At 41.2% G+C, this 70,067-nt stretch overlaps 5 protein-coding genes across 15 annotated transcripts in view; 3 read left to right on the forward strand and 2 right to left on the reverse strand.

Moving 5' to 3' along the window:
• The first annotated feature begins 633 nt into the window (after window positions 1-633).
• Window positions 634-20,318, forward strand: PRMT1 (protein arginine methyltransferase 1). Of its 4 annotated transcripts, none has more exons than XM_026711822.2 (12): window positions 634-683; window positions 4,118-4,175; window positions 5,561-5,604; window positions 10,683-10,781; window positions 10,948-11,103; window positions 11,482-11,545; window positions 12,695-12,837; window positions 14,764-14,851; window positions 15,048-15,163; window positions 16,053-16,203; window positions 16,782-16,903; window positions 19,457-20,318. In XM_026711822.2, the coding sequence occupies exons 1-12, from the start codon at window positions 654-656 to the stop codon at window positions 19,538-19,540; spliced, it is 1,155 nt and encodes a 384-aa protein (XP_026567607.2). In that variant the 5' UTR covers window positions 634-653; the 3' UTR covers window positions 19,541-20,318. The 4 variants fall into 4 exon arrangements, with proteins under 4 accessions (XP_026567607.2, XP_087773763.1, XP_026567608.2 ...); XM_087917637.1 differs by having other exon boundaries at window positions 4,118-4,171; XM_026711823.2 differs by lacking the exon at window positions 5,561-5,604 and having other exon boundaries at window positions 4,118-4,171.
• Window positions 20,319-24,307: 3,989 nt separating this feature from the next.
• Window positions 24,308-29,591, reverse strand: LOC113443681 (DNA-directed RNA polymerases I, II, and III subunit RPABC5). Its single transcript, XM_026712060.2, has 3 exons — window positions 29,443-29,591; window positions 27,283-27,388; window positions 24,308-24,564 (listed from the first exon to the last, which is right to left on the reverse strand). The coding sequence occupies exons 2-3, from the start codon at window positions 27,375-27,377 to the stop codon at window positions 24,456-24,458; spliced, it is 204 nt and encodes a 67-aa protein (XP_026567845.1). The 5' UTR covers window positions 27,378-27,388; window positions 29,443-29,591; the 3' UTR covers window positions 24,308-24,455.
• A 3,917-nt stretch (window positions 29,592-33,508) lies between these two features.
• On the forward strand, window positions 33,509-49,672 carry LOC113443698 (tetraspanin-4-like). Its single transcript, XM_026712093.2, has 8 exons — window positions 33,509-33,799; window positions 39,585-39,670; window positions 40,706-40,897; window positions 42,087-42,161; window positions 43,751-43,852; window positions 43,978-44,106; window positions 46,252-46,335; window positions 49,235-49,672. The coding sequence occupies exons 1-8, from the start codon at window positions 33,616-33,618 to the stop codon at window positions 49,301-49,303; spliced, it is 921 nt and encodes a 306-aa protein (XP_026567878.2). The 5' UTR covers window positions 33,509-33,615; the 3' UTR covers window positions 49,304-49,672.
• Window positions 49,673-50,510: 838 nt separating this feature from the next.
• AKT1S1 (AKT1 substrate 1) lies at window positions 50,511-64,489 on the reverse strand. Of its 4 annotated transcripts, none has more exons than XM_026712086.2 (5): window positions 64,101-64,489; window positions 62,891-63,357; window positions 60,164-60,241; window positions 54,185-54,333; window positions 50,511-51,471 (listed from the first exon to the last, which is right to left on the reverse strand). In XM_026712086.2, exons 1-5 carry the CDS (start codon window positions 64,235-64,237, stop codon window positions 51,328-51,330), a joined length of 975 nt encoding a protein of 324 aa, XP_026567871.2. In that variant the 5' UTR covers window positions 64,238-64,489; the 3' UTR covers window positions 50,511-51,327. The 4 variants fall into 4 exon arrangements, with proteins under 4 accessions (XP_026567871.2, XP_026567872.1, XP_026567874.1 ...); XM_026712087.2 differs by having other exon boundaries at window positions 64,243-64,464; XM_026712089.2 differs by having other exon boundaries at window positions 64,253-64,446.
• A 1,936-nt stretch (window positions 64,490-66,425) lies between these two features.
• The window catches only part of TBC1D17 (TBC1 domain family member 17), a 19,822-nt gene continuing 16,180 nt past the window's right edge, over window positions 66,426-70,067 (forward strand). For 3 of the 5 annotated variants that reach the window (XM_026712083.2, XM_026712084.2, XM_087917639.1), the window contains exons 1-5: window positions 66,426-66,552; window positions 67,014-67,112; window positions 67,950-68,024; window positions 68,558-68,669; window positions 68,852-69,065. In XM_026712083.2, the coding sequence (XP_026567868.1) occupies window positions 66,532-66,552; window positions 67,014-67,112; window positions 67,950-68,024; window positions 68,558-68,669; window positions 68,852-69,065 (521 nt within the window). In that variant the 5' untranslated portion in view covers window positions 66,426-66,531. Of the gene's footprint in view, window positions 66,716-67,013; window positions 67,113-67,949; window positions 68,025-68,557; window positions 68,670-68,851; window positions 69,066-70,067 lie in introns of all 5 variants that reach the window. The other 2 variants (XM_087917641.1, XM_026712085.2) reach the window with 2 other exon arrangements.

Consider the following 70,067-nt stretch of genomic DNA (forward strand, 5'->3'; position numbering starts at 1 on the left):
CACTACTCTTTCCCTTTCAAAATAAATGGCGCCTCCTCCATCCCATCCTTTGTTATACTGCACTTCCCTCATAGTGACATCGGTTGGAATACGGGGTTTGAATGCGAACGCTATGACAGCCACTTCAGGTAATCAGTGCGTTGCTTCTTCCCGCCCCTTAGAAGTTAAAACCCCAAACGCTTGGAGAAATGCAGATACCTTTCAGTGACTGACAACTACGTCCCCTCCAATAAATTATCCGAGAAACTGCCTCTGATCCTTATTGGTGAAAGGTTTCCTTATTTCACCAATGGCAATTCACGATCATGATGAGGAGGCGTTCCCCGACATTTCCTACTTGTGTCTATGGTCCGCAAAAAAAAAAAAAAAAAAAAAAAAAAAAAAGGAGAGCCTGCGCCTGCGCACACCGAACCTTTTCTCTAAATGCGCCCAATACGGTTTGAAATAGTGAGGGAGGGTCCTTTCCCTTCCTGACTGACTGACGGAGATCCCGCCGACCAATGAAAACCTGGGAGGCGGGGCTGCCCTCTTTCCCCACCTCCCCTCTTGAGTGACGGAGAGGCCGCCCAATAGAATGCCCAGTCCCCTCCCCACGACTGAACGAGGCTGGGGGAGTCTGGCCAGCAGTTCTCTTTTTCTGTCTCATTCGCAAGATGGCGGAGGCTGCAAACTGCACCATGGAGGTGAGGGAATGAGGGAGGGAAGCAGAGGGAGAGAAAGAAGGGGGGAGCCGGAGACTGCCGCTGGCCCCTCCGAGGGGCCCTAATCCTACATCCACCGACTCTCTTCCCCGGAGCCTCGTAACGCACGGGAGAGATTGCTCAACCGAGACCCCTCCGAACCCCCCGCCCCGATGACAAGCCCACCCCCAGCTCAGGCTTGAACTGGCTCCTGGGAGCGTCTGCCTTCCGCCGCCTGTGTGACCGAACCCCCTTTACTTTCTACCCCTCGCTGCCTTTTCCCCTTCTGGCGGCCCCTTAAATACCATCCCCGCCTTTTCTTCTCCCTCCCCCATTAGCGGTTCCATTTTTTCACCGCCGTCGTCGCCTCTCCCCCCTTTCAGGACCGTCCCCACATAGAAAGGGGGCGGCGGACAAGGAAAAAGGTCCCCCTCCGGAGATGCGTGCTGGCTAGCTTAGGCAGGAAAGCGTCGGCTGTTTCAAAGACTCCCCTTCCGACCCCTTTCCGGGAAAAGCTTCGCAAGCTTCTTCCCCCCACCCCCCTGTCCCGATTAACGCGGTTCTTTCCTCATGGGAGCCGCATGGCAGGCCTGCCCCATTGGGCCCCGCCCCCGTGGCCCGGGGAGGCCCTGGAGCTCCGCCCCCCGCGCGCCGTGGGCCCTCCTTCATCAGGGCCGCGTGGGGTTCCTGCTCCCGGGGTGGATTAGCTTTTCCCGCCGCGGCCCGTCGACCCTTCGGTGCAGCCGCCCCCGCCTCTCCTCCCCTCCCATTAAGTTGCGCTTCGTTCTGCTGGAAAAAGACCCCTGTCGCTGCCGCAGATAGTGAACTCTTTGTTCGCCGACGCTCCGGCTTTTTCCCGCTGCCTCCTTGGCGCCTTTGCATTTCCTTCTCTGGGCAACCCTGGCTGGTTCTCGTAAGGTGGGCTATTCATGGGTCGCCGAATCCTTCCCACTCGTGGAAATATAGAATCAACCCCCACGGACCGGTCTCCTTCGCCCGGTGCCATCTCCTCCCCGTCCCATTTTTCAGCTCAGTAATTTGCCTTGTTAAAAAAAAAAAAAAGAAGGTGCCCGCTTCCACCATGATTTTGTGAAGTGGTCCCTTCCCTCTTATTTTTCTCGCCTTCTGTCTGAAAGGAAATGGTGGGCCTTGATGCCATTGCTTCCCTCAAGGTGGTTGCTCTTTAGTTTGACAGGCCCATTGTGCTCATTGTCCTTAGGAGGCTCTTTTCTGTTTAGAATAAGAGAGTGGGAAGGGATCTTGGAGGTCTTCTAGTCCAACCCCTTGCTCAGGCAGGAAACCCTGTTACCATTTCAGGCAAATGGTAATAATGTCCAATCTCTTCTTAAAATCTATGATGCCTTATGGTGAGTTATTGCCTTCTGGCTCATTGTTCCCTTATGTTAGGAAGGTTCTTGCACCTTATGGTAGCCTAACACTTTATGTAGGTGTATTATGGAGGGGAAAACGTTTCAGAGACTAAGCTTCACAAGTAAAATGGGCAAATTTTTAGGATGGATTGCTTTGATGTGGTATGATTTGCATAAGTGATCTTTTGGGGGCAGGTAAGATTACATGGTCTCCAGAGAAGGCTTGGATGAGGCTGGGGTAAGGCTTGGGTGAAAGGCGGAACTCATAGTGAATAGGAACTAAACTTAGAAGGGTAGGATATCAGAGATTTCAATGTCTAGACTTCGGGGAATTGCAAATTTTGGAAAAAGATTGAGGAGTTATGACAGATTGAAAAAGGTTGGAAGGAAAGAATTATGACATGTATACCTAAATGAGAAATTGAAGTATCTCCCATCTCCTATTCACATGGTCACAGAAACACCATTGTTGGAAATCCTTTTTTTTTATGGTTTTCTTCCTAGAATGGGAATAATGGCCCAATAGTTGAATGTGGGGAAGGTATCCTTGTTACCATCTTCCAGCTCATGCCATTTTAGATGTTCCCCGACCTCACCTGGCATTCAGTTTTTGGTTTAATAGAGCCCATAGAATTGAAATGACCCATTTAAACCAAACTTCTTAATCTGGGCATTCAGCATATATTACTTGTGAATACTTTGGAAGTTCATGAGTTGACAGCTGATTTAGGCCACTGAGTTCTTGCTTGATGTATGAATCCAAATCAACCCATAAGTGACTTACTAGCTTTTTTTTCAATTCCTTCAATGTAAAGAATGCAGGATCCAATCTGGTACAGTCACTGGGACCAGAGGTTTTTTCTTCCAAGCTTTCGGATTTGTGCTGGAGCCCCTGTTCAGGGAACTTCTCTCTGGGCCAGATTGGATCTTGCAACATTATCCTGGGACACATATATTCATCTTCATTTGTTAAATAAGACCACCTCAGTAGATAACTGGTTCCCTTAATTGTCCTTCAACCAAATGTAAGAGTAATTGCAACTAGGCAGCATGTAGTGATGATGCTTTGCTTTGGCACACAGGTAACTCACACTAGGCTTCCAAAATAAATCCTACATTTCACCCTCTGAGGAGTGGGCTAGTACTGACATCTTGTGGTATAACTGCTGTATATATGTCAGCTGACAATTTATAAGAGTATTATGGAAATAATTATAAAAGCTATTCCAAATGACAGAGTACTAAGGATGTAGGAAACAAGATGGTCCCAAACAGGAATGTAGCATGAGGAGCCCCTATCACCAATGAATGTCTCCCCTGCATCTCTTAAGTAACCCATGCAACTTCTGCATTCAGTTTCACCTTCTGAATGTTTAAGTAACTATTTGCAATACAGTTGTGTTTATCAATTCCTCTTGGAAGTGTTGTATCTCAACATACTGAAGGGAAATAGGTGGTGGAGAATGCTGCCATTCGGTAGGTGTATAACTCAGACCTTGATGGGGAGTATAGCAACTCTGCTGGCATTTCAGATGATTTTTTTTCTATTCCTGGCATGGGATTGTGATAATCCTATAAAAGCCTCTTTGTGACTGGAGGCAATCCTGCTCTGCATGCTATAGTTCTGTTTAGTGATATGGTTGAATAGAAGATGCATACATTATTGGGGAAAGGGGGTGCTAGCCTATTTTTACCATAGAGGACATACTACTAAAGACTTCCTCTCTGATCTTGCATTTGTCTGCCCTGTTATTTATTCAATTGATATAGCCGCCTATCTCACATGTGTGATTCCTGGTGGATTGTTGCAATCCTAAATGCTGCTTTCCAGTTCTGGAAATTGTTCTTTCTGGATACCACTGGCAAGCCTAGCAGGAAACTACCATTGGCTCCTCACACAGAGAGACCTCTCAGAACTGCTTCCTTGTTTGTGGTCACCTTTTATCAGTTTTTTTTAAAATTTGCATTACTCCCTCTCCAAATCTTAGTTGTTAAAATGATCCAGGCTCCGGATCAGTTCCCGTTGAGCTCCGAATTGACATTCTTTCCCTTGTTACTCTCTCCTAGAATTTTGTAACCACGCTGGCTAATGGGATGAGCCTGCAGACTCCGCTAGAAGATGTAAATATCCTTTGAGTACATGAACACTAGGCTAGTGCTCAGCCCTGGATGTGGCTGAGCTCAGGCCAGATCTTTCCTTGCTGTGTAGTTGGCTTGGTGATGCATCATCCATTAGTCCCCCTCGTACCTGCCTTTTGCTAAAATTGCATCTGTAGTTATCTCCTTGCTTTTGTAGCTCTTGCTTAGATGTTCTGCCCTTCTCTCAAACTGCTAGGACTAACTAAACACCACTTCCCATAGATTCTAGATGTAGAATATACCTACTTTCTGTTCCTTTGCCCCCTTCTTCACAGAATTAGTTTACATTCTTGTTTCTTCTTTCTTGCTTCTGTATGCATCTTTTAGTCCATATCCTTCAGTTAATCCTATGATGCGGTGCCTGTTCAGTCTGAGTGGCTAAACAGTGCAGGATGAAAAAAGGATGGGGTTCATGACCATACCTTTTTTGTGTGTGCAGTGATCATTAATCATCTTCATTTAACAACCCCATAATCCCCTGTGGGGTGGAGTCTGGACAACTGAACTCAGCCAGTAGAGTGTTTTAATAGCCAGATGCCCTTCCTGTTGCCAATGCAGAGTTTTGTTCAGCAGATATATTCTCAGTGTGCCCAGAGAGAGAAATATCTGTCTCTAGGACTGAACTCAGAGCTTCCTGATGGTGAGGCGAGAGCTCCACCTCTAGGCCACCACATCACTCCTTTGTGTGAATATTAACAGTGAATATTAAACAATACTGGTTGAAAATATGGATCACCAGGACATGGTAATTTATTTCAAATTGTTCACCCTGCTGCTCATATAAAGGACATTAGTGGAAACTGACTAGAGCCTATCCTCTTTTGATCCATTGATAAATAAAGCAATAGAGTATTTTGCTACAACACTTATTTTTATTTTTGGAAGTGGAAAACAGTTCCTACTGTTTTCTCAGGGTGTTGGTAGAAAATTTTTAGGCATTCCTTGATATTTTGGGAGGGGAGAGTTGTGGATGTTAGGTCAGAAAACAGACTCATTTGCATTTAGCTCAGCTGTTTGATTTGCACATAGCTGCTACTTTTGATGAGCGTCTATTCCTAAATAACCACTTTTCAAGTTTTAGCATTTATCTCAGACATACAAATTATTATAATTGGCATCAAATTACGTTTGTCTTGCATTGCATCTTTGTTTTAAAAAATCAAACTTATTTTCTTGTTGATGCATCGGCAAAGGGTTTGTACCTCAGCGTTTTTCCTCCCTCTTTCTCATGCTGGTTAGTTAAAACAAAATGTTAAGTGCCCGACATTGACATACTGGGGAGACTTTGTGGGGCAGATCTGGAGGGTTTTAAGCCAGGGTGTTGGTTGCATTGAGCACACTTAACCATTCTTTCCTTAACTTTTATTGCAGCTGCCCTCTCCTGGGGACATTCAGGGGGTAGAGCAGCTCAGGAGGTAGGCCATTAATGATAAAGCCTGCCAAATTTTCCTGTGCATTGTGGGAATATGAGACAGAATTGCCCGGGGGCGGGGGAGGACAAAGAGCTGATCCCCTAAATATGGTGGTACTAAGACTGAAATGGCAAATATTTATCCATTTCTGTCAGAGCCAAAAAATTCTTTTCCATCAAATGGAGCTGGTGCACTTTAGTTCGAACTTGGAATTGTTCAGCACCTGACTAGCCAAATGGACAGACACCTGATGTTTAACTCTGTTTTTCCCCTTCCTTGGTGGTAAAGAATCCATAGGAGCAGATTTGTTGTGACATAAGTATTAGTGAACCATATTGCTTGCCTGAGATGCATTTCAAGTTGTTACTTTTCTGTTACTATAACATATATCAACCCCCTTTTTGCCCAAGGCTGTATTAACTTTAAAAAGATCAATTAAGGACAGCATAAACCTAGTTTTAAAATATCCAAAGAGCAGGATAAAACTTCTCCATTAAAAACAATCTCAATGGCTTGCTTAGAGCTTTGCAAATATGGGAACAATTTGACTTCCTTAAGGATTTAACCTTGAAAACAAAATTCTCCAATCTGGTCCCCTGCAGATGGATTTGAGCAATCTGGGTGAAAGGAATATTGTGTTATTATGATTTGTTAGGATTTAATACAAGTAGTACTCTACTTACAACAATTTGTTTAGTGATTGTTCAAAGTCACAATGGCACTGAAACAACTGACTTACCACTGTTTTTCGTTTATGACCTTTCCAACATCCCCATAATTATGTGATCAAAATTCAGATGTTTGGCAACTGGTTCATATTTATGACAGTGGCTATGTCCCAAGGTTATGTGACAACCTTTTGCAACCTTTTGACAAAGCTAATGGGGAAGCCAGATTCACTTAACAACCTGCTTACCAACTTATCAACTACTGTGGTTCATTTAACAACTGAGACCACAAAGGTCCTAAAATGGGGTAAAACGCATTTAACAAATGTCTCATTTAACAAGAGATATTTTGGACCCAATTGTGATCGTAAGTCAAGGACCGTGATGGTGAACCTATGGCATGCGTGCTGGAAGTGGCATGCAGAGCTACTTCTGCTGGCATGCAAAAGGTTGCCCAGAAGAGCCCCACTGTGCATGCGCACTTGCCACCCCCCGACAACTGATTGTCAGGTATCTGGCGCGCATGTGTGTGGGGCGTGGGAGATGCATGGCGTGCGCGGGAGGGGTCTCGTGCACATGCACAGAGATGTGCGGGGTGCATAGTGGAATTGCGCATACATGCGCAGATGCATGGCACGCAGATGCATGGCACACATGGGCTCCTGCGTGTGCATTGCCTTCTGGGTGCTGGCATGGAAGCCCAAAAAGATTAGCCACCACTGGTCTAGGACTTACCTGTATAGAGCCAAGATCCTCTTTGAGTTGAACTCAACTCTTGGAGATTACACAGAAGTTTAAGTGTAGAAGGTTTGGTTACAATATGGACATGGTTTTCCATTGTCTTCCGCAAAAATACTTTTTAACTTCCCAGTTGAACCTACAGAATTTTTTTGATGTATCCCATCCATCTAATTCTGTTTAGCTTTCTGAGATCAGCCAAGGACTTGACTCAGTCCCCCATCAATTATAAGGCACTATATCTTGGTAGTCATGTGTGCTCCAGAACAGCGGCTGCCAACTGTTGGGCCGGGGACCACTGGTAGTCCGTGAAAAAATGTTGATGGTCCGCAGAGAAATGTCCCTCCCAAAGCACCCCCCAAAGCAATTAATCCAGGCTGTGCAGGAACACAAGCCTGTGCCACCCATATGGCCCCCACCCTTCAGCCGAGTGCAAACCTTACCTTGAGTAGAGCCATGCGAGCTGGAACTGGAAGGTAAGACTAACAACAGGGGAGTGAAATCCGCCCCGGGGTGGCTTGCTGACATTGGTGGGAAAGTCGGTTCCATATTCCAGAGCTACAGTAGTCACAGGACTGGCCCTTTGGTCATCCCAGAGCAGCTGTTCCTCCACCTGGGTTCACCGGCCTGCCATGGATTGGAGGAGCTGCTCCGGGATGACTAAAGGGACAGTCTTGTGACTACTGCAGCTCTGGAATATGGGACCGACTTCCCACCAATGTCAGCAAGCCACCGTCAGTCAAAATTCATATTAGTGATCCGCAGGATTTAAAATTATGAGTTTGGTGGTCCCTGAGGTCCAAAAGGTTGGTGAACCCTGCTCCAGAACACCATGCAGGTGATTGAGCCAAGCTAGTAATAGAAAGAGGAAATTACTTAGTATTATTTACCTTAGCTTAGAAATGCTGCTCTGGTTAATCTGTAGCCCCCAGCAGTCTAGTATCTTGTATAGGCAAGATTAGTTATAAGATGATTTAAAATCAGCTGGGTATCACTCTGCTAGGCAATGACTCTATAGTCTGAAATGTTTATACGCAACAGGGCAACTTCAGTGGGCATTATTATGGCTAGGACAGAACAGGGAACACAGAAAAGATGGTATGAATTGTTTGTAGGTAATCTGTTGGAGATTTGTAGATTTTGGACACCTTACTAGATGCAGAGAAAAAAAGTCGATTCACCTCCTTTTCAAATTTAGGGTTCTGATTATGAAAAAGGTAATACCCTATCAGGAATAAATCAAGAGCCACAGCTATTTGAAGTGGGGAGCAGATGACTGGATCTGGTTTAAGATGGGATCTTCTGACTCATTGATAATAGAATAGCCTTTCCCCAGTTATAACATCCTCAAAATTGCTTGGATTGCAACTTCCCTATTGGACATGTGGGGTAGAAACATTGGGAGTTGTAAATACAGGTAGTAGTACAATCAGTTGCTTAGCAACTGTTTGAAATCACCATGGACCCCTCCTCCCAAAAGGTACTTATGACATAGTTCTGAAGTTCCAATGACCCTCCCCTCCTTAGTATGAGTGCATTTCGGACACTCAGCAACTGGCCCACTTTTACAGCATCCCATATTCACATTTTGGCCAAGAACTTGTGTTTATTTCCAGTGTTTGGCAAAAATGCCGTATAGTGAACAATGGGTTTCCTTAATGACTGCCGTAAAGAAAGGCAGCCTGTGTTATAGCTGTAAATTGAGGACTAGATACAGATATATCTGGAAGGCACCAAGTTGGAAAACACTAGAGTAAGGACTGAGTTCTAATCCAGAAAATTCCAGTTAGAATTCGGTGTGACTTTTAGATGGCTTTTAGTGGTTTCCTTGAAAAAAGAGGCTCTGTATTGATAGAGGAATATTGGTGCACTGAGACACAGTAATCTAGCGGGTGGGATTGGGAGAGTGTTGGCAAAATGAAAATCATGGACATGACTGGGACAATTAAAGACCCTCCCTTTTTACCTGTGTATATGAGAGAGAGAGAAAAACGTGCTTGCAATGCGTATTGAAAGAGGCTGGACTTTGATCATCCAGTCACACTTCCCATGTTGAATACTGAAATACTTCGCTAGCATCTATTTGATGACCTATTTCCTTGAATTCAGCCATCTTCTCTGCACCAGCTACAGCTTTGAGTTACTCAACACTGGGAGGAGCTAAAGTTATGTTGCAATTGTCTAGCACTGAAATCTTAAGTAATAAGTGAAAGATATTACTCCAGGTCCATGATACTGTTTTCCCCATGATAAAATTTGTTTTTAAAGTGACGTAAATTCCACCTCCAAATTTACAACCTGTTTTAAAACTCACATGGTTGAAAATGCAACTTGTGAAACTCTTATTTAAGTGATATATGGCCTGTCTTACATAGCCTTGAGTTATATATTTTTCCTGCTTTCTCTGTTCTGACTAAGAATTCTTAGAGGAAGATAAAATAGTTAATTCCACTAAGCAGTTCCAATTTGGTTTACTAGAGGCTTTAAAAGGCATTAATTTCCCACCTTAAAATTTCCTTAAATTGGAAATCAGTTCGATTTGTTTAGAATTTTTAGAATTGGCCCCTCATTTTACTTGTCAAGTCCATCACCCGCTATCTGCAAAACTGCAGAAATAAATGTCCAAGAATTTCCATTGCATATTTGATTAAAATGTCTCAGTAATTGGTCTTGAGTTCAGGATTCTACCTAAAACGCTGCCACTAGTCAGAACAGACTTAAGTAGAACATCTGTAAACCAAATTAAACATGAGAATTAGACCCAGTGCATACACAAAGAACGTTCCCTAAAATTAGTAAGTATAGAATAGTGTCTTAGGACCACCCCAGGCATAGAAGAGATGCATGTGGCTTTTTCTTACCCTCCAAATTGTTTGTTAAAATTCTCATTATAATGGCAGGGTCACCCATCACCTTTCTGACACGAGTCCCACTTAACCCTTTGCATTGTCAACCTGTGAATCTCCGAAGAATCCACCCTGACCTGTATTTCCTCAAAGTGTTAATTTTATCTCCACCAAGCAAAATCCTTCTAGAGTGACTTTTTAAACCAGACATTTGGTTTCTTGGGAAGAAGGAATTGTTACAGTATCTGTAGTCTGTTCAACCTCATTAAAGTAGATGCACAGTGACATGTTCAGAAGACTAGTATCAACAGCAAATTTTCTAAAGGACATTGGAACTCTGGTTTTCCCTTGACGAAATAAAAAATCCAAACCATTGAATTGAATGAAGGGTTACTTCAGAAACTGCAAATACTTTGTGAGAATACTTTATGAGTTTGAATTTCTATAAGCTAAGGTACTAATACTCCTTTTTTCTTCATGGACGTCATCTAAGTAATAGTTGCATGAATTTGCTAAGAGTAAAAAACTTAATTCTAAAAGAAGCAGCATACTTCTTTGTATAAAGTATGTGTACATTGACACCCCTGAAAAGATGTTTGTTTTGTTTTGCCTCTTGCACACACAACATTATTAAGAAAGCACATGTTGTATCAGTGTTTTTTTAAATCCATTTAATCAGGCATCTACAGATCATATCGATTGATATGAAATTATTAGTTGAGCAGTACAAATTTAAATGTTTACTTGAAAAATATGAAATTAAGTGGGGAAATTGTAAGTTATATTAGGGGGTCCTGGGATGACTTGGGCCTTTCTGTATTTTCACCAGGTCTCATGCACCCAGCCGGAAAGCAGCAAACCAACAGCAGAAGAGATGACTTCCAAGGATTATTACTTTGATTCCTATGCTCACTTTGGGATCCATGAGGTGAGAAAATTGGTGGGGAAATGGTTATTTATTAATTTATTAAATTAGTTTGCAGCCCATCTCACCTCAGGGTATGAAAAACAAGATCCAGTCTTGTCCAATTTGAGGGGAGGGTGTAAATAGATTTTGAGGGACTTCTCTGATGTGTCTTTTTCCTGCATCTTAGGAAATGCTGAAAGATGAGGTCCGCACACTGACCTACAGAAATTCCATGTTTCACAATCGGCATCTCTTCAAGGACAAAGTGGTCCTGGATGTTGGCAGTGGCACAGGAATACTTTGCATGTTTGCAGCCAAGGCTGGGGCCAAGCGGGTTATTGGGGTAAGTGTGACGCTCATATGCTATTGGTCCCCATTTTGTGACCTATTGGATCTATTGGATGCAAAATGGATGAAAGGATTTGATGGTATGATTAAATGGTAATCTTGGATAGAGATTAAGAGTTCTCTGTTAAATTAAGTCCTATTAAAGTTGTACAAATCTATCTTAGTTATTTCTATGAAGGTTTGAGATGACAGGCAAGAGAGAGACACCATTTGATTTTATATTAACACTTGGCATTCATTAGTGTCATTTCATCACATGTATTTCCAGTGATGTGTTTTACTAATTTAGGAAGAAAAAATATAAAGCATTAGCTTACAAAACATCTCTCTTTATTCCCCCACCCTATTTCCCACTTCTGCCATCAACTAATAGATTGAATGCTCCAGTATCTCTGATTATGCTGTCAAAATCGTCAAAGCCAACAAACTTGACCATGGTAAGTAAAATCATTTTTAAAAATGCCCTCAATTTCTGAGTCACTTATCTGGGTATCTAAAAAGCCACTGCTGTGCAGAAGATGTTTAGAGATAGTCCCCAATTTAGGAGCATACTTAACAATGGTTCAAATTAACAATGGGCTCATGTAAAGCACTTCTGACTGTTGCAAAATATCAAAAAACACATGCCGTGGTCATATGGTCACAATCTGAATGCTTGGCAACCTGTTCGTGCTTATAACTGGTTGCCAAGCACCCAATATAACGATCTGTGCAATGGAATGTAATTAGGAGGTGGATTCCCAGGGGGGGAGGGCATTTCAGAGGAATAAAAGACAACTCAGTCCTGTTACTTTGTGTGCGAGAAAGAAAGTGAAACCATCCCTTCCCTAATAATTCCCAGAATGTATGGTACGGTAGATACGGATAGTAAAATGCTTAGTTTGGCAAAATTCTGTCTATAGATGTGCAGCTTGGAAAAATGACCGCATGTCATTCTTTGTTTTTGGGCCTGATTTGCAGTCTTCTCTGCTGGCTTTCCCAGAAAGTCAGTGGGGAAGCTGGTAGAGAAGGTTGCAAGATGCTGCCACTTACCGAGAGGATTCTTATGTTTCTGCGGGCTAGCTAAAAGAGCTCTTTGCAAAAGAATTTCAGCTCCTACCTGCTTAGATTTTGGCATGGAGCTGAAATCCTTAGGCAAGTACTTTTTCAGCCAACTCCCAGAAACAAGAAGGAGTTGAAATCCAAGCAGGATTTTCAGTCCCTGAGCAGAGAGGTAGCATGGTAAGGTACAGAATACAGGATGCCTCAGGAAGGTGGAGAAGGCACGGTGCAGGCTATGTGACACTTGGTTTGGAGCTTTAAGTCCTGCTTGGATTTCAGCAGGGAGGATTTTCAGCTCTTGAGTAGGGAGAGACTTGCCCCCAGCCTGTCCCAGGTATTCCAGGGTCTCCTCCACTCCATTGAAATAATTGTTTCTTACCTGGGACTCCATCCACTTAACCTGTGAGATTGCTTAACAATTACAACTAGGAGTGCTGGGTTTGACTGAGCTAATAATATTAAGAAGTTCTCTTTGCCAAACTGATTTCCATTTTTCTTTTGTGCTGAAGCATAATTTTAAAATGTGTGGTTTCCCTCCACTAAAGTCGTGTCCATCATCAAGGGCAAAGTGGAGGAAGTGGAGTTGCCTGTGGAAAAGGTTGACATCATCATCAGTGAGTGGATGGGCTACTGTCTCTTCTATGAGTCCATGCTCAATACTGTCATTTATGCCCGGGATAAGTGGCTGGTAAGTCTCAGTCCTTGATTTCTGCCAGTGGTACTTAGATTTAAGCTGGCCCTACCCTACCTTATTTTCAAATCTGGATTGTGAATAATTCCATTTGACAAAAAGGACAAGATGTAGTGGTAGAATGGTGATGAGATATGTTCAGAAGTTTTGATTTCAAACTTATTTTAATTTGAAACACCCCATTATGAATGCAAAAGAACTATTTTGTAGTCTAGGAAGAATTTCTAGTTTGAAGTAAAGAATTTTTAGCTCAAAAAACTTCCAGAATAATCGGAGAAGACCATTTTGCACATGGAATAGCTGTTTTGATCTCAGAGCAGCTATTTCAAGGTCACAACAAGACATTTCAGTTTCAGGAATTTGCACACCACTAATAATAGCTATTCCTCTCTTGGCCAAAAGAACACTTCAGAGTGACCTTGTCCCTGTAAAGTCTCAGAATTATGATCAGATTCATTAGACTCATCCCAGTATCTAAATCATCTAATCTTTCAGAACAGTACAGTACTAATTCCTTTAAAAATACAGTAAGACAGAAGGCACCATTTATAATAGCAGGAGAATTGATTCATTTTCAAAACCCCATTAGAAATAATTATTCGTACCTCTGGAAAAAGTTAACCTGCAGTTTCTTGGGTAGAATAATAAAAACACTTTTTGCTCCCAAGCTGACTTATGTTCCCGAGAGTCTGTAGTCTTTAACAGAAAAACGAATTCTGTCCATGCTGTAAACCTCACCCTTTCCTTGTATTTAGTTTTCAAGAGTGCTATGCCTTATGGATCTCCCAAGTACTTTTGTGCTTCATGAAAAATCCAGCCTTGGCTGTTATTCACAAAATGTAAAGCAGAATTAGAATTTCATTTAGTTTACTTTATTGTCATTGCACCTCGTACAACGAAATCAAACACCATCTTCAGTGCACATCATGACCATGACCATGAAAATAAACACAAACACACTTCCTTCACCCTTTGAATCGGAAACCCCTGACACCACACTAACACTGCACTATACAGCAGAATTCCAAAGAGCTACTGCCCTGGGATAGAAGCTGTTTTTCAGCCTATTTGTCCTTGTTTTTATTATTCTGTACCATCTGCCAGATGGTAATAGTTCAAAAAAAGGGTGCCCAGGATGAGATGGATTATTATTATTATTCTTAATGGAATAATAGGGAAGCATAAGTAAAAGTTGAAAACTTTTTTTCTACACCAGTTTGTTGCCAATAGCAAAGGAGTGCAAGTACGACTTAGTATTTTATCTGGTATTCTTTAATTTACTCCTTATATTCTACCTTGTAGATTTGATTTAATAAGTTTTATTTGGTCTGAACAGAATTTAATTTGATCTGAAGTAAAGACTATTCTCAAAGTAAGGCAAATGGAATCTTCCTCTTCATTGAGCGAAAGTATCTAATTGAGTATTCAAGCCACTTCTATTGTCACTCAGGCTATGATGGCAGCTCCTTTGGCATTCATTCTGAAACTAGATTGTTCAGAGGTATCTTTCAGTGCAAAATTGTTTTTCTATGGATGCTAATACCATTATTACAGTAGGACATGATGTAGCATTTGTAGCCCTCTGAATGTTGCTGAAGATATAAGTACAGTTTCAATAATTAACACTCATGTTAACTAAGTTACACCTCCTCCTTACAGGGTCCTTAATATCCATGGTACTATGCGAAGGAACCTAGAAGTGTCCTTATTTAGAATGATTTACACTGCTTGTAAGCCATTGGAGTATTTCAGCATTGTATTGTTATTCTGAAAGTTGGAGTATAAATAATTGTAAGAAACAGGAATTCTGGCATGTATATTGTGTGTCCCACCCCTTCCTCTAATCAAGAAATTAGATTCTCCACAAAGAGAAGGATTGTATTGTTATGTGGCTAATTTTTTTCCCATCCATTTTTGTGTCAGACCCCAGATGGACTTATTTTTCCAGACCGTGCCACGCTGTACATCACTGCTATTGAAGATCGGCAGTACAAAGATTACAAGATCCACTGTAAGTACCAAGTTCTTTCCCAAAAAGGATACCAGGCACATAAGGAATCATCCATATGGGGGAAAGTTATTTCTTAGTGACTCTTTTAAGGGAACACTGTCTCTGCTTCTTTTTAATTGTTCCCTTTGTTAGTGGGTGAGTGTGATGGCAAAGGCTTTCCAGAATCTGAACCCCTTCTGTGTGTTTCTTACTGCAGGGTGGGAAAACGTATATGGATTTGACATGTCGTGTATCAAAGATGTGGCCATCAAAGAGCCTTTGGTGGACGTTGTTGATCCAAAGCAGTTGGTCACTAACGCCTGTCTCATCAAGGTATGATGTACTGGGGTGCTTTATTTTTCTGCCCTTGATTTTTTTATTCGCCATTGCTATGAACACCCTGATTAAAATGGCATTAGGTTTTCACTGGTCATGCATTGCTTCTAGCACTGATCACCTTTCTCTGTTGTAGTAGATCTTGAGACCAGTGAATAAAAATCATCAAACAATATTGGGCACAGTGATCCCGATTAAGGGGAATACAAAGCTATCCCCAAAGAAGGCCACTCAGAACAGCATGCCAGGAACTTTTCAGAACTTAGAGAAAATATAGTACCAGCCCAGAGGATTTACTATCTAGCATTTGAAATCTTACTGGGTATTTACCGTAGGTGTCATGTGGATAAAGATTATAAGTGCCTGTTCTGTGACACTTGCTGGTCTGGATTATGCATGCAAATGACCCTTTCGGGAAGTTCATAGGCAAGAGAGAACAGCCCTAGCATATAACCAGGAGAAGATGATGGAAATAGGCAAATGGGAATTAAGAACAAATGATAGATTGTTGTACTGAAGAACAGCAAGGGAGCATTCTCTTCTATTCCCCAGAGAAAAAAAGGGGGAAAGCAATCAATTTGATATATGTCATCATGTGACCCCCAGAGCAGAGCAGACTATCTGTGAACATAGTGAGGTTACACAGACGCATAAACACTTAAAAACTCTACAGATTGTTCATTTTTTATGTACGCTAGTTCATCTCAGGATGCTTCCAAATATTTAGCTTTCATATGTTTCAGCTCTAAAGGATTGCAACTTTTGCAATCTGCAGAAACTTGCTATCAGAAAGAACAATAGATGCTGTTTTGTGAGGATAATGAAGGCATGTTGACTTTTTTCAACCTGTCTTGTTTTCTCTCTCCTTCCTACTCACCTGTGGCAGGAGGTAGACATCTACACAGTGAAGGTGGAGGATCTCACCTTCACATCTCCCTTCTGTCTCCAAGTGAAGCGCAATGACTACATCCATGCCTTGGTCGCCTATTTCAACATAGAGTTTACCCGATGCCACAAGCGAACTGGATTCTCAACCAGTAAGGACATTGGTTGCCTCAGTGTGAGAAATCGGCAAGGAGGGACTTTGATCCAGTGTGGGGAGTTTGTGTGTTAAAATGTTAATATTCTGGTAAAGAATAAAACTAAACCAATGGATTTTTCAGTTTTAAAGTATAACTAGTTAATGCTTTACAGTAAACCCCAAATCTAGGAAAGCTAGATTTGTGTTTCTCAACTTTAGCAACTTTAAGTTGAATGGACTTCAACTCCCAGAATTTCCCAACCAGCCATACCGACTGGGAATTGAAGTCCACATGTCTCAAAATGGCTAAGATTAAGTAGCACTGAGCTACGCTTGCTGACGGATAGGACTATTGCAGCAGGTTTATCTATCTGTTTTTTAGGAGCTTGGGTATTCTCCCACTGTAGCAATCTTAATAGATTTTACTGATTGAGAGATTGAAAAGTAGAATTATTAGAGGACTTCAGTTTATCTGGAGGAGAATATCTAAAGTCAACTAAGTCAAGCACATGGTTGGAGATACACATTTTGGGTACATATTTTTTTCCTCCTGGCTGCCCACTCTGTTCAGTTTCATTTCCTTATTACTTTTAGGTCCTGAATCTCCCTATACCCACTGGAAACAGACAGTCTTTTATATGGAGGACTATCTAACAGTGAAGACAGGAGAGGAGATATTTGGCACCATTGGCATGAAGCCCAACGCCAAGAACAATGTGAGTCAGGAGGGTGGTTCTTTTCCTGCAATGTTTTTCTGGAGAGTTGACATAATTTCCTCCAATGTTAAATTTGCCTGGGAAATAGAAATTGAGTCGGCAGAAGCTTCTTTGTTTCTTACATTTGCAAAAATATAAATGCTTCTTTTCCAAAAGCCATATTAGGCAAAAGGTAACTAACCAGAAACAAGCCAGCGAGGATCAGGCATAGTGATGGCCATGAGTGTTGGATGTGCAGTGATGGGAGAGGGATGAAGTGGTTTGCTTGAGAAGGTCATGGTTGGCTGGAATTCTGATTAAGATGCATTTACTCCTCTTAAGTAGGGAAGCGTGGAATGTTCTATTCTTCTGGTCTAGATAAATTTATCTGTGCATGTAGTGGACGAACTAGCAGAGAAACATTCTGTTCTGGAATGGAACATTTGTCTAAAATTGCGATTATGTGATTAACACTTGACATAGTACTCGTTTTGGATAAGTATTCATAACCTGAAAGATGTGTTTGCAACTCCACAGGCTCTTGTGTAAGGGGTTACCCAAACATAATTTTAATGTGATGGGGACGATGACTAGATTTTAATGAAATAAATTTGTGTTTAGTTTTTGTCCTCGTAATATTTGTTACTTTATTTTAGTTCAGGAAATTTTCCATGTCTGTATACATTATTTGGTGGCAGATATAAGCTTTGGTAACTTGCTGCAGAAAAGACAGATTCAGATACATACACACACATTCCTGTGGAAGTATTCCCCCACCCTTCCTTCAGTCTTGGAGACTGTCTGGACAAGTCCCTGCAATTTTCTTGGCTCTTGAGCAACTTATAGATATTCCTGAGTAGACATGCATGAATTAATGTAAGTTCCTGATGAATGAAATACACGTTTGGAGAAGATAGCAGGTCTTAAGCTGGGCTTTGACTCTAGCGGTGCCTATGGGAGATTCTCAGTCATCCAGGTCATGGTTGTCCCAAAGGTGCTTTTTCGAGAGGCAACTGGACTTTATGTTTTTTCTTTGATGACTTTGTTTCTCATCCAAGAAGCTGAAGAAGCTGATGAGAAGTAAAACAACTTCAAAGAATAACCAGAGAGTCCAGTTGCCTCTTGAAAAAGTACCTTTTGGACAAGTGGTCTAAGAAGTTCCAGCTTGAGGAAATTGGTTGCTTCTTACCATAATCCAGGCCAAAAGCTGATCTGAAATAAATTTTCTCTCATCAGGGTGTATTCATATGCGCTTTAAAATCCACCCCCCAAACCTAATCTAATTCTTCCTCAGTTTTATGCTTTTGATTGGTGGGAATTTAAATAAGATGTATCTTTTTAGAGGAGTGTGATTGACCTTTTATTTTTTAACCCTTTTCTATTCTGTCTCATCTCTGCACCATTGACTGCACTTAGCTTGTTGGAGAACACCAGATAATCTGTAGTTTTTATTATTTGAAGAAAAATTGGTTTAATGACTCAGGCAAAATTGATGAAATTTGCATAAGCTTGTGAATATATAAAAGATGGTCCTGAAAAAAAAAATCTTAGTTAAAAAACTCACCTGCAAGATCTTGCATAAAATTAATACTGTACAAAATTGGGACTTGTGGCTTTCTTGCTTAAAGTGTCATGCAAGCACCCTTAAAGTCTTTCCAGATTTGGCAAACTTGTGAAAGTTCCATGTTAGTGTACTTTGAGTTTAATATTTAAATTCCAAAATTAAACGTATTAAAAGTTATGCACTGAAGCAAGTGGAGTGGTCCAGTGGCTTAGCAGTTAAGACACTGGGCTTGTTGGCTGGACAGCCAGATTTGAGACTCAAGCTCCATGTGCCAGGGTGAGCTCCCATCCTTATCCCAGTACCTGCCAATCTAGCAGCTCAAATGCAAATAGGTAAATAGGTGCTACTTTGGTGGGAAGGTGACAGTGCTCCATGATGTCCTGCGGGCTGCATGACTGCGGAACTGTCTTCGGACAGTGCTACTTAGTGGTCTTTAAACAGAGATGAGTACCTCCCCCTATAGTCAGCAACAACTAGCAGAGTAAAATCCACAGTGACTCCTTTACCTTACTGAAAGAAATTCTTTCTGCTATATTCATTCAGGGACTAACTTTTGCTGCATCGATCTTAAAGTTAAAGTTCTTACGGGTTATTAAGAGTTTATTCTTGATTGGAGATTGCCATTCTGAAGTTTCCATATGCCCACCAACATTTACTGTGATTACGCTGTGTTGTGTTTGGTGCAACAACATTTCTTGCCAAAATTTCTTCTTCCTTGGAAAAAATAGATGAGAGCGGGGGGCAAGAAGGAGCCGTGGAGAATTTATTGGGAAAGGATCTTTAATTCAGTCCTATTTGTCCCAGTAGCCAAGTCATGTGATGGAGGAGTTAAGGGACCCAACAAAATGCATGCTAACATTCTGAAAAGAGAATATAATGATTTTTGCAGCACAGGAATGACAAATAAATCCTCCATGTCTCTTAATGAAGATGAGGCTGAACTTCCTGTATGTGGTGGAGCACATTGTGTGGAAAAAAATGTTTTAACTCATTTCTTTTTCTGTATGCAGCGAGATCTGGACTTCACTATTGACTTGGACTTCAAGGGGCAGTTGTGTGAGCTGTCTTGTTCGACGGATTACCGGATGCGTTAGCCCCTTCGTTTCCACAGATTTTTTTTTCTCCTCCTTCAACCAACCTTGCACCCAGAGCAAATCCTCTCTGTCATCCTATTCCGTTGACGTATCACTAATTCATTTCATTGTGTAGTTCCCTATAGCTGCACTCTGGGCCAGCAAGGAGAGGGTCAGTATTAGAGGCTAGGGGGAAATAGCCAAGATTCCCCCACCCCAAATCCCATTGCCCCTTGTTTTTAAAAGGCTCCCCTTTCCCCAGCTACCAGGAACTGAGGCTGTTAGCACAATTGAAGACATGCACGTGGGTTGTCCATCCGTTTGTTCTGAGGCTTGAGTGCAAACAGCAGGCTTCCATCATGGATTTTAATTTTTGTTAAATCATTGTCGGTCTTCTCTGCCAGACTGTGTTGCCTAAAATTTTTCTCCCTCCCAGCCCATTCTTTTCAGTGTAACACTGTTCCTTGTCACCACTTCTAGTGCAAACGTTGCTTGGTTTTCAGGGGTACGTACATCAATTTGGCGTCCAGTCGGCAGGATGGTCATCCCAACAGGTTTTTTTAACTCAAGAGGGCACGTAGAGGTGTGGGTGAAAAAGGCATCGCCATTTTGTGGGTGTTGTTTTTTCACTTGACGGTTTTGTACTTTTCCCTCTCAAATTTCCTGTTCAGATCTGTGGAGGGTGATGGTGTTTTTTTTAATCCCTTGCCCTTGGAAAGCTGACATAGTGTGACTTTCATAACTTATGGGTTTTATATGGTTACATTCATGAGGAAAAAAAATAAAGAAGTTGAAACCAGTTGTTCTTTCTTTTAATAGAAAAAGACAATGTGAAAATATGTGCCTCTGCCTATCAAATGTTCCATGCAGTATTTCTCTGAGAAGAAAAATGTGGGGCTTGGATGAAGGGTTGGACTGAACTGCAGAAAACTCCCCAAAGAGTCTGACCCAGGGTGTTTAGGACAGAATTCCCCAATCTTTCTGGGTTGACAACCCGGGGCGGGGGGAGGAGATGGTTTTATGGGAGGGGCAGGTGCATGCACACAAGTGGGGTGAATGGGGCCCTGAGTGCCTGCAATACTTGTGCTGGGTGGGGCTGCGATCCCCTACAATGCTTGCACGAGTGAGGCTTTGTGTGTGCACACAGACGTGCACCAGCCACTCAGACAGCTCGGTTGTGAATAGGCCTTGGACTGGTACTGGGGTCCACAGGTTGGGGACCCCAGGTTTAGGACACAAAGGACTTCCATCCTGTTACTAATACATCTGTAGATTTTTTTTACAAGCCAGTCCCAAGAGACAGGGTAGCCTTTCCGTGTTTAGAAATTGGGGAAATGAGAAGAATTGAGGTTGATTAATACATTTGAGCCTAGGTGTTTAGGATTGAGTCCACGTTTGTAGCAAGAGGAGGTGTTATGCGGGAAGTGCTCTTAGTTTCATTATTCAGATAGTTTAGGGTAGGGGTGTCCAACTTTTAAGACCTTTGGACTTCAACTCCCAGAATTCCTCAGCCAGACATGATGGCTGTGGAATTCTGGGAATTGAAGTCCGCAGGTCTTAAAGTTGCCAAAGTTGGACACCCCTGGCTTAAGGCTAATACACACTTGGAGCAGCTGCCATCGGTATTGGGCACAATGTGGCCTACATTGTTTTCCTAAGCTAAGCCTTCTTTACCTGTGTGGCTAAAGAGCCTATGCTGGAGCCACTGCTAAAGATACAATTCTGTTTAAAAATGAAGAATGAAAGTTAGCATAACTAAGATGGTAGATGATGCTGACATCCAGTAAGTACGGATGAGGAGGTGTTGGAATTTAATGCGGAAGAAGCAATATGTATGTAGGGTTTGTTTTTGCTGTTTTCAATACTACAAAACGGTAAAAAAATACCTGCCTAATCTTATTTTCCCAAAATTTTATTCTGCATAGGATATGAACATCTCAAAATATATTTTACTCTACGTTGATGTGCATCAGGGTACTGAAGCACTGATTATCAGCAGATACATTCACATTGCTTCAAGTAATTTGTCCAGGGTTGCAGATGGGGCAGTTGGGCCTGCAGAAAGCTTTTTTTGCATTGGTATCTACAATATATCAGAATTAAACATACTGGATGCATTTTATTTAAAAATGAATTTTTTGGTGAAGTGGAAGTGAAAATCCAGTTCATTTAACGGCAGGAGGCAATCTTGACCTCAGGATTAGGACTCAGAGCTACCCACTCCTGAAATAAAGGCTCATATTAGAAAGTGCTCCTTAAGTCTTATTTGCCTGCATTTCTACTTTATGCAGATTCTTTTAAGTAAGAGCTGGATTTGTTTCAACAGTTGAATCACGTTATAGAACAGTGTGGTGCCCTAGTGGTGAAGATGCTTGCCTTCCCCCTTGGAAGGCTGAGAGTTCAATTCTAGATAACGGCAGGTGTTTCCTAAAGTGCAGGATGCAAAGAAAAAATCGTTGCGAACTGCAACATCAGAAAGGGCATCTGATCAATAAATGCTCAGCTCCATCCAGTTGCCTGACAACCCCGAGTTAAGGGATGACAAGGTCAAAAAGCTTGAACAAAATTTTGAAGTGTTTTTCCTATTTGAATGATAAATGTCTTGAACTTGCCACAGCTACATCGTGCAATGATTTTGCTCTCCTTGGAAAATCAGTTTTTGAGCAATGATTCTAATATAAGTGTGACAAGTTCCTAAATTGGGGGAGTTGGCGCCCAGGATCTGTGCTGCATCAACCAACATCCAATTGGAGGCTTTCCAGGATCCCAAGCTTCTGACACTGAATTTTGAAAGTTTGACTCCAAAGCCCATTTTATTGGGGGGGGGGGTGTTGGATGGTTTTAGAAGTAGAAACATAGAAAGTAGAAGTGGTCTGCCTCAGGAAACCCACCTTGATCACAATCACCCCACCCCCAAACCCACTAGTTAAATGTGAAGTGAAAAGGCTCACTAGCTTTCTGTGATCCTTCAGAAAATTAGGAAGCTGAGTTGTGGCTCACAGCTTTTCAAAGACTATCCATCCCTGACTTAGATCATCGATTCCTTTTACTGTAAAACCTGGCTGCTGAGAGTTATATCAAAGGAAACCCTGTTATTACCAAGATGCTAATATTTCACTGCTGATTCAGCAAAAGCAACAGTAAAATATGGAAACAAATTTCTGCTACTTGCATTATCAGTCTTGGGGCTTATAAAGATAATCCTCAACTTGCAACCAGTGATATAGTGACTGAAGTTATGACAGACTCCTTCCCAGAAAAGGTATGATCAGTGTCCCCTTTTGAGTACCTGGTAATTGGCTCACATTTATGGCTCTTGGTGGCACCTCCACAGCAGGTGATTGCAATTTCTGTCATTTTGGCAGTGTTTGCTTCTGGTTTCTGGCAAACACTGCCCCATAGCAAACAATGGGTTTGCTTAACAACCACTGCAAAACAGTCATAAATCTGGGTCTGGTCACATAATGACCCATTTTAGGATCATCAATTTATGAGATTGTACAGGAAGTCCTCAACCTACAATCACAATTGACTCCACAATTTCTGTTGCTAAGTGAAACTTAAGTTGTTTTTTTTTTGCCCCACTTTATGGCCACCTTTGCCACTGCCAAGTGAATCACTGCAGTTGTTAAATAACGGGGGTTCTTAAATGCATCTGACTTCCCCATTGACTTTGCTTGTCAAAGGGACGCAAAAGCTAATCACATGACCACAGGATATTGCAACTGTCATAAATACGAGTCAGTTGCCAAGGGTCTCAATTCTGGTCACATGACCATGGGGACTGGGGATGCTGCAATGGTCCCAAGCATGAAAAACGTAAGTTCCAAGACTGAAAAGTGACGTGCGACTATTTTCCACACTTACGACTGTTGCAGCACTCCCACAGACACAGGATCAAAATTTAGACGCTTGGCAACTGGTTCACATTTATCATGGTTGCATTGTCCTGGGGTCAAGTGATCCCTTTTTTGCGTCCTTCTGACAAGCAAAGTCAATGGGGAAGGCCAGATTCATTTAACGATCATGTTACTAATTTAACGGGCGAAAAAGGTTGTAAAATGAGACAAAACTCACTTAAATGTCTCACTTAGCAACATAAATTTTGGGCTACATTGTGGTAGTGAGTCGAGGACTACCCCTAGTGGCTTTACTAGCTCCAGAGCTGCATGCTATTTTTTTGGACCCTGCAGCAGGAGGTGTTGCTGAGGGTAACATAGATGGAATGGGCAGCTCAACATTTTCTGTTCTGTCGTTATATTTGCTTTATTCTTTCATTCTATGAGGAAACGATGACAGGTGCAAAGAAAGGGTAAGCTATTGATCTCCCCCCAAAGGTGGTGCCCACCGTGGCAAAAAGACGGCAACAGGAAGATGCAAAGCTGGCTTAAGAATGCCTCTTCCTGAGCTCTACAACAGGGGGTCCCCAACCCCTAGGCCTCAGCCCACTACCACTACCCCGTGGCCTTTTTGGAACCAGGCCACGCGGGCAGCGGGGCGGCACAAACGCATGCAGCTCATCTTATGCGAGGGGCGGGCTAGCACCCACATGCACATGGGCAGTGCACATGCAGCTCAACTTGCGCAAGTATGTCTGCTAGTCCCCCCCCACCCCCACTTGTGCAAGTTGAACTGCATGCATGCTGGCCCACAGCTTGCACGACCTGATTCCCCTCCCTCCTGCTGGGCCTCCAAGATGCAAAGGTTGGGGACCGCTCCTCTACAAGATTCTTTAAAACTAGCACTGAGTGTAGACTAGTCTCAGTAATGAACTCAACACAGCATAGACACATTTCACGCACATTATTATTATTATTATGCATCACTGAACTGAACTCTTTCTACTGCCGATCTTAGCCATCTGGTAAGAGCACAAGCTAAGGGAAGCAAATGTTTATAGCCCATTTCCACTGGGCCTCGTTCGGGTTTACTAACGCTACTTCTCCAAGGGCGCGTAGTTCAGCAGCTTCTCAATCAAATCCACGTGGGATAGAAGCATGCGCCGACAGCAGTAGCGCTTCAGACCAAGAGCATCCAACGCATCTCTGGGGAAACGAAAAGAAGAAATAAGAAATTACATATCTCGTCTTTACACAGGGCAATTTTGATGACTCCGTTTTCTTTGTGTAAGGCTGTGTTAAGTTGCCAATGTTTCCATTGTTACTCTGCAGCCTCATTTAGGAACATGGAAGATATGGAATGCCAATGCTTACAAAGGTTTATTTATTGATACCTGCACATTCAATTGGGTACACACTGGCTCTTAAAGCCTTTGTATGTGTGTATATATGTATATGTATGTTTATGTGCGCATATGTATTGTTATTTACACACACACACACACAAAAACACCAAAAGTTATCCATACAGGAAGTCCTCAACTTGTGACAGGTTGCTTAGTGACTGTTCAAAGTTACAATAGACCTCCCCAGGGCTACTTATAATTCAGATTCAAAGTTCTGACATCTACCTTCCGCTTACAGTCTTGTGATCACATAATGGACATGTGGCAAGTGACCTGAATATAGGGGCATTTCCAGTGTTAGGAATAACAAGGTTACCTAACGTAGTTTGGGTAAAATAATATATATAAACTATGATAGTAAGTTTAAGTGTGTGTCACTTTAAACTGCAAAGCATGTAATTTTGGGTGCGGTGTTGAACCGCCATAAGAGGGAGCAAGAGAACTTGCTCGATTGCTGACGATTCCTGATGATTGCTGGTTTGATGGATTGATGTTTTGCTAACTGCGTGTTTTCCCTACTGCTGAGTTGCTGAACGTTGAAGAAAGGAGGTTTGACTTCTTCATATCTCTACTGCGAGGAGGTATATTACTGGACTGATATTTGTAAGTTTACTGACCTCTTTTCCGACACTGGACTTTGCAACTGTATAATCCCCGGATGGACTGAACTAGTGAATGATATATGGACTGTTTTGACTATGCTAAAACTCTTGCTGGAATAAACTATTTAACTAGCACGGTGTATCTGTTTTACTGAGTGTAAGCTACAAAAATGTTTACCTCACATATTTTGCCTGCCTGCCTAACTGCCATGCAGATTCTGCTAGGGTGTATCCCTAACATCCAGCATTCTAGTCATGACCATAATGTATGACAATTTTTGCTGGAAACTAGTGTTTATTTCTCTTTCCAACAAAAAACAACCATTGCAGATTCACTTAATGACTGCCATGAAAAATATAATAAAGTCAGGAATGGTCACATGAGGTGCTTAAACAGCAAGACTTATGACCATAATTCTGGGATCAATTATGGCTGTAAGTTGAATACTACTTGTATTCCAGCCTTATTCTTACATAGTATTTTATATAATGTGCTAGTAATGTTCAGGACTAAGATCAAAGACAGACCAAACTACGGTAGCAGAAACAAGTTTAGCAACCAACCTTACAGCTTACAATAAAGCTAATTAAACGGTGAATCAAGGAGCAATGTTAAAGGAACCAGTAGTAAAAAATACTCCATGTAGAAAGCAGTCATGGTAGAGCAGCCGTGAAGGCCTTAGAAAAGATATTCAGATGCTGTGAATTGTCTATACTTACAAAGTTTGGAATAGCATAAACCATAACATTTCCACTATGGAAGTAAAGTTGGACTTCTGTGAAGCATTTTAGAAAGAGTATTAATATTTGGTGCTGGAGAAAGCTCCTGAGAATACCATGGAAAGCCAAGGAAACAAACCAATGGTTCATTAAAAAATAGTTCTTAAGACACAAATTACTAGATTCAAATTATTATACTTGACACATTAGATGAAGACTTACTTCTCTGGAGAAGGTTATAATACTGGGAAAGATGGATGGAGACAAGGATAACCAGTACAGGTAGTCCTCAACTTACAACCACAACTGAGCCCCAAATTTATGTTATGTGAGATATTTGTTAAGTGAACTTTGCTCCATTTTATGACCTTTCTCACCACTTTTATTAAGTGAATCACTACAGTTCTTATATTAGTAACATAGTCGTTAAATGAATCTGGCTTCCCCATTGATTTTTTCTTGTTAGAAGGTCATAAAAGGGGATCACATGGCTCCGGAAATCTGCAACTGTCATAAATGTGAGTTGGTTGTCAAGCGTCCGAATGTAGATCACCTGACAATTGGGAGGCTTCAATGGTCGTAAGTGTGAAAAATGATCATAAGTCACCTTTTTTTAGTGCAGTTGTTAACTTCAAAAGGTCACTAAATGAACTGTTGTAATTCAAGGACTACCTGTAATGAAGTTGATGGAACTCAATTACAGGGGCTTGAAGGGGCCAGACTTGGGACAGATCCTCCTGGGGAAAATCCATCAGGATGGTTGCTAAGTCAACACCAACTTGATAGCACATCATCAATACAGGTAGTCCTCGACTTACAACCACACTGGAGCCCAAAATTTCTGTTGTTAAGCGAGACATTTGTTAAATGAGCTTTGCCTCATTTTATGACCCTCCTTGTCACCATTGTTAAGTGAGTCACTGCAGTTGATAAAGTTAGTAACCTGATTGTTAACTGAATCTGGTTTCTCCACTGACTTTGCTTGTCAAGTCACAAGCTGAAAAGATGATCCCACGTCCTCTGAATTTGATCACATGATTATGGGGATGTGCAAAACTCATAACTGTGAAAAACGGTCGTAAGTCACTTTTTTTCTTCCAGTGCTGTTGTAACTTTGAACGGTTACTAAATGAACTGTTGTAAGTCAAGGACTACCTGTCCGTGCCAGCAAATATCAAAGCCTTCTCCAGACTCACCCTTCTGTGTATTCGGCCTGCAGGAGGCCCAGGTATGCTTCCCATTTGTTCCCTACAACTTTACCACAAGTGAAGCATCGTACAGGGATGATCATGGTGAACCAACCTGGAGAGAAAAAGGAATCTGTGAGTCAACCAGGCCTCTAATAGGACCCAATTTATTTTCTCCAATCTTTCGGCCTATCTTTAAAAGAACAGCGATTAAAACGGTATTGTACTGCATCAAGGTTAGAAGAAGGTCTAAACTTCTTGCTGGATTTTTTTGCTGTCAATCAAATCATCTGGCCATCCAGATTTTTGTAGCCCATATCTAGTCAGCTTGTGCCAACATTATTTGACCTCTTGGCACATCAGGCAACAAATCCAAGTCCTTCATGGGAGATAAAAAGTTGCAGTGCTTTGAGCCCAAGAAAATTCATATTTTTTTAAGACAGAATTCCTCAAACTTTCTGGCTTTGCAGATTGCCTGGGGGAAGGAGGGAGGGAGGGAGAGTGGATGATTCTGCATGAGTGGCAGGAACGGTGTGCGTGCAGCACCATTTTTGCCCCACATGATCAAGTGCTCCCCTGCTGCTTGTGCAAGTGGAGATGTGTGCGTGCACGTGCGCTTATCTTGCCACTTCCATGATCCTATTTTGAACAGCTCAAGGCCTGGGTAGTGGGCCATGGCTTGAGGGTTGGGGACCCCTGCTTTAAGACCTATCACACTTTTACAGATGGTAGCAAGATCACAGCCTGGAATGAAATGAGTTAAAATAGGTCATGAGAAATGAACATCTCTATTGCCCCCTCGGCTAATGATAAAACAAGAGGGCATTTTAAGTCACTTGTAAAGCAGAAAGCATCAAACGCTTGTTTCAAAAAAAAACCCAGTAGGCCTCAATTAACACCATGAAATTTCATCTGAGCCACAGCTTCTTGATGAGCAGTTGATTGTTGCTGCCTGCAATTAATAATTGGTCTACATATTGCCTCAGTTTTTTCCTAGTAAAACGTTTCCTTTTTTAAGAAGCGGATACTAAAGGGCCTCACTCTTTTATTGAACCTCAAAAATTTGAACTATTGTACAGGTAGCTATTTGAGACAGAGAGATTTTGAAAAAATTGATGGGTGCTGGCTACGGAATTCTGGGAGTTGAAATTCTTGCGCCTTAAAGTTGCCAAGTTTGAGAAACTTGGTAGGCTGCTTGAAGATATGGAAACCACATACCCCAACATTCCCAGTCTTCAGTTATGGTAGTTTGCCATTCTGAGAATTCCAATTCCAATATGGAATTTATTGGAGGGAGTCAATAAATTGAGCTGGCACCAATTAATCCCAAATAGAGATGACTCGTTCATTAAGCCACAGGAGATCCCCAAAATGGGACAATTTAGTAAACAAAGGTTAAATTATTCATATAATGCTTTCACTTGAAAAACAAGTGCTTCTTGTTTCTCCTATTGGATTCCCCACTCCCCACTATTTTAGTCAGAAAGATAAAACATAACTACCACAAATTATTTCGAGGAGCAGAAGACCGCACCCCTCTTCTTCCTGCTTCTTAAAACCGACATGCCAGTCTTACAACTCAACACCTGCTGCTTTCCTATTAACAGTTACTGTGTCAATTCGATTCAGAATAGGGGTATCCAACCTCAGCAACTTTAAGATTTGTGGACTTCAACTCCCAGAATTTAACTCCCATGCTGGCTGGGGAATTCTGGGAGTTGAAGTCCATAAGTCTTAAAGTTGGTGAGATTGGATGCCCCTGCTTTAGAGGAAAGAAGGAAAAAAGCTTTACCGGTTTAATTGTTGCCTATAATGGGAGAGAGGAACTTGACCTACATGTGCTCTTTCTTTCTTTCTTTCTTTCTTTCTTTCTCTTTCTTCTGTCTCATCTTCCTTCCTTCCTTCCCTTCCCTCTCTCCCTCCCCCACTCTCTCTTTCTTTCTCGGGCCCTAATGGACTCTAGCTGCGAGGTGACGGAAGCTCAGGATGGCTCCCACCCTGGCCAACTCTCAAGTCCGGCGTCCCCATTTAGCTCGGCCCTTTCTTTCCGGCAGATCCTTTCCCCATTTTTCCCGGCAGGGAACCAGCCGGGCCCTTGCACCGATCAAGCCTTCCCTTTGCCCCACTCCGTCGCAGTGCAGGACAACCCTTCCCTGTCTCCGTTCCCACCTTTCTCCGAGCTCCGCTTTTCTGTAGGATCGCAGTGCAAATGGTGTGCGGCCCAGGCAGCCGCGCGGTCCCTTTCCTTCGCGCTTCGGCTCGCTAGAGGGCGCTGCAGGGCGCCGGAATCTCCGCAAGAGGCGGAGGAAAGCTGCGGGCGGGGAGGGGGAGGGAAGCTCCTCCCTTTCCGCCCGGAGGACCTTTTACTCGTCTGAAGGATCGATGCCATTAACCGGGGACTGCATTTTGTTGTTTTTGTTGGAGGGCTTTTCCGTCTTTGGTTGCTAGGAATACAGGTAGCCCTCGACTTGCAACAGTTCATTCGTGACTGTTCCAAGTTACGGGCCCTGACAAAAGTGACTGTTCCAAGTTACAGGCCCTGACAAAAGTGCCGTTTTTCACACTTACGACCGACCCGTGCAGCAAATTCCGATCATTGGCCACTATTTATGGCGGCTGCAATATCCTGGATTACCTTTTTTTGACTTTCCGACAAGCAAAGTTAATTGGGGGAGCAGATTCACTTCACAGCTTTTGTTACTGATTTAACAACTGTAGCAATTCGCTCAACAACTGTGTCAAGAAAGGTCGAAAAATGGGGCAATACTCATTTAATGAATGTCTCACCTAACAAGATAAATTTTAGGCTCAATTGTGGTCCTAAGTTGAGGACCGCCTGTAATGTAGTTGATTTTGCAATTCTGGGTCTTGTGCACGCACACCCATCAGGTTTCTGTGGCTGTTTTAATTACGCAGCGGGTGTTGAGTAACTCCAGATGGGGCAAAGTTGTCGGTTGCTTCCCCCCCCCCCCGCCTCTCGCCTTGAGGGGTTTTAGGAAAAGCCCTCAAAAGTCCACTAAGAGAGGGGCAGCAGGGAAGCACTTTACTCTGGAGAAGGGGGAAAATGTACAAGTAGTCCTCAACTTACGACCAGAATAGAATAGAAAAGAATATTCCATACTGGCCAAGTGTGATTGGACACAGAAGGAATTTGCATAAGCTAATCAATTGAACCCAAAATTTCTAATGCTAAGCAAGACAGTTGTTAAGTGAATTTTGCCCTTTTTTACAACCTTCTTTGTCACAGTTAAGTGAATCACTACAATTGTTAAGTTAGTAACAGAGTTGCTAAGTGAATCTGGCTTCCCCAATTGGCTGCTTGTCAGAAGGTCGCAAAAGGTGACCACATGACCCCAGGACACTGCAACTGTCATAAATATGAGCCAATTGCTAAGTGCCTAAATTTTGATCACATGATTACAGGGATGCTACAGTGGTCATGTGTGAAAATAGTCATGTCACTTTTTTTAGTGCCTTTGTAACTGAATGAATGGCTGTAAATCGAGGATTATCTGTACATTAAAAATGCTAGGGAAAGGCTGTGTAAAGTTGAACATCAGTGCCAAGGCAAGTTCCTTGGCAATTAACTTGCGAGGTGATTTGCAGAGAAGCAGTGGCAGGGAACGCACCAAGGGAGAGTTCTTTTTGTTTTGGAACCTTTTATTTTGTTTTGCCTGGTGTAATTGTGTGAATGCACACCTGGGTTTGAGAGTTTAGCTCTTTCCCCCCTTCCGCATTTATTCACTCAGCCGATGGAGATTGTATCTGCGCTCCCAACTCTTGAAAGAGTAGGATCAACTTCTGGTTTGCAGGGCTTTGGTGGCAGGCAGGAATCCGTGGTCATGCGCGGTTTCTGCCTGGGCTCGCCGCTGGAGCGCTCCGAGCCAGCTGGCTTCGGGGCTAAGCCACCCCGTAGAGGTGGTGAAGAGGGGGGAGATCCCATCAGGGTCGAGGAAAGCCGCATCTTTCCTCCTCAGCTGGCCAAACTCCCTTTCCCGAAGGCAGTAAGAGCGGCGGTCAGAAATGGCCGCCTCAAAGAAGCACTCATCCGGAAAAGAAAGTGCAGGAGGAAGTTAAGAAGTGAAAGTTTTGGCTGACCGGGATAAGAAACAACAACTAAGTTATCCTGGAATTTAAATTTTATAAAAGATGCATCGCTCCCAAAGAAGACTCGGAAGCAGCGAATGAAAGTGAAAAGGGAAAGGTTTTTTTATTTTTCACTCTCCTTCCTTACGTTGACAGCGAAAAGAGATGAATGAGAAATCGGAAAAATCCGCTTTGGCACCAATAGGTAATTAAACTGGAAAATTAAATGCTAAGGGGACTAAAGATTCCTGAACACTTAAAAAAAATTTTTTTTGCTGTAAGTGGGAAGGGAGAGGAAAAGAATAAGAGCAGGATTTGGAAGGAGGAGTCTGCCTGGAATCCAAAAGAACCTAAAGTTAAATCTCAATAAGACTTCTAAAAGATACATTTTAACTGGAACTTTGGAACTAAATAGTAACCCCAGGAAGAGAAAGTGAAAAAAGAAGAAAGTGTTAAACGAAACAGCTTGTGTGTATTTGGATTGCTTGGTGACTTTGGGACTTCTAGAATCTATATTTGAATGATTAAAAACAATTGGGTGGTTGTTTAAAAAAACTTTACAATGGCATCACTTGTGGATGAACTGTAAATGGAATTTAAAAAATATAAAGAAGAGGAACAAGAAGGGAAGGGCTGTTTTGGCTCCGTTTTTCAATTCTTAGAAATGGCGATCTTACCTACGAGAAACTACAAGAAAAGACTGTGCAACAAGAAGATTGGGACAAAGAAGAAGCCATCTTTAATGAACAAGTAACTTTATCTGGGGAAGAAAGGGGAAAGGGGGGAAAGAGAATGAAGAATTTAAGACCTAAAAAAACAACCAAAAAAGGGAAAAACAAGGTGAAAAGTGGATATAATGTCAGAAAGCAACAGAAAAGGGGAACACAGAAGAAGGAAATGGAGGTGGAGAGACAAGGGGGTAAAAAGGGCAGAGAGAAGAAGCAAGGGAGGAAGGAAGGGAAGAGAAGCTACAAAAGTTTGGAGCAAGATATAAAGAAACAGGACTTATTCGGAGATAATGTGTAAAAATTTAACTGAAAAAGCGATTCTGCAAAGGTACATAAGATTGTATTGTTATATTTGTTTTAGAAATAATGTTAGAAAATTGGAAACATGATTAAAAAGTGGGATAAAATAGTCAGTGTGATTCAGTGAAACTTTTGTGAACAAAACAAGTGAAATGAAATAAATGAGAGAATTGAATTAGGAAGGAATGGGAACATTTTAATGACACAATGTTTTAAAATATAACTTCATATAACTTTAAAATATATAACTTTAAAATATAAAGTGGGGGGGAAGTAACTATGGAAAGTTTATAAGTGTTCCCATAGAAGCATGGTACCTATTTGAAAAGTAATGTGTAAAATGTTTAAGATTTAAATGAATATTAATATTAACGATAGAATTGAATTGGTATGGATTGTTGTTTTAATTATATTATATATTCATAATTTTTTCTTTTTTAAAATATAGTGTGTAGCTTTAGAATGTACTAAGCAGAATTTGAACAGAAGTTAGGTATTATATTAAGTGTTATAATTTTAGAGGAAAGATATAAAGGCGTCATACTCCAATCAGTGATTACAGGAGAAATTTTGTTTAATGAGAAAAGATAATAGACAGCTGAAACAGGACAGACAAAGAATATAAGTATAATGATCTGAATTGAGATGAAATAAATAAAAAAAATTGAGAAAGTTAAAAGAGGGGAGAAGCTATATAGAAAATGTAGAATGATAATAAGATATGGAATGGTATATAAAAATGAGCATGAAATTGAATTTGTGTCTGTACGAAGAGATGTGACCCGGGATCAAGCTGCTTTCAAAAAAGATGTTTTATGTTTTTATGTTTTATTTGTTTATGTTTGTTTTTAAAAATCAATAAAAAATTTCCAAAAAAAAAAAAAGAGTAGGATCCTTTAGCTTCAAAACTCCCTGTTTTTCTCCAAGAAGCCTTTGCACTTGGACAGACAAAACGTTTGTGTGCTTATGTGTGTAACAGAACCATAAAACAATTGAAGGAAAGCAGGAGGGGCAGGAAAAATCCACCACCGCTCCCTTGTGCTAACCAAAAAGGATTCCACAGAATTAGATTGACAGGCGAATCCAGAAAAACTATTATACTACAGTATTATTTTTAGATTGGGAGTGGATTGAGATTGATGTAAATGACCCATGTTTCACTGGGATTAGCAAACGTCCCTTGTCAGAGCCCCTTGGACTCCTCCCCAGATCCTCAAACCCGCCCCCCATGGCTGCCCCCTTCTTCCCCCCCCGCCCATTTCCTTTCCCCTGTCCCATGCCTGGAATTCGCTCCCCCTCCCTTTCCATCCTGCATCTCGCCCTCCGAAGGAGCCACGTTCGGATTCAGAGGTACCTGGGACGGTGCTCCAAATCCACTCTTTCTTCCAAACCGGCTCTGAGCCAAACTCAAGGTGAGGGTGTGATAATGTTTATGTTGGGGAGGGGGGATAAGCAGGGGGGTCGAGCGAGAGAAGCAGTCTCTTTCACTAAAGCTGGAAAGATGCTGTAGAAATAAACAGAAGAAACTTTCCCAGGGTCAAGGTAATTCTGCCCTTTATGTTATTTTTGGAAGGGCTTGATTTTCGTTTTAAAATGTATTTATGTCTAAATTTCTTCTTGAAAATTGATAACACTTCTCATAAAAAGACTGAAAAACCTAAAAGACCTACTATTCTTTTTTTAAAAAATGTGGGAAATATATGTAATTTTAAATACATATGTATATATACACTATATCTCTTAGTGCAAGATTAGAAAATGGGTGGCTGAGTGGGTGGGAGGGAAGACCCAAATATTTATGGTAAGCACATGTACTGTTTTAAAATTTGGCCTTGTTCTAAAGACTTAAAAAAAGCAATTTGTTGTTTTAGATTCTTTATTTGTCTCTCCTTTCTGAGATATTCTCCAAAGGGGCAGGGAGAAGTCCATCCATTAAATAAAAATGATTATGTGACTAAAACAAACATCTGAACAAACTAACCAAGTACAGATTTACCAGATGTCAAAATTCTGAGATTTCTATTCAAGTAAAGCTACTATTTGGTTTATCTAAAGTGGAGGAGTACATTTCTCCAAAGTGCCAAGAGAGGAAGAGAGAAGAGAAACCAAAATATATGGCAAGAAATATGGAAGGGGAGGTCATAAAATGGAGGGAGCTGAGCCAAAATGTGGCTGTTTTATATGGTTTTGAAAAAGGATGCTGTTTCTCCCCTTCTGGCAGAACTAAGATTAGTCTCATGTGACTTCAACGTGATTTTTTTTAGATAAAATTCCTTCACTATATTTTAATGTTTCTATTTTTTTAATTGGAGGGGGGTTTAATTAAACAAAACAAGCAAAATTTTCCCCAAAACTATAGAAAAGGGGGAGAATAACAAAAATGTTATCAGGACTTTTTACACAAGTATGTGCATATAACATTTAATGCAACAGATTCTATTTTTAAAACGTTAAATATATATTTCTGTTTTTTTTGAAAGATAATGTCATTACGCTTGAAGTTTTGAAAGATTACTTCGTATTTCTTGCCAGATAGAAAGACTAGTGATTTGCCTCTTAGATTTTCCAGACTTTTTATGATAAGTGGTCAATTTTCAAGAAGAAATTTAGAAAGGCATAACTATAATGTTTAAAAAGGAGCAAATACATGCTTACCAAACCCCAAGATTGTATCATCCATATGGGGAAGTTATGAATAAGGGGTGTTCTCTGTTTTTATAGACACTCTGCCATTTTGTTCTCTCCTTTCCCCTCTAAAGCAGGGGTGTCAAACTCATGGCCTGTGTGCCAGAGCTGGCCCATGGGGCGTCCCTAGAAACGGAAGGACGGGCCCACAGTGCCTCTGCCAGTGAAAACAGAGTATGGGAGGGCTGTGTGTAGCCCTCATGAACTCCGTTTTAGCTGGCAGATGGTTCTAGGAGGCCACTGCAGCTGGAAATGGAGCTTGGGAGCCTGTTTTTGCTGGCAGAGTGCTTGGCCACCACAGGCACCCCTGACATGAGGGATGTCGAGCTGGCCATGCCCAGCCTGCTCCCCCCCCGACAACACAATCCTGATGCAGCCCTCAGTGAAATCGAGTTTGACACCCCCGCTCTAAAGCATTTCTCTGATTTCAGTGACTCCCTCATTTTTAACTCACCATTTTAACATACCATTTAACTTTTCTGTTGGTTTTATTTGAAATGTGCTTATACGAGAACTATTTTTCCCATAACAGCAACAGCTGCCCTGTGTGGTAGATTGGGCTGATTGAGAATGACTGGTTCAACGGCCTGGTGTGGGAAGGGAGGGGAGGCAGAGGGGATAGTTCCTTGCAAGTGACAGGCAGGGAAGCAGGCAAGTGTGAGCGGGGGAGGCGGAAGGAGCCATGGTCCTCTTCAGTCCTTGGAGACCCTTAACAGGGAGTTTGTTTGCACGTTTGACAGGCAGAATCTTCCTAGAAGAGGTGCTCTTGTCGAGACCAAGGCCCTACGTCACAGGTATCAAACTCATTGAGGGCTGCATCAGGGTATTGTGTTTGACCTCAGGTGCCCAAGGTGGGTGTGGCCAGGGTAGCCATGGCTACTTGACGTCACTCATGTCAGGGGTGCCTGTGGTGGCCAGAGTGCTCTGCCTGAGAAAACAGCCTCCCGAGCTCCACTTTCAGCTGTGATGGCCTCCTGCAAGCCTCTGCCAGTGAACATAGAGCTTGGGAGGGCCACACATGCCCCCCCCCCCACCCCCCGCCGGCTCCATTTTCACTGGCAGAGGCACTGCGGGATGATCCATTGCTGTTTCCAGGCTGCCTCATGGGCCAGATCTAAGCACCCCATGGGATGGATGTGGCCCGGGGACCTTGACAACCCTGCCCTACATTGTGATACATCTTTATAGCTAATATTGTAGCCAGAACCTTGAATTACAGTATTGAACTGCAAAGAAGCAATATCCTGATGCCTCTGCAATTATAAAAATGGTAGTGTGATATATATGGCAGCTGTGGGCTGACACAAAGTTGAACAAGCAGCTGCATTCTGAAGTTGCAGATGTGGCTCTTCAAGGATCTCCCTGCATAAAAGTAAGTTGCTGGTAATCCAGATGGGGCAATACAGACAAGGCACAGGAGACCTCCAGTGCCACCTGGTTCAGGAAAAGGTACAATTTGTGCCTCAACTACAGTTGGGTCCTTCTGACCACAGCTGTCACTTGCTCTTCTGGCAGGAAGTGTGAGTCCAGGAAAACTAAATTGTGATCCCGACCTTTCAGATGTAGCAGAACCCTATCTAGGATCGAAGACGGCAACTTATATTGGAAGACTTCTGGCACCATTTTACACATAAAAACATAGAAACCTAGAATCATAAGTTTGGAAAGGGCTTCATCTTCTAGTCTAACCTCCTGCTCACGGAAGGAGCATTATACCATGCCAGTCAAATGGTTGTCCGCTCTATTTTTGAAAACCTTCAGTGATGGAGAACCCACGACCCCAGGAAGCAAGCAATTCCATATATCAATTGTTCTCATAATCAGTCCATCTCTCCTTCTAAGGTTGGATCTCTCTTTACCAAGCTTGTCCTGCTTTCAGGTGCCTTAGAGTCAGCCTCCTCTTTGTGGCAGCTCCTCAAGTACTGGAAGACAGTTCTCATGTCCCCCTTCATCCTTTTCTTCGACAGGCTCGACATACATCACTTCCTCAACTGTTAGACATGCGATTTAGCCTCCATACCCACTATCTATCATCTCTTTTTTTTTTTTTGCTCCTCTTTGCCTTCTGACAGCTCCAGCCATGACACTGAGATCTCCACCACATCGCTCATAACGGTTTAATCCATTTTTGACAAAAATTTTAACCAATGTAATGGATCCAGAGTATTCAGTTTCCCTCACAATTGTGTACAGATGGTCATTTTCTACTCTGCATGGTTTCTGTTTCTTAAACTGCGACCCCAGCCTCCCCAATTTGGTGCTCTTTTGGTTGCGTTAGGATTATACACGTGGCTATTTCCAATTGGTATGAGAATTGCAATCTTGTACATCTGGATGGCATCAGAAGGGTGAAGGTAGATGGATACAGGTAGTCCTTGACTTACAACCACAGTTGAGCTGGGAATTTATGTTGCTAAGTGAGACATGTATTAAGTGAGGTCGCAAAAGGTGAATCACATGGTCCCAGGACACTACAACCGTTGTAAATATGAGTCAGTTGCCAAGGGTCTAAATTTTGATCATGCGACCATGGGGATACTGTAATGATCGTCCGTGTGAAAAATGGTCATATCACTTTTTTCAGTGCCATTGTAACTTGTAACGGTCACTAAATGAACTGTTGTAAGTCAAGGACTACCTGTGCTTCCTTAAGAGGAGGAACACCAAACCAAATGGGGCAGAGGCGTGTGTGTGTGTGTGTGTGTGTGTGTGTGTGTGTGTGTGTGTGTTTAAAAAGTCAAGACAGTGGCTATGCCTCTGCCTGTGGAACTGAGGCCTTGTAGTATTTTATATGTAATTCAGTGGGGACAATAGGAAGCTGGCAAATGTATAGTAAAATGACATTTTTTTTGGTGGGACTTAGGGTGAAAACAGACCAAATTCAAATTCCTACTTAATTACAACAGTTTATTGGCTTGCTTCACTAGGATAGAATAGTTTAAGATGGAACATGCCCAGCATTGTTTTGGGTTAAAATGTGTCCTTTTATGCTCCAATAGAGTTTGTTTTACATGTCCATATGCAAGTCTCACTGTTAATTCAATTGAGCATGTTATTCAAATAAGGCCATAAAGATTATTTGCTCTTTATCTAACAATGGATCCTATATATGAAGATTCACAAGTCCCTCTGAGACCAACTGATTACAACAATCACCTCCTGAATCTGTATTTTTCAAATTTGGTAACTTTAAGATAGGCGGCTGCAGTGGTGGGATTCAAATTTTTTTGCTACCGGTTCTGTGGGTGTAGCTTGGTGGGCCTGGCAGGGGAAGGATACAGCAAAATCCCATTCCCTCCCCACCCTACTTGCCTGCTTTCCAGCTCCATTATCCTGTGCAGGGCAACAAAAGAAGACCCAGCCAATCAGCTGGGAGTTGGGAGGCAGAGAATAGATGGGGGCGGGGCCAGTCAGAGGTGGTATTTGCTAGTTCTCTGAACTACTCCAAATTTCCACTACTGGTTCTCCCGAAGTGGTCAGAACCTGCTGAATACCATCTCTGGTGGCTTGGGAATTCTGGGAATTGAAGTCCACACAGCTTAAAGTTGCCAAGTTTGAAAATCACTACTTTAGATAAAGATACAAGAGACCGTAGTCCATTATCAGGACCAGCTCGAGACATGTTCATGCCCTAGGCATATTATGGGTGCTCCTATATTTTTTGTTCATCTTCCAATTTCTTTTTTTTCCAAGTATTTTAGCTTTAGCTTTTTACTTTTATTGTTTTCTACACCTTTTCTTTTCTTTTCTTGGACATTTTCCCCTATTTACTCTGAATTACAGTAAATAATTTTAATTACATTAGCACCCATTGTGGTCATATGACAGCCATTCTGTGAAATTATATTTAACCCTTGAATGGACTATTGGCATGGAGTTTGCTCTACTACCACTTATAACGTTAATAAGTTGTTGACCTGCTCTTGTGATTCTCTCATTTAGGAATTTAATGTCAGAACTTTGTCTAATATTATCAGATTCCTGAAGTCCCTAGCTGTAATAATAATTTTTCAGGATTCACAACATCTGGTTAGTGTGCTATTTACTACCACTTACCTGACTTTGTAGGTATGTTCAAAAGCATGGAAAGAAAGTATTCTAAAGCCATAAGCAAAGATTATGAAATTTTATAGTTGTGTATTTTGTGTATTTTCAATTTTGGCATTCTCTAAAATTTGGTGCCCTAGAATACTGCTTGAATTGCGTAGGCCTAGCTAGAACTAATCCAACCACGAAGAAGAGATAGGCTGAAGATTTAGAATTGCACTTTGCTGCTTAGAAACAGGATTATATCAGCAAAGAAACATTATACTCTGGAAATTTGTCCCAATTGTTTACCAGCAAACATACTTACAAGTAGTCTTCCAGTTATGACCAAATTGAGTCTGCCAATTTTGGATTTATTACATCTGTTGCCTAAGCCATGGTATTTTTATTGGCAAATCAAGCTTTGTTTTGAATAATGTGTGGAAATATTAGGCATTATTGAGTTTCATCCACATCTCTTTCTAGGTTTATCTTTGTGCATCATGGGGGTGAGCCGAGGATGTTTGCTTTGTGTTAAAGTGAAAATGTTTCTGTTCAATCTCATCTTTTGGGTAGGTATGCGAAATCTATATCTCTAGAATTAATTTGAGTGATTTTAAAGTTATGCACCAGAGAACCTTCCTGTGCAACAGGCAATCTTCATCCCTTACAAATCAGCACATCTATTCCAGATCAGGAATATTTTCTATTAATTATTATTCTATAGTGTGTGTGTGTGTGTGTGTGTGTGTGTGTGTGTGTATGTGTGTGTGTGTTTGTATATCTGTCTGTCTTATCTCTTATCTATTTATCTATCATCTACCTATCCATCCATCCATCCATCCATCCATCCATCCATCCATCCATCCATCCATCCATCTATCTTATTTACAATGTGACTGAGAGCAACTTATGAGAAACAAGCAAGATATAAACAACAATCAGCAATGAACAATAATAATCAATTATAGGTGATCTGATCCACATTCATATTGTCTCCTGTTATAATAACTTCAATAATAATTTATGAAACATAGGCCACCCAACCCTCAAGAGTTCTGAGCAGTTCAGAATAACTAAAAAATTACAATGCATCAATAAAGATAAAAGATGGCAAGCCCAATATGGTGAAAGGTCTCATCTTCCCTCGCTGAAAGGCTGATAAAAAAAGCCAGGTTTTCATGGGTCTTCTAAACAATACCAGAATTATAAACTCTTGTCTTGTAGGAGTGATGTGAGATTAAATGAAATACAGTGCAGTCTATTTGTTGATTCCATATTGTCATGAAAAACATAATAATCTGAAAACCTGGCTTTTATTTTCATGTCCGGCTTATTGGCTGAACTCCTATGATGCTATGGAAACATTTATAAACATTGGAACTCCTCAACATCCACAAGAATTGAACATTAGAGTAGTTTCCATTGTGGAAGTAGACGATCCTTTTGAGGTGGTAGGGAGAGAGTTTGATAAACTGGGAAGGTAAAAAATAATTGTGAATTAAGCTAATTATTTCTCCTGCAATGGTATCCTGGAAAACAATGAGAAGAGTTGAGCCTCCATTCTTGATTATGTGAATGTGCTTCTCCTTTATCTCTCCCTTTAGCTGGGTGGCTGTGGGGTGCTCGGTGTGGGCATATGGCTGGCCGCCACCCAGGGCCGCTTTGCTACCTTATCCTTCTCCTTCCCATCGCTGTCAGCAGCAGGACTCTTCATGGCCACAGGTGCCATCATCATGGTGGTGGGGTTCCTCGGTTGCTTGGGGGCAGCCACAGAACATCGATGTCTCCTGCTGACGGTAAGTAGCTTTGTGGACCATACTGTCGGCACGAATAAGAGTCAAATGGAATGAATGCCAAATAAGCCCATTGGCAGAAGCAGGAACTACTTCTGGTCGGGGAAGGTGGTATCTACAGGACTTATTCTGAAGCAAGATTTGTCTACAGGACCTACTTAAAGACCAGGCATCTTTGGTCTTGGAATGTAATTCATAAGCAATAAATTTCTGAGCAGGGAGATCTCCAAGAAGGAGATCAAAAAAATCAAGATGGCGACCTTGGGTGACCATGTGATCAACATCACATTTTTTTTCTGCTCCCAAAATTGATTGCATTTCGGACAACCTTCCTAAGAATTGCTTTCAGTTTTTTGGATGCATGATTCGTTTTCTTTTTCTTCTAAAATGTTTATTCCTTTGCACTGGATCTTTTTATATAATATACTGCAAGGCAGGTACTACTTTTCCTGTGTTCGTATATAAATTACAGTAGGGATTGTTTTGGGTAAAAATCGGGTCTAAGGGCTTTAATGAATTAAAATAATAAGAGAATTTAAAAATGTGCATTTTGTGGGGGTGTTGGTTATATACAGGGAAGCCTGGTCATAATTAGCAGGTAGGGAGCACATCTGGAGAGCGTCAGGTTGAAGAAGGTTGTGTTCCAAGGTATTTTTCTAACAGAAAAATCTTTTGAGTCCATTAAAATATTGAGGTTCACGATGGAAACAATCCTAGCTGAGAAATGAACTTAACTGTATGCAGGTAGTCCTCGATTTGCAACAGCTCATTTAGTGACCAAAGTTACAACAACACTAAAAATGGTCACTTATGACTGTTTTTCACATATACGAACGTATCCCCATGGTCACATGATCAAAATGGAGAGATGCAACTGACTCATATTTATGACGGTTGCAGTGTTCCAGGGTCACGTGATCAACTTTTGCAACGTTCTGACAAGCCAAGTCAATAGGGAAGCCAGATTTACTTAACAGCTGTGTTACTAATTTAATAAATGCAGTGATTCACTTAACAATGTGGCAAGGAAGGTTGTAAAATAGGGCAAAATTCATTTCACAAATGTCTTGCTTAGCAACAGGCATTTTGAGCTCAATTGTTGTAAATCAAGGACTACCTATATAAATATAAAACATGTATCTAAGCATAAACCATTCAACCTGGATTGATAAATTTGTCTGTTTTTCTTTAGTTCTTCACGGTCCTTTCTATTCTGTTTCTGCTGGAACTAGTTGGGTTGCTAGTTTTTTTCACTTGCCGGGATAAGGTAAGGATGCTTATTTCCATATGTATATTAAAAAAAAAATTGGAAGGAATGGGGTAAATTGCTAAGGAGATTGCTTAAAGAAAATCCTCAGTGCTCTGCATTATAGCTGACTGTGGCATCACCAATATCAGAAATGTGAATTACAGTATGAATTCCAAGTATCCAAAGAGGTATGTAATATAGACTGAACATCTATCTCAATTTCATGGAATGAGGAAACAATCCATTATACAGGTAGTCCTCGACTTACAAGCATTCTTTGGAGACTGTTCGAAGTTACAGCGACTTATGACTGACTGGTCCTTGCGTTGCAGCATCCCCACTCACATGATCAAAATTCTGGCACTAGGCAACTGGCATGTTGCAGCAACCTTTGGCCATGTGGTCAAGTTTTACACCCTCAAAAATTTCCTTTGAAGAGTTAGAGCACATATTCTTTTAAAACAAAAACAAAGTAATTGGAAGAAACAATTTTGTAGTGGCTGTCAACCTTTTTTGCTTCTGTGTGGCCATGTCAGTCATACATAGTCTGATGCCATCTGTCAGAAATATAAAAGTCCATCGTCGAACACCAATGTAGTCATATTATCCACCCATTCCTATCTTAATGGGTCCAGAACTGATAATGATGATAATGATGTTATGAGAGAGAAAAAAATATCTAGGTTTACTTCCAACCTGTTTTTCAAATGTGGCTTTAAGAAATCTATTAAGAAACTGGAAAATTCGCATCTGAGGGTAGATTATGGTTTCTCAAACTCAACATTATATGGACTTCCAACTCCCAGAATTCCCCCAGCCAGTAAAGGTGCCCTTTTGAATGATACTTCATTCCATGTACCTACACAAACTTCCTGGCTTGTTTGGAGTTCCCCATCCCATAAAACTTCCCTTTGTTCAAATTACATGATGTTTGTGTTCCTGGGTAATGGTATTTTAATAATCTAAAAGGCGATATTAAAAAAACAGACGAGTGTTAAGTACAGGTAGTTCTCAACTTACAACAGTTCACTTACAACAGCACTGAAAAAAGTAACTCATGACCATTTTTCACACTTGGGACCATTGCAGTATTCTCACGGTCATTTGATCAAAATTCAGATGCTTGGCAATTGATTCATGTTTATGACGGTTGCATGTTCCCGGGGTCAAGTGATCAGTTTTTGCAACCTTCTGACAAGCCAAGTCAATGGGAAATCCAGATTCATTTAACGACCGTTTTATTAACTTAAAAAAACCGCAACGATTCACTTAACTGTGGCGAGAAAAGTTGTAAAATGGGGCGAACTCACTTAACAAATGTTTCACTTAGCAACATAAATTTTGAGCTCAATTGTGATCGTAACTCGAGGACTACCTGTATAGAAATATGGCTTGCAACTATATAAAATATTTTAATATCAAGTTTCCTTACCCAAGACTTTAAAACCAGCCCAAAGTATCCTATTTCAGCATAGGGCATTCCAATTCCCCTCAATCACCACTGTGAGGACTGGAAACTTGGGTTCATTGATGCTCCCCCTATCCAGAGACATTTACTTGTGGCACTAAAGAAATCCATTGGTGCATGTAGTGTGTCTTTCCTCCAGTTTGATCGATATGCCCAGTCTAACCTCAAGGAAGGGCTCAAACTCTATGGCACAGATGACAACGTGGGGTTAACCAAAGCGTGGGACCTGGCGCAAAACGAGGTGAGTGTATAAAAAACAACAATGGTTCAATGTGGTACTTACCTAGTTTGAAGTCATTGGGAGTTTTTCCGGACCTCAAGCACAAGCACACACATTCCTCCTTTCCTTATCTTCTTGCTTTGCAGTTCCGTTGTTGCGGGGTGCGTAACTACACCGATTGGTTTGAGGTGCGGAATAGCACTTGGGTTCCCGAGTCCTGCTGCTTACAGAGAAGCAATGGTTGTCAAAGGGACAGTGCCAGCTGGTGGAAAGAGGTGAGATGGCAACAGGATTGTGCTGAAGATGATTGAAACTGATAGAAGAGAATATCTGTAGCTTAGGCTTGAGCTGTGGAATTCTGGGCGCTCTCTGAGCTTGGTAGTTTTCTTGCAGACGTTTCATTACCGAATTAGGTAACATCATCAGTGCACAGAGATTATTGGGAATTCCCTTTCCTGCAGTGGTTTCCAAACTGGCACTTTCTCCAAGAGAGTCTGTAAATTCACAGCCAGACTGAAGCACAGAGAATTGTGGGAGGCCCTGCAGGTATCTCCTTCCTGCCTCAACCCCAGGGCACTCTGTTTATGCAACAATGCACAGCCTGAAATTCCACTTTGCTGCTGCTTGTCCTCTTCTCTGTCTGTTCATGTTTTTTAAGGATGTCTATTAATTTTAACAGTAGATAACAATAGCATGTACAGAGAGTCTTCGAATTATGACCATGGTTGAGCCCAATTTTTTTTTGTTGCTGTAAGTTTTGCCCCATTTAATGACCTTTCTTGCCACAGTTTTTAAATGAAGCACTGCAGTTATTTAGTAACATGGTGGTTAAGCGAATCTGGCTTCTCCATTGACTTGGCTTGTCAGAAGGTCACAACAGGGGATCATATGACCTCCTCAGGACACTGCAAACATCATAAATACATGCCAGTTGCCAAGCGTTTGAATTTTGATCATGTGACCATGGGGATGCTGCAATGGTTGAAAAATGGTCATAATTACTTATTTCAGTGCCATTGTAATTTTGAACAGTCACTAAACGAACAGCTATAAGTCTAGTTGTAAGTTGGGACAAGATCTATGTACAGATCTAGTCCCAATTCTGAAACAGAGAGAAGCTTCTTGTTCTGATTCCTGTCATTTTCCCCCAATTTACTATTTATTTACTTGTTTGTTTGTTTGATTGATTGTTTGTCAAACATATACAAGATAGCAGTATAGGTATTAAATAAACAAAGGAAGAGAAATGGGGATGGTAGGCACACTGGTGGGCTTATGCACGCCCCCTTTAAGGACTTCTTAGGAATGGGGTGAGCTCCACGATAGATAGTTTTGAGGTTGAAGCTGTGAGGGGTTGAGGCTGTAACAACGGAGTCGGGTAGGATGTTCAAGGCGTTGACCACTCTGTGGCTGAAGTTGTACTTTCTGCAATCGAGTTGGTTTACCTTGAGTTTGTATTGATTGTTTGCCCTTGTATTATTGTGATAGAGGCTGAAGAAGTCTTTTTTTTTTTTTTAAAGTAGAGTGACTCTTATGTTCAAGGAGGACCTGAAAAGCACTAGTGAAAATTACTTGCTGGTCTTTTCCAGGAGCAGAATTAATGGCAATACTAGAGTACAGGTAGTCCTCGACTTAACAATTCCTTTAGTGATGGTTTTAAGTTACAACAGCACTGAAAAAAGTGACTTGCGACTGTTTTTCATGCTTAAAGATTGCTGCACTATCGATCCTTTGGTCACATGATCAAAATTCAGATACTTGGCAGCTGACTCTTATTTATGATGGTTGCAGTGTCCCAGATCCCTTTTTGAGACCTGTCAAGGGACAAGCCAGATTCACTTAACAACTGTGTTACTAACTTAACAACTACAGCAATAAAGGTTGTAAAATGGGTCAAAATGCACTTAACAACCATCTCGCTTAGCAACAGAAACTTGGGGCTCAATTGTGGTCATATGCTAAGGACTACTTGTAAAAAAGCAGTCCTCAACTTATAACCAGAAATGGGACCAGAATTTTTATTGCTGGGTGAGTCACGCTTGATGTACAACCTTTTTGCCACAGGGGTCAAATGAATCACTGCAGTGAAGTGGATTATGCAGTTGTTAAGCGAATCCTGCTTGATTTTGCTTGTTGAAACCCAGTTGGAAAGGCCATAAATGGTGATCACATGATCCTGGTACACTGCAGAAATTGTGAATATGTATTGGTTTCCACATGCCTGAATGTTGATCATGTGACCATGGGGATGTTGCGATGCATGTAAGGACTGGTTGTAAGTCACTTTTTTCAGTGCTGCTTTAACTTTGCACAGTGACTAAAGAAATGACTGTAAGTTGAGAATTACCTCTATGGGACATTTCTCCCAAGGTTTCCTAATGTTTCATGTGCTTCTGTTTATTTTGTCCTTTTCCTTGCAGCCTTGCTATGAGAAGGTGAAACGTTGGCTAGCAGAGAACATCTTTGCAATGGGCATTTTTGCTGCCTGTATCATTGTTGTCCAGGTGAGATGATCAGAGCACTAGAAGTAGATGGAGTAACTTAGACCGGTGTTTTTCTCAATCTTGGGAAGTTTAAGGTTTATATGGACTTCAACTCCAGAATTCCTCAGCCAGCCTGCTGGCTAGGGAAATCTGGGAGTTGGAGTCCACACATCTTAAACTTGCTATGGTTAAGAAACACTCCTAGATATCTAGCAAGATTTCCTTCCAAGATCTCTATGCTCACCACGTAGAATAGGTGCGGGGAACGATGACCCTTTTATGACTTATGAGCCAGCAGTGTGCAGCTGCCGCCAAAAAAAGCTAATATAATCTTTGGTTGTATGAACAGAGACATAGAGTCAAAAACATGTGAAGTATTGGTACCATTTTATAAAGCCTTAGAAAGGCCACACCTGGAATATTGCACCCAGTTTTGATCACCACATTATAAAAAAGATACCGAGACTTTGGAAAAAGGGCAAAAAAGAAAGAGCAACTAAGATGATTAAAGCCTGGAGACTAAAATATATGAAGAACGGTTGGAGGGTTTGGCTAGTCTAGTAGACAAGAAGTACTAAGGGGGATATGATAGCAGTACTCCAGTATTTGAGAGGCTGCCACAAAGAGGAGTGGGGGGGAGTAAACTTATTTTTCAAGGCACTAGAGGGCAGGACAAGAAACAATGAATGGGAATCTAGTCAAGGAGAGAAAAACCTGGAATTAAGGAGAAACTTCTAACAATGAGAACAATTAACCAATGGAACACCTTCAGAAGTTGTAGGTGCTTCATCACTGGAGGTTTTTAAGAAGAGACTGGACAGTAGCTGATTTGAAATGGCATAGGGTCTTCTGCTAGAACAGGGGGATGTACTAGAAGACCTTAAAGGTCCCTTCCAACTAATTGGTTGATTTGAATTCCTGAGCCAGCCATGCTGGCTCAGGAATTTTGGGAGTTGAAGTACACAAATCATAAAAGGGCCCACCACTGACATAGAACAAGAGAATCCTAACCTCTTAGGAAGGTGTTTCCCCACCCCCCCGACTTTCTCAAAATTACACCTGCAAATCTGAGTGCACAATTTTCAGTTGAATGAGGAACAAGCAGAAATGGTCTTGCAGTCCTTGGACTTAATGTACTATATATTTTTTTGCTTAATCCTCTTCAGCCTAAAATGGACATTTAAATCTTTGCCTGCTCGGGGGATACCATGCATCACCTCAATGTCCCCTGCTGCGCTTGGATGATAGAAATGTGTACAATAAAATGTGCTTCTTTCTTTTAAAAACCGGAGCTACCTATCACGAGAAAAAGAGCAAAGACCAGGTAGAAGAAAAGCCATTTACAGCTCATTAAGGTTATAAAGGTTCCACAAAGACACCATCATATTTAGATCATAATATAATAGGAAAGGTGTGCAAGACAGCAATGAGATTAGAAGAGCAGTTTGTAAATTAAATATAAAAATAATGCAAAGGATTTTCGGCCAGTTGTTAAAAACCAGAACCAGTGACTGGTTCCAAGATTTCATCAAGCATACATCATAGTATTTATCTGGGTTTTAACACATCTAAACTGCAAAACTTTCAACAGCCACTGGATGGCAGGAAAGAAGTAAATTTTCAGCATTTCTCTGCCGAAATCTGTCGTTTTCATAATCTTTATAATGCAGTAGTCATAGCCTAGCTGCATATCTGATAGATTAGAAGGAAGATAATAGAACTGGGCTTAAAACTTTCTAAATGTGACCAACCCAGAGAAAATATTTAGCTCACTAAGATTTGTTAGGCTTCCATTCAGTCTTTTCCTTCAGGAAATCAATGCAACATATATAGTGTCCCTTCATGCCTTTTTATTTCCACGAGCACTGCTGGCGGACGAGTGGCCCAAAACTGCCAGGGAATTTCCTTGGCTGAGGTGAATTTGAACCTGAGTCTCCCCTAGTGTCAGTTTAGATCCAGCACCATGGCTGTTATACCTCCAGCCAGATCCCTGTAATTTATTTTCCATGTGGAGAGTGCAAGGCTGAAGAAAATTGTGTTACTAGGATAACATGTAATACTTGTTCTTGCACTACTCAAAATTCCACAAAGGCAGCAAGATGGCTGGTAGAAAAGATGAGAAGGGGCCTCCTTTCTCTATTCACTTTTTAGATAAACTGAGTTTGAAAAAAGAGAGGGAGAATAACAATAGTAGGTTTCAAAGTGGTTTACCACCGGTTCGATGGGTGTGGCTCTGTGGGTGTGCTTTGCGTGCATGCGCACACTTTGCGTGTGCCAGCCAAATGCACACTTTGTGCACACGCAATCCTTGTCACTTCAACAGCTGACGCAACGCAATCTGCTGTGCCGCGCAAAGCAACTGCACTTCAAAAGCAGGGAATAAAAGTCAATATGGGATTCCAGGCGGGCAGGTGGGCCCAACAGCAGCTCGTCAGAGAGAATCGGTTCAGTATCAACTGATCTTTGGTGCTACCAGTATGCCAGAACTGGGCCGAACCGGTAGAATAGCACTAGTGGAGGAAAGTATAGCTTCTGCACCCCTCCTTTGCTGGTCAAAACTGAAGATGAAGTACTATAAGTCATATGGGGCTAAGCTTAGAACGGTATTTCTCAATCTTGGCAAATTTAAAATATGTGGACTTCAACTCCCAGAATTCCTCAGCCATCACGGGGATTGGGGAATTCTGGGACTCCACACATTTTGAAATAGCTAAGAATGAGAAGCACAAGCTTAGAATATGATTGGTTAGTTTCTACATGTTCAAGCAGTGGGATGACTTCAAGGCCCAAGCCAAGAGCTGGCAGTACCTGCTTGTGTTTTGGAGCAGACAAGGAACAGGAATTTCCAAGGGCACAGTATTGATAAGCTGGGCTAGGGCCTTTGTTCTTTTTCTGAGTAAATCTTTCTCTATTCCTTTAGGTCTTGGGCATCGTGTTCTCCATGCTGATGTACTGCCAAGTTCGGAGGGTAGAGAAATATTACGACTGACTCCATCCAAGTCCATTCTTTGTCCTTTCAAACTTGGGAACATGAGATGCAGATGGATCGAGCACTTTAGCTCGAGGTTTTTTTTTGCATTGGTCTCTTCCCACATCTTCAGTTTCTCTTCTTTAGGCAAAAGGCAGTTCTGACGCTTGGTAGGTTCATACCGTGCATGCAAGAGGGGCCTTCTCTTCCCAGAATAACCAGTTCTCCTGAAGAACTTCATGTTTCTGTTGTTCATAAGTTTAACTCTCAAGCAAACCTCTTTACATCTTGACTTCTCCCTATATTTCATAATGTAGTCCCTCCAATCTCCTGCTTTGTATATAACGAAAATATATCAAGCACCAATAAAATAGTATTTATCTTTTAGAATCTGCATTTGGTACCTGTTATTTCTGTTTTTTATGATTTAATCACACCTATAACTGAATTTTAAAAAGTCTGGGATGTTGAATAAATAAAACTTGAATTTGGAAGGTAGGAACTTAGAATTATTCATATCCCATTATCATTTTTCTTGACAAAAGTACAAATGAACTTAATGGCAAAGCAATGTTACCATTGAAGATTTTTAAAATATGGGAAAAGTGGCAGTATTTCATTGAACAAAATTCCTGTTGCAGTGTTTTCCAAGGTAGGCAGTTATAAGTCACCCTCTTGTCGTTTCATATTATGGGTAGTCCTCAAATTATGATCACAATTGAACCCAAAATTTCTGTTGCTAAGCAAGAGAGTTAAGTGATTTTTGCCCCATTTAAAGACCTTTCTTATCACAGTTTTTAAGTGAATCACTGCAGCTGTTAAGTTAGTAACACAGTTGTTAAATGAGTCTGGCTTCCCAATTGACTTTCCTTGTCAGAAGGTCACAAAAAGTGATCACACGGCCCCGGGAACACTGCAACCATCATGAGTCAGTTGTCAAGCATTTGAATTTTGATCACGTGACCATGGGGATGCTGAAACGGTCGTAAGTGTGAAAAATGATCGTAAGTCACTTTAGTGCTGTTGTAACTGAACGGTCATTAAATGAACTATTGTAAGCCGAGCAATACATTACTTGGAGTGCAATTTCAGTGCTTTAACTTTCTGGAAACATCTCTGTGTTTTTTTCTATTTCAATTATCTTTCTCCAATGTGTGCTTCAGAAATCCAGGCAAGACAGCTGATTTCTACCCTAAAAACTCAAAAAAGGACAACACAGCAAAAGGAGCTGGTAAAGACAACTTTTTATTATTATTGGCTTATAGGCTGGCAGGAAGGAGATAAAAACATCCTCTCTCTCTTCCAATTCACCAGTCATCTTTGGACAAAAATAGAGGGTCTGAGCCAGAAACGGCTCTTGAAAATCTGATACAAAAGTAGGGTGAGTGGTTGTGGGATCAGTCCGAGGCTCTACACAGCCCCTAGACCCTCTTTCACATCTCACCTGCCACAAGGGCACATTTGCACCAACCTCCCTAAAAGTAAAAAGGGCCCTGAAATTCTACTCCTGGAAATGGGGAGATTTATACATGTGGGAGAAAAGAAAACGAACAGCAGAATGGCATAGAACCCAAGCCCAGTTTGTGTGCAAAGGATTTTTTAAGACACTTAACTGGGGAGGAAAAAAAAGGGAGATGAAGATTGATTGGTGGTGGTAGTAGTGGCAGAGGCAGAGGCAGGGCATGATGGTAGAGCTATTTTTGTCAGGGTGTCTCTAGTGTTTCTGTCTTTGTGTGAGTCTGTTTTGTCAGGGTATGTCAGAAGCCCCTCTCAGAAGGGCTGCTCTAGCTAAGGCAGTGTTTTTCAACTGTGGAAAATTTAAGGTGTGTGGACTTCAGCCCCCAGATTTACCCAGTCAGCTGTGCCCATCTGTAGTGTGAAACTGAGGTTGCCCATTTTAAATTAAAGCTTGTGGAAGCAAAGGCCGGAGGACGGGAGGACAGAATTTGAACAGTATGGCTTGAGAGGAGCTCTGAACCCTGTCTACCGATTTTTGGTAGTGGAGGAAAATGGTGCCGAGACAGCAGGACCAACAGCCAGATCTATTAATATTTCCGATGCAGCTTCTGGAAGTCACTCGTATTCAGGCGTGGCCGAGGCAGGTCTCCAAACATCTCGGTGCCATCTGAAACCCGCAGCACCAGAGCTCTCATGCTGGCGGCAATCTTCTCGAGATCAGGAGACGAATGCTGCGGAGAGAGAAAAGGGACAACTGGTTTGCTTTTTCTCCCGCCATCTCCAAACTTCTTCGACTCCCCCTCTTGTTCCTGCTGTCACTGATCATGGGAAATCATGAGAAACCCACTATGAATCTGACTTCTCTTTCACCATTACGGGGAGCCCACGACTTACAACAGTTCATTTAGTGACCGTTCAAAGTTCCAATGGGACGTGGAACCATTTTTCACACTTATCACCGTTGCAGCATCCCCCATGGTCACATGGTCAAAATTCAGATACTTGGCGACTAACTCATATTTAAGACGGTTGAGTGTTTCCAGGATAAACCTTTTGCGACTGTGGGAAGTTACAACCGCATAGAAAAAAGTGACTTATGACTGGTTTTCACACTTATGATGATTGCAGCACCCCAAAGTCACATGAACAAAATTTGGTTGCTAGACAACAGGCATGTATATTTAAGATAGGTGTGTGTGTGTGATCTGATTGCCAGCTGTCACCTCAGCTGTCTGGGGAAAGTTTGAATTGTTTTAACAACTGTGTGATTCACTTAACAACTGCCGTGATTTGCGTAACTATGGCAAAAATAGTTGTGAAATTGGATGTGAGTTATTGCCTTGCTTAGCGATGGGAATTCTGGTCTTAAATGTGATCATAAGTCATGGACTGCCTATATGCCATTTTCCATTACCTGCTTGGAAGGATGAAAGCTTTAACGTGTTTCAGGAACTGCAGGCCACTTCTAATTTATCTCCAGAAACTGCTTTGAAGCCCTTTTTGTAAACTCTTTTCTTCCGAAGTGTTTATCTAACTGTAAGATTTCCCTTTTCGTCATTATACCTGTCTAAGTTTACCCATCATTTATGGGTAAACGATGTAGGGATCAGTTGAGAAAGAACAAATAAAGCCAAAAGTCTCAACTGAACTAGACACAATTAAATGGCCAAGACAGTAGAGAAAGAGCCAGCCCTTAGATCAGCGTTTCTTCCAAACTGAAGAAGAATGGACTTCAACTCCCAGAATTCTTAGAAATGGCTATGCTAGCTGTGAAATTCTTAGACTCCTTCTTAGAATAACAGAGTTGGAAGAGACCTTGGAGGACTTCTAGCCCAACCCTCTGCTTAGGCAGGAACTCCCACACCACTTCAGACAAATGGTTATACAACATCTTCTTAAAAACGTCCAGTGTTGGAGCATCCACAGCTTCTGGAGGCAGGTTGTTCCACTGATTAATTGTTCTAACACTCAGGAAATTTCTCCTTAGTTCTAGGTTGCTTCTCTCCCTGATTAGTTTCCACCCATTGCTTCTTGTGCTTTGGAGAATAACTTGACATATGGATATTAACTTCAAATTCCATATGCCTGAAAACTGCCAAGATTGGGAAGTTTTGCATTAGGCTGTTGCGTTGCTATGCATTTGCTATTCTAAACTACAAATGACTGAAAAATAAGAGAGTTTGATGGAGCCCAATGCTCTGCTCAGTCCAGGAACCCAAGTTAAAGCATGGCTGACAAAATTGCTTCCTGGCTTTTCTTTAAACTTTATCTAGTTCAGGGATCCCACAACCTCTTTGGGTATTGGCTTGAACTGTTTTTACTGTTAGAAATCGTCTTCTACACAATTCAGTCTGACTGTTTTGATCTGCCTTCCTGTAACTTGAGAGCATTTTCCTGCGTTGCATCCTTTGGGAGATGAAGAACAGATTTTTAACCTTTTTTTCTGTAAGGCATTCTTTCGGGTTCTAGCACAAATATACAATGTTCCCCCAGTTTTTCTCCAAAGATGTAATTCAGTCCCTGAGCAACTTCCTTTGATATGTTGCAAATTCCTAGTCTTCCTTAAAACGTGGCACCCAGAACTGCTAAATATACTGACGATTTTTAAACACAAGACTGCATCAAAATCGTACAATTTTTCACTTTTTAAAAAAAAGGGAATTTGTACCCCCCAAAAGAGCATAACATGTATTTTTTCAGGATCACAATCTCTTCCAAAAAATGAGGGAAATCCCTTCTGATGGCATCGCCGCCATCTCTTCTCATGCTGAAAAGACCAGCAGGGAAGTCGAGTCTCTGGTTGGGAAAATGATGCTTAAAAACGGTTAGAGTTTAATTCAGGCTCCACCCAATTTGTTCTCTACTTTCTGTCTGCAGACCGAGAGAGGCTCAGCCACAACAATCTCCCCCTCAAAGGATTTTATTACAGGTAGTCCTTGACTTATGACCACAATTGGGACCAGAATTTCCACCGCTAAGCAAAGCGATGGTGAAATGAATTGTGCCTGATTTATGACCTCCCCCCCCCACCCCCACCACAGTTGTCAAGCAAATCTCTTCAGTTAAGTGAAACATGTGGTTGTTAAATAAATCCAGCTTTCTTCACTGATTTTTATTTGTTGGAAGCTGGCTGGGAAAGTGGTAAGTGGTGATCATATGACCCTGGGACACTGCAATTGTTGTAAATAAATGCCGGTTTGACAGAATTTGGATCACTAACCATGGGAATGCTGGGGAGATTATAAGTGCGAGGACCAGCTGTAAGTCCTATTTTTCAGTGCCGCTGTAGCTCTGAACATTTGCTAAATGAATGGCTATAACTCGAGGACCACCTGCACTTTGTCAGGAAGGCTCCAATGACAGCCAAGGAAAAGGAAAGGGCCCCGATAGCTCCCCCCCCCCCGAGGATGGCCCCTCAAATTGGACATCCTTACTTTGACCCACCTTACTGTTCTCTTCGTCAGAGGATCGTATCTCTTGGCGTTGTTCTTTAAAGCCCCAGATGGGTACGGAGACAGGGAGGGATTTGGCATACTGATGGCTTGGGGGCGGAGGAGCTGTCTGTCCTGGAGCCTCCTCACTCAGACTCCCATCTGAGAAAAAGTGGGGATTTTTGGGGGGGGGGGAGGGGGGAAAAGCTTAGACCAACTGAGCAACATTTGAAAACAGCGAGCTGTGAGCATCCAAAGCCTGATCAAAAGCAGGATTGGCCTGGTTTAGATTAATCCCTTTCATTTTGTTGAATTACAACTTCCAGAATCATTAATCTTTGGCCACATTTGGATGAGACTACTGGGAGTTGCAATTCAACAATATTTAGAGCAGAGGTAGACAACCTCTTAAGGCAAAGGCACATCTGGAATTTTGACAGCATGTGGCAGATGTACTTTCACAACCAGAAACACTCATTTACAAAACACTCATTTACTAGGATGTTCTCTATCATGCCTTGATAAGCTCAAGGGGGATTCCTGCAAATAGATAACAAAGCAGCAGGCATTGTTGTGCAGCATGTTGTCTTCCTTTTTTCTTATGACAAGCCTCTTTCAAAAAGTGGGTAGCAATGGAAGGGTCTAGCAACACACCCGTGACAAGCTTCCTCAGATACCCCACCTCTCTCAACTTTATTCAAAAGAATTTCCAAGTGTGTACAAGAATTTTTGGCATAGATTATATCTTCTTGAGGATATTTTTTTATCAAATAATATTTGAAATGCTCATGTTTAGACCTGGCCAAGGCTACTCTCAATCAGCACTTCTCCATATTCTGTTTCCTGAAAATCCCAGGAAGCCAGAGATTGATTCCTCAGTAGTGCAACTTTTAATCTATAATTTAAAACTTCCTCTCACCCTGCAAGTGTCAATTCCAAAGAGAATATGGAAGATCTTGAAAAGACAAATGAAATGAAGCAATTCTTGGGGTTTCAAATACCACTCCAGTCAATTAATGAAGTTTCCATTTATGGCAGCCACCCTTAATCTGGCATCTTCCAATCATATTGCAACTACAGTTCCCAGAATTCCCAGCTTGTATGGCCAAAGATAGGAAAACCTGATTGATGGTTTGAATACTGTTAAATTGGAGATGGCTGTCATAACGAATTCAAGCTTCTAGCTTTTGAAAACTAAAAATGAAAAGTCAAGTGATAATATGCAGTATATACAAAAGTGTCAAATGTATAAACAGCAAGAAGTTATAACCTGTAATATACAAATTGTGGAGAGTGACAATATAAAGAAAAAGTTGAGGACAAGCTTTTCCAACAAAGTAAATTGGATCCACTTAACTATGCCTAGCAGTCTCATTAAAGACTAATTAGACCAAGCAATTAAGGGAGCCAACTGGGTAGAGGAGACAAAACTACACTTATTAGGTGAATCTTTACTTAATTATCCTTCATATTTATATCCTTTCTCCAAGGAACAGACAAAGGAGTTCCCCCTTTCTTTCTCTTCTCTCAACAAATTTGCAAAGTATACCAGACTAGCCAAAGTCATTCAATGAATGGCTTCTTTTTTTTAACCCTCTTGGCCACTAAAACTATGCTTGCTACAGCACAGGTAGTTGCAGGCTCCAATTGGGGTCAGTCAACCAAAGAATCAAACGTTTTGTCTTCAGAGCTTCTGAACTCGTGCTGGAGCCCATCTTCAGGGAACTTCTCCCTACCAGAATGTGTGTTGTTTTGTGTGTGGTAAATATAATGCTTGTTATAAGTGGTTTTTTAGATGTTGATTGGGGTGTGTTGTTGGCTGGCTTTTAAGTCATTAGCTGTTGTTTACTTGTGCTGCCCAGCCCTCGCCTTCTAAGTACTTGATAGGCTGGTGGTAAATCAACACTCCTGTTGACAGACAAGAGGCCTGTTTCCCAGGCTTCAATCACTTCCCGGCTGTTTTTGTGCCTGTTTGTCCAACAATCTTAGTGGCTGCAAAATTGAAAGTGTCTCCTTGTTCATGGCAATGTGAGGCTTCCAATGAGTTTGGGTCTCCTTGTCTGACTGCTTGCTTGTACTCTTGTAATCTGGTGATTAGCTCCCTCCCAGTTTGTCCTACATAGTCAGAGGGGCAATCCATGCAGAGGATTTGGTAGATTACATTGGAAGTATCACCCACGTCAAAGCAATCATTGGTCTTTTATCTTGTCCATGGTAGGGAGAGAAACGAAGAAAAAAAAAGTACAAGACCAAACACATGGCGTATCTTGCCACACATTAAAAACATTTAGGAAGCTGTAGAATGCAGCTTCTGAGAGCTGCAAGTGGGAATCACACACTGCCCAGAGGTTACCCTATGAGGACAAATTATGCATTGTAAAGATCGCTCGGAGGTGGGAGATACTTCCAATGTAATCTACAAAATCCCACGCATGTATTGCCCCTCTGACTATGTAGGACAGACTCGGGGGAAGCTAATCACCAGACTGCAAAAACATAAGCGAGCCGTTGGACAAGGAGACCCGAACTCACTGGCATCCTTACACTGCCATGAACAAGGAAACACATTCAACTTTGCAGTTACTAAAATTGTTGGATGAGCAGGAACAAAAACAGCCAGGGAAGGGATTGAAGCCTGGAAAACAGGCCCCTTGTCAGTAAATAGGAGTGTTCATTGACCATCAGCCTATCAAATACTGGTGGTATGAGCTACAATAGTACAGTGGTTAGAGTGCAGTACTGCAGACTACTTCTGCTGATTGCCAGATGCCTGCAATTTGGCAATTCAAATCTCATCAGGCTCAAGGTTGACTCAGCCTTCCAAGGTGGGTAAAATGAGGATCCAATTTGTTGTGGGCAATATCTGACTCTGTAACCACTTAAGAGAGGGCTGTAAAGCATTGTAAAGTTTTATATAAGTGCTATTGCTACTGCTACTTAGAAGGCGAGAGCTGAGCAGCACAAACAAATGAAGGCTAATGACTTAAAAGCCAGCCTTTAAACGCACATAAAAAGCCACTTTCAACAGGCACTATTAATACCACACATAGAAGAACACACACTCTGCTAGAGAGATATTCTCTGAAGATGGGCTCCAGCATGAATCCAAAAGCTCGGAAGACAAAACCTTTGATCCTGGTGACCGGCCCAGATTGGATCCTGCAACATTACCCTGGGACACATATATTTGCTTTAATTTGTGAGTACAGATAGTTCTCTATTTACAATTCATTTACTGTTTGTTCAAAGTTACAATGACACTGAAAAAAATGACTTACGACTGTTTTCATATTTATGACCATTGCAGCCTTCATGGTCACGTGATCAAAATTCAGGCACTTGGCAAATGACTCATACTTATGACAGTTGCAGTATCCTGGGATTATGGGATCACCTTTTGTGACCTTCTTACAAGCAAAGTAAAGCCAGATTCACTTAACAACTGCAGTGATTCACTTAATAACTGTGGTAAGAAAGGTCATAAAATGGGACCTTCCGGTTTGAGCTTCTTTGGCGACAGACTGAAACCTCGTCTCTCCGAGGCTTCGATCCGTGCTCACCGCTGGAGCGCCCCGAGTTGGCTGGTTTTGGGGCTAAGACACCGCATAGAGGTGGCGAAGAGGCGGGAGACTGCCTGCAGGGTTGAAGAGAGCTGCATCTCTCCTCCCCAATTGGCCATTACTCCCTTTCCCGAAGGCGGTTGTAGCGGTGGTTAGAAATGGCCACCACAAAGAAGAACTCGACCGGAAAAGAATGTGCAGGAGGAAGATAAGAAGAGAAAATTTTGGTTGACCGGGTCAAACAGCAAAAGCAACAAATAAGGTACCCTGGAATTTAAACTTAACAACATTGTTCCCAAAGAAGATTTTGAAGCTGCAAAGGAGAGAGAGAAGGGAAAGGATTAGGGTTTTTCTTCTTCCCTTATACTGATTGCTAAGAGACTTAAGCAAGAAATTGAAAAAAAATCCACTTTGACATTAATAGGTATCTAAGCTGAAAATAAAAGTCAAAGGGATAATAAAGATTTCTGGACATTTAAAAGTTTTTAAAAGCAGGAAAGGAGAAAAAAAAAGAATAAAATGGTAGGATCTGCAAAAATGGAGAAGACTGCCTGGAATTAAGGAATGGAATTGTAATTAAAAGGAACTTACAGTGAAATTTTAACAAGATTCCTCAGAGATACATTTTAATTGAAACTTGGTAACAAAATAATAGAACCCCAGGAAGAGAAAGTGGAAAAAAGAAGCAAGTAGAAACAGCCTTGGATTATTTGGTGATTTTTAGTTTTTGCATCTAGATAACTAAAATTAACCGGGTGGTTGTTTAAAAGTTTTAAAAATGGTATCACTCTTAGAAGAACTGAAAATGGAATTTAAAAAATGGAAAGAAGATGCACAGGAAGGGAGAAGTTCTTTTGGCTTCGTGTTTCATTTTTTAGAAATGGAGATCTGGAACTATGAGAAGCAACAAGAAACGCTTGCAGAACAGGAAGATTGGGACAAAGAAGAAGCCATCTTTAATGATCAAATAATTTTAAATGGGGGGAAAAAGAAAAGGGGGGAAAGAGAGTGAAAGGTTTAAGACTAGAAAAAACAACCTAAAGAAGAACAATTTGAAAGATAAGTGTAATATTAGAAAGCAACAGAAGAGGGGATTACAGATGAGAGAGTTAGAAGTAGAGAGACGAGGGAGTAAAAAGGGGAGGGAGAAGAAGAGGGGGAAGAAGGCAAGGAAAAGAAGTTGTAAAAAACAAACAAGAAATGGAGAAACAGAGAAAAGATATAAGGATTGTAACCATAAGCTTGTTTAGAGATAATGGGTGAAAATTTAATTGCAAAAGGGATTCTGCAAAGGTAAATAAGATAGCATTGTTATATTACAAATAGAAATAATTTTAGAAAATATGATGATGGATAAAATATTTACTGTAATGTAGTGGGATGTTTGTTAATAAATAAATGAATTAAAATGATTGAGAGAATTAAAAGGGAACATTTTTAATTATTAGTAATGATTTATAAAAATATAAGTGAGAAATATGGGAAAAAAAAGAATTAACTATGGAAAGTTTATAAATGTTCCCAAGGAAGTATGATATTTAATTGAAAAGAAATGTTAAAGATGTTAAGATTTTAATGCATATTAATGATAGAATTGAATTGGAATGGAATGTGCATTTTATTTACATATATATATATACATATATATTTCTTTTTAAGAATATAGTCTCTATTTTAAGAATGTACCCAGCAGAACTCGATTTGAAGTTATGTATTATATTGAATGCTATAATCTTAAAGGTATACATTGAAGCTTAAATAAGAGTTTGAATGGATAAAATTAAAGGATATAAAGGTGTCATACTCTAATTGGTAACTACAGGGAAAAATTTGTTTAATAAGAAAAGATAATGTGAAATTGAAACAGGACAGACAAAAGTATAAATATAATGATTTGAATTGAGATGAGATAATTAAAACAAAGTTGAGAAAATTAAAAGAGGGGAAAAACTATGTAGAAAATATAAAATGGTAATAAGATATGGAATAGAATATAAAAATGAGCATGAAATTGAGTCTTGTGTCTGTATGAAGAAGTGATAACCTGGGACCATGCTATTTTCAAAAAAGATGTTTTATTTGTATTTTGTTTTTGTGAAAACCCAAATAAAATCCCCCCCCACAAAAAAGGTCATAAAATTCACTTAACAATTGTCTCATTTAGCAACAGACATTTTGGGCTCAGTTGTGGTTGTAGGTCGAGGACTACCTGCAATTGAACATCACTGGGCTTGTCAAGAAGATCCTCAACAACGAAAGAGGATTTCATGGAAGAAGCTGAAACCAAAAATTCACAGGTGGTTTGGACTGATTCAGTAGACCTGGATCATTCTGAGAAGGGAGGATTACCTATTCCGCAGGCAGAACAGGGAAAAACGCAAAAGGATTAGCTGGGCTCAGTGTTTTCTCTCTTACAATGCTACTCCACTCACCGTCAGTGCTTTCCACATCAGAATCAAAAAAAGGCTCATAATCTTGGCTTGGAGAATCTTCGTCCATCACAAACAGACCTAGAAATTGATAGTTATCTTAAAATATAGAATGACAGTGGCTGCCCATACAAGATCCCTCATGACACACCCCGGTCCCTCAACATAAATGTTCATTATCATGTCAGGTGAATGGAACTACTGCCTTTCTCATAACATCATTTTTTTTAGAATTAAGCTTTTTGTATCCAAAAATAATACCATCACAGTTGGAAGATATCAACAAGTTTGTATGCATTCCAAGGTTTTCTAAAGAGAGCACAAGTAATGGTGTTGTGTGTGTGTGTTTTTGAAACAAAGGTCACTCCTGAGGGAAGGCAGGAATATGTCAAAATAGAGACACAGAGCACAGCTATTGTGTCCTACTCTTATGTCCTCCAGTTTACTTATAAACTTATTGTCATCCAGCACATCTGCAGGTCCTCCACTGCTGACGCTGCTAAGAGCATTCAGGCCAACTGACTAAGACTGAAATCTGGCTGCAGCCTGCAGGAAATTAATTGTGCTCCACAAGATAAGATTCAGTGACTCAAAATGGAGACATGGGACAATGTACTTTGCAAGCTGCAGACCAACAAACCTCTTCACACAAGCCAACAACCTCGGCTAGTATCAAATGGATTCTCCTAAACCGGGAAGCTAAAAATCATCTTTCTAAGTTCTTCAGGCTTCACTTGGGACAGTTGTGTGCATTGAACAACAGCAAGAGAGGCTAAAGGTTCAGAGGGCAAAGTACAAAGAAACACCCAACATACAGCCACTTGATGCAGTAGCTAAGACTAGAAGCCCTCAAAGTATTCCATCTTCTTTTTCAGCTGTGCACTCACAACTGGCTTCTACTCCAATCTCGTTCCATAGAATGAGTGAAATGCCTTTAAGAATTCTGAGAATTCTCAAATTAAGCTACATGAAATGGTTCTCAGCACCTGAAAAAGTGGTATCTAAATGTAATTTATTACAACTATAAAACTGATACAAATTATTGGGACTATATAAATTCACATACTTAAAATAGCTGTGCTGTATTTTTTAAAATACAAAACTAATTTGAAATATTAAACTTCCATATATCAACCTATCAATGAGATATTCAGCTGAGGCTTGGCTCTGAGCTGCAGCAGATAAATATTGGGCCTTTTTGGCAGAAGATCTCCGATCATGGAACACTCATTCATCTAGTTTCATTTTGTTCCCAAAATGAAATTGCTCTCCATTTTTATTAAAAAATTGCTTTTTCAGGGGACCTTTAAATGATATTATTTCATTTTTTCCCCTTTCAAGCTCTGACAATTGATTATTCTGCTTCCCTTCCATTGGTTTATTAGCTATAATAAAATTACCCTGTTAATTTTTTTTTTGCTTATTGATTTGCAAGTCCTTTTTAACAGAAAAATAAAATATGAAGGCCAAAAAGGAGGGAGAGAGACGAATACAAGGGATTATGCATAATCGTGTATTCGCTTCATTCTCAAACTGCTACCCACTGTTCTGTCAAACCTAATACCTTGAGATGTGCCTTCTCACTTCAGCAGAGGCAAGTTTTGTCACAACTGTAATGACAGAAAAGGAAAAGTGCTACTAGTGCACAGTTAGTGTGTATCCTGCTAAAGAATGTGATGTGAAGCTAGTGCCTTCAGGCATGTTACTAAGCCTTAACCCAATGTGGCTTTTCTTATTATACAAGTCTACACTGTTTGTTCTAAAACTATGTTTAAGCAAGTCAAACTTTTGTGCAATGTATGAATCAAGTTACTTTTCTTAACAAATCCAGTTAAAATACAGGTAGTTTTCAACATGCAGCAGATCATTTAGTGACCGTTAAAAGTTACAATGGCACTGAAAAATGTGACATACTACCATTTTTCATTGTTACCACCTTTGCAGCATCCCCATGATCATGCTATCAAAATTCAGATGCTTGGCCACTGGTTCATATTTAAGACTGTTACTGTTTCCCAAGGTCATGTGATCACTTTTTGTGACCTTCTGACAAGCAAAGTCAATGGGGAAACAAGATTCACTTACCAATCAGGTTACTAATTTAACAACTGCAGTGATTCACTTAACAATTGTGGCATGTAAGGTTGTAAAATGGGACAAAACTCACTTAAATGTCTCATTTAACAGAACATTTTGAGCTCAATTATGGTTGTAAGTTGAGAACTACCTGTATCGTTCACTACACTCTTTTAATATTTATTGTGGACCTACATTCAGGCCTCTGGTGGTTGGATTTTAACACCCCGGGGTCTTCTATCCAGATGCTGGCTCGCAGGTCCTGGGAGTTAAAGTCTGACACATCTGGAGAATAACTGAGTGGGACTTGTTATAGAACTTTTTAAAAAAAGCAGTGCATATCAACAGCCATAGGTCTCTCTCTCTCTCTCCCTCTTTGCCTGGGGTATCAAACTGGTGGCCCATGGGCAGGATGTGTCTCGTGCAGGCCAGACCCACTCTAGCCCCACGAATGGGAAAAACAGCATGAAAAGTGATGTGGTGGCATGCTCTATGCTGTAATTTCCACAGTATTGTCCAAGCCTGGCTTTTCAAGTAAAGCTTTGGGGTAAGCAGCCCACTGGGTTGATATTTGACATATATTTATTGCAGACTACTTGAAATTATTTATAGAAAAACAAGCTATAAACGCCAACTTGTTGTGCAGAGACCTACCAGTAGTGTCACTAGGAGGTTCTCTTCCACTGGGTTGTTCCAGTTCAGTCAATGTATTTCTATCACCTTCATCATCTTCATCTTCATGTTCTTGGCCTCCCGAAGCCTGAGGCAGACCTCCTTGGAAGGCTGGCGTCCTATGTGGGGCAGGTTCATCTGGAGCATAAGTAGGAGGGTAACTTTGGGAATAGGATCCTTGTGGGGGAGGTGGATGAGGGTTTGAGGGAGGGCGGGCAGCATAGGTAAAAGCAGTGGTTTTATGAACCACTGCAATATCTTCGAGGTAACTTTGAACGGCATCTGCTAGAGCCCCACTCCCATGCTGCGCATAGCTGTAGTTGCCAGGTGGTGGTGCCCGGAAAGCAGTGAGCAAAACAATTTCATTGCCTGTTTTACGCCGGTATTGTTCTGCTGCAGCCACCAAGGCTACCCAATTTTCTTTATGATTATCTACCATATCTGTCATCCTGCAGTCAAACAAAACAAGGAGATTAAACCATTGCACAGTGGAACTCATTCATAGTTAAAAAAACGAGCCCATGAAAATAATATTCACAGGAAGAAAACAAACACCTGTTTCTAAGCGACACAAATACCGCACTGCAACAGGCATTCCAAATTCACAAAGACAGCTTCTGCTGCCTATGGCTGTTTATGCCCCGTCAAAAAGCAAACTACTTTTAGTCAATTTGCCTAACCAATTAATCAGCTGTATGTCACAGCCCAGGTTTGCCTTGGGGCACTTTTATGAGAGACCAGGAATGTATAGAAGGCCAAGAAACCTGGACTGCCTCAGAGAGGGAATTCAGCTTAGCAACGTAATCAGGGCCTGAATTCAGAATACCTGGAGCAGGAGTTAAAAAGAAAAAGTTAAGAAGCCGCCATGAAGAGCCTGTATGAGAAGCAAGAGAAACCACAGCACACCTGGAAGAGCCAAAGAAGCGGGACCCCTCTGGCTTCTTTCATGGAGAGAAGCAGCCAGATCAAGAGCTTGCAAGAAGCAAGCAAGCAAGCAAACCACGATTGTGTGCAGGGCAGAAAGTGGGGTTCAAACAATCAAGACCGCTCTGGAAAAGAGCATGCACGGGCTGTGGGGTACAGAGGCGGCTATGCAGGGAGGAAAGCCCCCCTTTCCAACGGGGCAGAGCTAAAAAGGGCACAAAAGCAAGTGATACAGCCCTGAGATAAAAACAAGGGGGTGGACACATACCGACAGACAGACAGACAGCACTGTGAGGAAGAAGAGACGCCCCACCACCCACCCACCCGGCACATATCTTTCCTTTCTCTCCCCAGTCCCCCGAGCAGGGCTCCAAAAGGAAGCGGCGGGAGGGGAGGGTGACGCATATTACCTTCTCCTACCTCTTCTTTTTTCCCCCCTCGCTTAAGCAGCGGAGACCCGTTCCCTCCCAGCCCCCTTGGGGGTCAGCAGCCGGAATCCTGACCTCTCACCTTTAACCCTTCCCAGGACACTTATGCCGCCCCCTCCTCCTCCTTTTCTAAACAACAACCGCCCCCTCCCCTTCCCACCCCCAAGGCTCCGCCCCCTCCTCCTCCTCCTTTTCTAAACAACAACCGCCACCTCCCCCTCCCCACCCCCAAGGCTCCGCCTCCTCCGACCGCCCTCATAAGACATGAGACCAGCGCCCACACACTGCCCTTTTCAAAGATGGAGGGCGGGGAACAAAGGAGGGCGTGTGGGGGAAGCAGGAAAGGGGTTGAGAACGCCGATTAGCCTTCTTATGCCCGATCCAAAGATGGCAGCGGAAGGGGGAGCTTTTCCTCGTACGCATGCGTGTGGTTGTTTATGAAACCCAGTTCACATTAAATATTAAATTCATTCATTTATTTATTTAATTTTATATTTTGAGGGCTATCAAAATCCGAATGGCGGCGAAGAGATACCGATAATTCTAGAGAGGGCATATTAGAAGAGAGAGAGAAAGCTATATGTGACTGTGAATTTAGTAGGAAAACCGCCGAACTTTGTATAAGCAAGAGACGAGAGCGGGACTCAAGATACCCACGTGAAAGTGGAAGAATCTCAAGTTTAAAAGAATCTGTTTAAATTTAAAACATGGCACTCTCGCGCAGAATTTCAGCACTCGATTTAAACCGTATCCGCCAGGAGTCACTAGCGGATTGCTACAGGAAAGGCGACTAAAAAACCCTGCACATTCCTAAGAAATTGTTGCCATGTTGCTGATATTCTAAAGAACAGCAGGTGACAGCAAAGAGACAGAAGCTTCTAGGCCAACGTTTATCAATCTTGGCTACTTGAGGATTTGTGGACTTCAACTCCCAGAATTCTACACAATTTAAAGTGGTCAAGATTGATAAAACGTGCTCTAAGCCAAGGGTCTCCAACCTTGGCAACTTTAAGACTTGTGGACTTCAACTCCCAGAATTCCTCAGCCAGCAAAGGAATTCTGGGAGTTGAAGTCCACGCGTCTTAAAGTTGCCAGGTCTGGAGACCCCTGCTCTACTTGCTGCCACCGCCTGGTCAGACTTGGGAGTCCTTCGTTGCTCATTCTGGAGACTGAGATCGCTCCGTGCTTGCCTTATTTTACCTAATCTTATTATTGTTATTATTCTGATTTATTTGCTTGGTTATGTGAGCAGTAGATAGTCACTGAGAACTGGGCGGCATTTATTAGGATTCCTTGTACAGCCAGCCAGATATTTAGACTGGATTCGGCATTTTTGTCCACCCATTCATCCTTCGCAAGAATCTAGGATAGGTATGTCTTGTTTGATGGCGCTTAGCAGAAAAAATATATACTGAATCACCATCAGCATCAAACACTTCTGCTTCTAGAATACGATGCTATCGAGCAGAGTTTTACAACTTCATCTTCCAAGTATAGTATGTGAATTTCACCTCCCAGAACACCCTAGCCAACATGGCCACTTTCTTACGAATTCTGGGAGTTGAAGTTTCAGAAAGCACCCCACTCGGAAACTCTGCTCTTAAAAAGTTTGCAAGTGATTTGTCATTTGATAGAAAGTGAGAAGGATTCACTTTCTCTCTTCTACAAGATTAATTTCATATATGATTATTTCATTCAATAAAATCCCCTTGCTTGGAGTGCGTCCTTTGGTAATAATTGCAAGATAAGCTTCAAATAATTAACGGGCATAATTCTCTTGGTAATAATTTAGTGGCATTACTCTCCCCCCAATATCCACTCTTGGTATTGTTTAAAAGGCTCCCAACCACTTATCCTGGTCGGACCCTAATTTAGCTTCTGAGGCCAAAATCACCCTGATGTTTTCATGTGCAGCCTCCCTAGTTAAATCATAAAATATGTTTTCTATTTCATGCCTTATTAAAGTTCTTCGAATGTGTAAACATTCCTTAACCGGTGCATAATTATTTAATATTACTTGCACACCAGCGACAAAGTCATGTTTAAAGATCCAGTCATTTTGACCTTTCCAAAGATGGCGCCAAAAGCTCCACTTGCGTTTTCAAACAAGACATCCCCGTTCCAAGCTTGAGGTTTTTTTTCCGCGCCAGAAACCATGATGACGTCTTCAAGAAACTTTAAAAATAGAAAGCCACTCTATGAAAAGGGCGGGGTGGTTAATTGGAGCAGGAAATGACGTATTTGTTTTTCAGGAAGTAGCTGTCAGGAAGAATGGAGTTAGGGGGCTGCAGGGTAAGAGGGGCCTTTAATCCTCCAGGGTGGTGCTCATTAGGCTCCCTTAAAGCAAAAATGGGCTGTCACAGGAAAGAGGATTGAGGGTTTTTTCCCCAGCATGAGCCGAAAATGATTCCCCGGGAGGCGAGGGCCGGCTGTGTTACTCCGTATGGAAGCTCTGGTTTGTTAGAAATGGGGAGATGTGCTTTCTTCCGCCTTGGAAGTTACAAGGAAGATGTGATATTCCTCCTAGATGTATTGAGACTCCCCCCTGGTAGTATGTAGAGGTTGTCTATCACTGTTACGGTTATGTAAAATGCCCCTTCCCCTTTGGTTTTGGAGTTTTGAGCCTTTGACAATAAACCATTAAAGAAGTTTGTATTTTGTTGCCTGAGCTTCACATTGGGGAAAAAGCTGGAGGAATGGAATTCTGGTCCTTTTCCTGCCCCTTCCATTTCTTTTCTTCTGACTTTTTGCAGATTGCGTTTGAGAAAGATGGAGTCTATTTACACACCAGTGCAAAGCGGCATCCTGATCAGGATTCCCTCATACCTGGAGTTATCCGCATCATTGAGAAGGTGGGTTGAGACAGGTTGCCTATTGGGTTGTAAACTGAAGCAAGGAGGCTGTATGGTCATGGTGAGAAAATTGGTTATATCGGGGCATTGAAGTCTTATTTGCCATTAAATGTATGGGCCAAAGCAGGCTCAAGACTTTTCTCTTGCTTTTTGGATGCTGGAGGATGAATCTGAGGCCTTTGTAGCTTTGTAATATTGTCTAATTGTGACATTATGGTTAAAGGTAGTTAGGATTAATTTGAACACAACTGGTCAGAATAGCGGAAGCTTTGTATTTGAGTCCAAGGTTTTCTACAGTTCATACTACAAGTTATCCTCAATTAGTAACTACAATTGGGTTACTTAAGCTAACAAAACATCACAATGTTATGATCTTACTTCAGTTTTCCTTTGCTTTGCAGACCTGAAAAAGCTGTAAATGTGAGGTTTGATTGCAAAGTTACTTTTTTAACACTATCGTAATTGCAAATGGTAGCTAAATCATGCAGTTGTTAAATGAGGACTACCTGTATGCGATATTAATGCATATGCACAAGTAGTAGTTTATGTAGTACATAAAAGATTTAAATATTTCACAAGAAATTTTGAGTTTCCCACAATTTTATGATTTAAGAAGTGCACATCAAAAAGCATTAGGTAGTTTGTGATGATATTTTAGAAAACGAAGTGGGGGATGAACAGTATTTCAGTGTTTATGCATCAGCTGCTTTTCAAGGAGGAAACATGTGAAATTCAGCACTCATTTGATCACTTAAATTTCAAAATTTAAAAACCAAGTTTCGGGATGAGGAATTTTGTTGGAATATTTTATTGTAATGTTGCTTCCTTTTTATTCAGGGTTCAGATATTTTACTACAATGGACCCCTGTGGAAGAATCTTCAGATACTGCTCAGATTATGTACACTAAAAAGGTAAGCTTTCTGCTGATTTAATCTTCTACCTATATATATTAAATCCTTCAGTATATTTGCTCTCTATATTTTGGCAGAAACAAAAATACATTTCTTTATATTAGAGGTTTTTCTTGTTTAATCACTGTATAGGTTGCTTGTTCTTTACAGAGCAATATGTTATGGTATCCTTTCAGTTTATATAAAAGTTAAAAAACCTCAGTCTTTAGAAGAAAATAGTTACAGGAATAAAGAATAATGCTAGGATTTCAACTATACATGTTTTCAATGCTTCTGGAATTACTGTACAGGTAGTCCTTGAGTTATGATTGTAACGGAGTCTCCCAATGACAGTTGTAACTTGTAACAGTTGTAAAATGGGTCAGTAGCATGTAAGACATAATTTTACAGCCTTTTTCAGCAGTCATTAATCAAATCAATGGTTTGCTATGGATGGAATTTTGAACAGGACCTAAAGGAGCATTTAGAAGATACTATGAGGGACATATTTTAAAACACTGAAATGTCCTCTAATCTTCTTTTCTCTTTACTAGGATACCATTGGGTCCCAAGCCGAGGAAGAACACTTTGATCCAGGATATGAACCAGACTGGGCCGTAATCAGTACAGTGGGGACAAGATCTCGGGTCCAGGAGGAAACAGCTGGTAAATTGAAAGAGGAAGCACTAGTGTCCTCTTATGAATTTTGGTTGTGTGTATCTAGGTTTACTGATGAAGTTGCAATAATGAATGAAAGAGGGGATGAGAAAAAGATAGTAGCTAGAAAGTGTAGGATTTTGTTTCTTCTGTCCTTTGTCATTATGCTTTTCCCATGTTTCCCCTACCAGTTTCTGGATCAAAATCTCCAGGCCCTCGTGGTCAGTGGGCCTTCTCTCTCAGCTTGTCTGACCTGAAATCCATCCGTAAGAGTAAACCAGGCCTCGGCTGGTCGTATCTTATCTTCATCACCAAAGAAGGCATTTCCATTCAAGCTCTGCATTTCCACCGTGGAGGCACGAAGGCCCTTCTCAAAGCTCTTTGCAAATATGTTATATTAGCCACGTGAGTGAGATTACATCACAACCTCTGTTACATTAAAGAAATAAGATGTAGTCTCCATCTGGTTTAAACTTGTGTGGACTAGGAGAATGTTTTCTAATATCAGCTTCTGAAAATGAATTTTGAAAGCCTTTGTTAGATAACAGGATATACCAAGGTTGTAGATTAATTTAGGAAGTGAGGAAAAATATCCAGGAGGAAAGCAGCAGTAAATCACCTTTACATGGTTAGCAAGGAAATCATTTGAAGTTGATTCAAGGGAAATCTGTCCCTGAAGTTACTGGGAGTCAAGGTTGACATTGTCTCATTGGATGCTTTGAGCAAAGTGCTTGCTAAGTTTCAAGTAAGACCCAAATATCTAGCAACAGCAAAAGAAATATTCTTATCCTGGTTTGTTTGGGATTTCTTGTAGTCATCTGATGGGCATTATTAAAATGCCATGCTTGGTGATTATGGCCTTTCTCCCTCTCCTTTTCAGATGAATCAAAGGCTTTCTTCACAACTGAATAAGAACTAGCCTTAGATTGTAGAGACCATTCTATGTAGCTCCAGATCAGTAGAGAAGATAGCATGCTACACACCTTATGGACTTTTTAAAATAAGAGAAATGCAGTTTCTAAGCATTCTAATTACATAACATTTTGTTCCTGCATGTACAGTAAAGTGGCCTTGTTCTACAATACTTAACAGAAACAGTAAAGCAAAATTAATTTCTCTAACGTGCTAGTTTTCTTTGTGTTGCAAAGAGCAGTTAAAATATAGGAATCTCCAGCTGTAGTTAGAAGCAGAATAGTTCCAGAAGAACTTTATACTATATTATGGACACAACATGAATCAGAAAAAAAGGATTTGGAATGTTCATTTGACAGCAGTGAGAATTCTATATGCACAGAAATGAAAAGATGCATTAATCCCAAAACAGAAGAACATATGGAAAAAATGATGATGCTTGCAGAAATGGCAAAACTGACTATTTTAATAAACATATCCAGCATTGTTTCTGCT

Source organism: Pseudonaja textilis, chromosome Z (assembly GCF_049901715.1).
Source record: "Pseudonaja textilis isolate UNSWEBS1 chromosome Z, rPseTex1.2, whole genome shotgun sequence".
In the NCBI taxonomy this organism is placed as follows: Eukaryota; Metazoa; Chordata; class Lepidosauria; order Squamata; family Elapidae; genus Pseudonaja; species Pseudonaja textilis.

Coding starts and splice junctions, on each gene's coding strand:
- PRMT1 (XM_026711822.2), top strand. CDS start 654: ATGGCGGAGGCTGCAAACTGCACCATGGAG. Junction 684..4,117: donor CTGCAAACTGCACCATGGAG/GTGAGGGAATGA, acceptor ACTCTCTCCTAG/AATTTTGTAACCACGCTGGC. Junction 10,782..10,947: donor CTCACTTTGGGATCCATGAG/GTGAGAAAATTG, acceptor CCTGCATCTTAG/GAAATGCTGAAAGATGAGGT.
- LOC113443681 (XM_026712060.2), bottom strand. CDS start 27,377: ATGATCATCCCTGTACGATGCTTCACTTGTGGTAAAGTTGTAGGGAAC. Junction 24,565..27,282: donor CAGGCCGAATACACAGAAGG/GTGAGTCTGGAG, acceptor TCGTTTCCCCAG/AGATGCGTTGGATGCTCTTG.
- LOC113443698 (XM_026712093.2), top strand. CDS start 33,616: ATGGCTGCCCCCTTCTTCCCCCCCCGCCCATTTCCTTTCCCCTGTCCC. Junction 33,800..39,584: donor GGCTCTGAGCCAAACTCAAG/GTGAGGGTGTGA, acceptor ATCTCTTTCTAG/GTTTATCTTTGTGCATCATG. Junction 46,336..49,234: donor CCTGTATCATTGTTGTCCAG/GTGAGATGATCA, acceptor CTATTCCTTTAG/GTCTTGGGCATCGTGTTCTC.
- AKT1S1 (XM_026712086.2), bottom strand. CDS start 64,237: ATGCGTCACCCTCCCCTCCCGCCGCTTCCTTTTGGAGCCCTGCTCGGG. Junction 63,358..64,100: donor TGCTGTCTGTCTGTCTGTCG/GTATGTGTCCAC, acceptor GTTTGACTGCAG/GATGACAGATATGGTAGATA. Junction 51,472..54,184: donor CTGACGAAGAGAACAGTAAG/GTGGGTCAAAGT, acceptor CTCTCTCCGCAG/CATTCGTCTCCTGATCTCGA.